We start from the raw sequence: 72,089 nt of genomic DNA on the forward strand, positions 1-72,089 counted from the left end.
TGGAGTCACTGTGGCAGGTGGCGTTTGTCTTGTCTTCCATAAACTGTTGTTCTCTTCAAGGATCATTGCTTGTCTAAGCCACGTATTAATTTCTTAATATTCTGGTGTGGTCTCCTTCTGATTATTACAGGCTCTCATGTAAGCAGACCACTCTGGGCCTGTTAAATACTGTATTTGCTTAACAGCCAAATAGTCACTGTGTAAACATGCTGTGAAAAGGGATATTTTCAATGAGTTGTATTAGAGGTCAGTGCATAGAGAGTCTCATTAGTTCATGAGAAGCCCATAACTCTCTTACTCCTGCTCCTTACATTTCAGGGAGGTTGGAGAAATGTCACAACAAATACCCTCCATGGAATTTTTTTTCTCAAACCATACAACCCTTAGATCTTCCAGAAACTAAGCTTTTGCCTTCATTATCTGCATAACTCAGGAATTAGCGTTCACAGAAGAAAACAACAACGATTTCCATTTTAGCTAGTAATGTAAAATATTCCATGAAACGAAGCAGCCCCATTTTTTTTATCTCAGTAGCAATCAGATGGCATGTAAGGAAAAGGAAGGGGTGAGAGGGGATTAATTTCAGTATCTCACAGCCACTTATATTGATTTTCCCCAAGTTTGTACAAAAGAAAAGATTTCCCAGCTGAGCTGAGATCAAAAGTGGCACATTTAGCAGCATCTTGAGCATCCAGAAGGCCATCTTGTTTAAATAGCTTTAAGAATCGACAGTATGATTCCTTAAACCTGTGTCTACAAGAGGGCCAAAAGGTTATTGAAGAAGGTGGCATGTAAGGGACGCTGTCTCCTAAAAGGCAAAACTAGTAAGCCCTGCAAAATCTTTCAGGGAATCAATGTATGATTGCTACAACTAACCAGTCATAACCTTCCTGTCTGTCTCCTCAATTCGCTATACGCTTTCCAAACCTCAAGAAGAAAGTGAGAGACTTGCATGATAGGCAGCAATGTGAACGTGGCATTATGGGAAAAACCCCGCGACCTAACTCTGTGGAAAACAGCTCCATTTTGAGAGTTTGGATTAACAATGAAGACAATTTGAGAATGCTGCCGAGATCACACCAAGAATAGTTGAAATTATTTTGGGTACTTTTTACATTTGTTTCTTAATTGACAGGTAACAATTATAAATATTTATGGAGTACAATGTGATGTTTTAATCTATGTATCTTTCTGCAATGGTAGAAAGATTAATCACCTCATCAACATCATTTTTTTATGGTAATAATGTTATACATCTATTATTTCAGCAATTTAAAAATATACACTATGTTATTATTAAATAGAGTCACCATGCCATGAGATATTTCATTTAACTGCTTCTAGAACATCAGAAAACCCTACGACCCCTTAATCAAGAAATCGCATAAATGTCAAAAGATCATGGGGGAATAGAGACTAGGATATGAGGGGTGTAAGTGGTTAAATTTCCTCAAACATTCTGTGAGTCTGAACCATATACAAGTATTTGGTATTTGGAGGCAGAAAAATATAAAGGTGAAGAAGGCATTAGTATTTGCCCCAAAAGACCTCAAGTGGAGGAAAGATAGTAATTAGGGAAGGAGAAATTAAGGCCTACAAGGCAGGTTTGTTAAAAAATTTGTTAACAGAGGTATAAAAATACCTTGGTATATTGTTCTTGGTAAAATGTCTTGAAAACTTTACAGTTGGGGTGAAATTGAAGTTGAGTTTGGAAAGAAGTATTAGAAAAAAACAAAAACGGCAGAGGTTAATCTACAGTTCCTATATTGGTCACTTTGCAGACCGTGATGCCATTGACTAGGTTGCAGCATTGTAAGTTCCAGTCCTAAGGGGGCTGCCATAACAAACACAATAAACTGGGTGGCTTACAAATGACACAAATTTATTTCTCACAATTCTGGAGGCTGCGAATACCAAGATCGAGATATTTGGTGAGGACCCACTTCCTCACAGCCACCTTCTCACTGTACCTCACATGTAGGAAGGGGTGAGAGAGTCTCTCTGGGACCTCTTTTACAAGGGCACTTATCCCATCCTAAAGGTTCCAGCCTTGTGACCTAATCGCCTCCCAAAAGCCCCACCTTCAAATACCCTCACAATGGTGATTAGATTTTAACATACGAACTTTGGCCACACAAACGTTCAGACCCTAACGACAGAGGAATGACTTTGGGAGAAAATAATTTCAATTTGAGATGAATATAAGATTCCTTCCTTCATCCGTATGACAGTATCAAAGGTACTTGAAAATTCAGGTCCAACCCTTAAGAAATCTGGTTTGCACTCTTTCTCGGGGGCTTTGTGCGTGTAAAGACCAGAACTATAGCATGCAGAACCCACATAATGCAGGTGACTTGGATACTTTGGCTTCTTGTATTCAAGCCTTATAGAACCACAGCTTTTAGTCACTATCCTCTGAAGTTACGATTTATGTTGAGGGGATTTCACAGAAAAGGCCACATCTCCCTTTTCAGAGTTGTGGCAGGAAAGACATGAGATCATTTTTATCTTGAAAAAAACTAAGAAAGTAACTCTTGCCCTTCTTCCCAAAAGGTTGACCTTTTCTGAGTCCGTATTCTAAGTCCTGAGAGGGCAGGGAGCTTTCACCATGGTTCTGTGGAAAGGGATAATGTAAGGGCTTCTTACCCTATCGTAACAAAGAGGAATACCAAGCAATGGGCAGAGGCTCAAGTTCTGCGGCAGCTTTGTGGAGTGAAAACAATGAAGATCCCTTCTAAGAACTGAGGACATTCCAGGAAACACAACTACTCCTGGAGTCCTTCTGTGACTCCAGAGAAAATAGAAGAGGCCTCTAGAAACATCCACTCTTAGCAGGTGAGCGTCAGTAAAAACTGTAAGCATTGTTGGTAAATTATAAAATTCTATTCACATGGCAGGCATCATTACTATTCAACTACCCAGTGCCATCTCCTCATTAGAAACTGCTCTCAGGGAAGCTTCCTATTTCACACATTCATATAAGATGGGCAGAAGCTAATGCATAGCTCCCTCAGGCTTTGTGTTTTATTAAAGGAATTTATGGCATGAATGAGCAGGTGGAAACAAGCATGGGTAAGCATACATGTGTGTGTGCACACATATGTGGGAATGTGTGAAGGATACGTGGTGACTCCACTTTGATTGAGAACATCATACAGCTACAGGTGAATCTAATCATGGTGGATCCCACAGGCAGAAAAATAGGACATGGTTGTGGTGAAGCCCAAGTCATTGTACAGTCACCATTTTTATTTCACAATGATGCAAAACATCTAAATAGACCCTAAGTCTGACAATAACAATGACTCTCTATATATACATGTATATATATACACACATGAATGTACAGCCACACAGACACACACACACACATCAAATTCATCAGCCAAGATGATCAGCCGAAAGCCACCTCTTAATGGCCAAAGACCGCTTTCTCAGCCTCCCTCAGAAAGCACGACTAACAAGAAAATAAGGACTTTGAAAATGGTAGTACCACGTGCAAAGCACACGGTATCCTAAAGGCAAAGTGAAAAGTGTGAAACAGAGCCATTAGGGAGTAAGAAGACAAATATGTTTCTCTCTTACAAGTGCGCGCGTGCGCGCGTGCGCGCACACAGTCATTCCCCACCCTCTCTCATTTACAATCAAATGGCAAGTAGATTTAGAACACAAACTTCAGGACCCTAATCAGAAGACCTCAAACACAAAGGAAAAAATAGGTCACCCCGCTGCTTCCAGTATTCCCCAAAGAACTCCAAACCTTCCAGCAGCAAGCCTGTCTGCTTCTATTTCTGACTGTTCCTTTAGGAGGCCCCTCAGGGCTCAGCTGCTTCCTTCCAAGAGTACACAACCCAGAACTCTCTGGCAACTTGCTCCACTTGCTATATTAGACTCAGCATTTGTGTATTGATATTCCTTCTCCCAATCCATTTTCCATCATTAAGAGGCCTGATGCTGGCAACCAGAAAAATCTGCCGCCCTGGTTCCCTCTTCCTGCCAAGGTCCATCCATTCAGTATTTCACTGAGAAAAAGTAATTGAAATGATTACAAAATCTACTGAGTAGATTATATTCATATAAGGAAAAAAGCTGTAACCTTTCCTTTCGCACTCAACTTGTCTTGAGTTTGAGAAAGACTCAGAGTCCAGTGTCTTACAATAAAGCCAAACAGTTATTGTTCCTGTCCACTGGAAGAAGGGTGACATTCCACTTTAAGAACAAAATAAGAGAGCCCCTTGACTAAGGAGGGAGCATTCACCTTCACACAAAAAGCACCCGATGTCATATATTAGTCTGTATTTAAGGCTTTGTTCACATCTAAATTGATATCAATCTCTCAGACCATCCATCAAGAAGAAGTTGTGGGAGAGGGAAGTGCTAAGCCTAGCTCAGGGCTGCTAGGCTGGACAGGCCCAGGAAAAGCACAACAGAAAAAATGCAGTGGCTGACTGGGTGGAAGAGCTGGCTGAAGGAGAGGGATTGGGCGGGATGAAGGTGCAAATCCTTTGGATGAGACCCCAAAGCCTCCCTTCCAACAAATTGTTCAGGAAAATAGCAGCTGATTTTAAATTTAAACATTCACTCAACAACTGTTGATAGAGAAAGGCTTCAGGACCACAGCGAGCCAAACAGAAAGAACCAACCTATCTACGTGGTTACCTTGTTTCCTTCCTCCTTTCTTCTTTCCTTCCTTCCTTCTCCCCTTCCTACTGTTTTCCTTTGTTCCTTTTTTTTTTAATATTTGCATATTCTTGGTCCCAGAAAGGTCTGCATTGGCTTCTAAGGAAAAAAACCCTCTTGGCTTATAATAGAACCATTAAAAGAAGGATAAAAAGAACAAGAGCTATGGAATGAAGAGAGTATGGGGAGAAGAGATCATTGCTGCAGAAAATCTAGGCTATTTACAGCAACTAATTTATAATTTAACTTTGAACTACTCTGCAGATATAATGATTTGCAGACAACACTCATTAACTAATGAAAATAAAGCATAACCTCTATCAAGGAAAACAAAATGTAATGCTGAGGAAAAGAGTGATACAGAGATTTGTTATATTCACATTGAAACTAACAGTTCTTGAACATAACAATAGGCCAGACAGCTCCTCACTTAATGCTCACAGTAAGCCTACCATAGGGTCATTATCACGCCCATTTTGCAGATGAAGAAACGGGCTCTGAGAGGGACAGTGACCTGGAAATTAAGCAACTTCATGAACCATTTATTCAATAACAACCTGATACATGCTACGAAATTGTTTTTCATTTGACCAAAGGCCTGAAAAAGCAAAGTCATCATTAGCAGCACATTCTTTAAGAGGCAGCTGGTATCATAAGTGAGCAGAACCTCTCCAGCCTGAGGAAGGAAGACAGTTTAGCTGGCATCAAGGGACTATATGAGCTCCACCCAGAGGCACAACATGTCACAGAACCCACTTTAGAACAGCACTTTACTATTAATATTTCTACTGTTGCTTAATCTTATATCCAGGAACAGAATCTATGAGGCTGCAGCAGGAAACAAAGTTCGTAAACTTGGATCTTGTCCTAAATTTTGTCTTTTGGAGAGGTGGTAGGGAGCTGTCAATTTTCAATCTCTTGGATTATGTGCCAGGCTCCCTGGGTCTTCCCAACAATAATGAAGCAAGAGCTCCTGGGCAGCCATTTTGCTGTCATATGTCTCTTTCATGTGAGACTTTATTTGATCCTCATGGCAATCCTGGGAGAGAGATAATACGATGGTGAAAACATTCCATCCTCCCCAAGGAAAATTCCCATCTTGTAGATCAGAAAACCAAAGCCATGAGAAATTAAGATTTTGTCCAGTAAGTGTCATGATGATGACAAAACCTGGATCTCCTGGTGCTGAAGCCTGGGCTTTTTGCCCTACATCCCATTCCACTCCCAGTAAGATGGTCTCTCGGGGGATAAAAGACAGCATCATATATTGTACAGAAAATCCAATTTGAATTGACTATGTGTCTGAAGAGCTGTATACCTGCCTGATAATAATTTGCCTTCTTCTCTTCCATAATCTCAGAGCAATAATTTATGGGCTTCACAAAGCCGATTTATACAACTAAGCAACGAAAAATTCTGCAATTAATTTTACATTTGTGCCATGCTTCCTGCATTTCCACTATTGTCTGGTTCTGATTTTCACATCCTGTTCCCATACTGGGACTCATTCAAAAACAGGCACCTTCTTTGTAGCTTACACCCAGCTCCCCGCTTGCAGCCACCTTCAGAGGCCTGGGAAATCATTGTGCCATTATTGCTGGGAAGTCCCAGGGAGGCAGGCACCGAGTCATAGATTGAAACTTGACAGCTGCCCCCCATCCCTGCACCCCTCTGAAAGGCAAAATTTAGGACAGGAGCTCAGAGAGTTTACAGGCTTTGCTTCCTGTTCTAGCCTCAGAGATTCTACTCCCGGATATAAGATTAAGCAACAGCAGAAATTCCAGAGTTCTGAAAATACACTGTCAGCTGAGATGACAGAAAACAGATGCTTGGATTCAGTTTCTTATGGTATCTGGTGAAGAGTTAAAGATTTTAACAAAGGATGGGAGTGAGAAAAGCCACAAACTAGCCCCCCTCGAAATCTTGGCTTGGAAGCAAGTTAGAGAATTGTGGTGATACCATATTGCTTTGTCCCTGTTAAAAAGAAGTAAAATTTTAAAGTTAAAGGAGTATGCAGAATATCATTTTTCTCTTTCTTATTTCCTTTTTAATGTTATTGACAATCAACAACTTATAATTGTATATATTTGTGGGGTACAAAGTGATGCTATGATTTATGATTACAATGTGGAATAATTAAACTAATTCACACATCCATCATCTCAAATACTTATAATTTTTCATAGTGAAAACATGTGAAATTGAGTCTCTTAGCAATTTTGAAATGTACAATATACTAATAACTATATTAACCACAATGTGAAATAGATCTCAAGAAAAGCAATTATTCCTTCAGCCTAACTGAGATTTATATCCTTTGACCACCATCTCTCCACTCCCCTCAACCCCCAGTCTCAGTAACCATCATGTTACCCTCTGCTCCTATGAGTGTGATTGTTTTAGATTCCACATATAACTGAGAATATGCAGCATTTCTCTTTCTGTGCCTGGCTTCTTTCACTTAGTATTACGTCTTCTAGGTTCATCCATGTTGTCACAAATGACAAAATTTCCTTCTTTTTTAAGACTGAAGGGTATTCCATTGTGTATACATATTATATCTTCTTTATCCATTCATCTGTTGATAAATACTTAATGTTGATTCCATAACTTGAATAGTGCTGTCATGAACATGGACATGCAGATATCACTTTGATATGCTGATTTAAAATGTTCTGGGTAAATACCCAGAAGTGAGATTGAAGAACCTGGAATATTAGTTTTCACTGGTACCAGGCGGACTGCTCTGTCTTGCTGATGTCTGGCTTGGAATTGAGGAAACCTGAATTTTTACCATGTTATTAATGCTCCTAACAGATATGAGGGAATCTGGGTTCAAGTACTAAAATTTTTTGTTTGATAATATAGAAGTACAATATTTACTTATTTTTTTTTTGAGACAGAGTCTCGCTTTGTCACCAGGCTGTAGCACAGTGGCATGACATCAATTTACAATAGCCTCCGCCTCCAGAGTTCAAGTGATTCTCGTACCTCAGCCTCCCAGTGTCTGGGACTACAAGCGCGCACCCCCATGCCTGGATAATTTTTGTATTTTTAGTAGAGACAATGTTTCATGATGTTAGCCAGGTTGGTCTCCAACTCCTGACTTCAGTGATCTATACACCTCAGCCTCCCAAAGTGCTGGGATTACAGGCGTGAGCCACCACACCCGGCCTAATATAAACTTTTAAAACATAAATTCACCTAGGCCTTATATACCTGAGAGTATCATAACAGTTATAGTGACACTGAAAACTGAAGTGGCATGGACTCCTGCTTTCACGTGCTAAGACACAGCCATAGTCCCTCATGAAATAACCCCTATTATCTCATCTATTTCCAGGAATCCCCAAGAAATCTTACATATGCTCACAAACCAGTCCATTCCTACCAGGCACCTCTATTTCTACTGAACCCAAACCCTCATGGTGCCAAACCTTGGTCGATGGTGATGGGGAAAAGATGATACTCAGCCCTCTGATGTGAGCTAGACCTTCTCAGAGGAGCTCGAAAGCAGTATCGCTTCTGCCCTTTGGCTTTCCACTGTTTCCAGTGGAATAGCTGTGTCATATTTTACCCACATCTCTTTATCTTCATAGAACTGGGAACAAATTCCTGAGATTGAATCAGAAAGAGATAGATGTTAGTGGCAGCCTTCACACGGTACCAGGATGGCCCTTCTCGCTGACTACCAAGACTTAGTTACAACAGAACCAAGCTCTTCATACCAGTGCCCCTTTCCTAAGAGGGTCGTCAGTACCTCATGAAAACAGACTTCTAAAAGCCTACTTCAAACTTACCAGTCACTCAACAGATGTTTACTGATTCCTGCTATGCACCGAAAATAACTGACCTCAACTTTCTAAGGCATTGGCTCTCTTTAGGCCCCAGACAAATCCTAGGTCATCTCTACTCCTGCCAAAGTGTAAGCACCGCCAACAGTCACTGATACCTGGATGGATTTCCAACTATATCACCCTCTGAATGCATATAATATTAATCATTCTTCACTCAAATACCTCTTTTCTAAAGAAGTACTCAGGCATAGCTATACTTAGAATGCTGCTACAAGCAGTTGGGGAAATGAAACAATCCTGCCAACAGAAGACTCCTTTACACCAACATAGAAGAGAGAATAGGCATTATTATTAAAGAATAGGCAGATCAGATTTGCACACATGTAAGATAGCACAGAAGTGACTACAAAGCCTGAATCAAATTTCACAAAAATTTAGGCAGTGGCATGAAAGAAGAAATAATGAAAAACTGTCTTATCTCCTTGAGAGATAAAATAGATGCACCTTATAATTGTCTCCTGTGTACCTTAGACTTAGAAGGTATGTATTTACAGCTCTCAGAATCAGAAAGCCCATGATCTTACACTATAAAATCAAAAGGTTGGGCTTCTTATCAAGCCTATTATGTCTTCAAGGAGACACCCTAAAAAAAGAAGAGAGTCGGCCGGGCGCAGTGGCTCATGCCTGTCATCCCAGCACTTTGGGAGGCTGAGACAGGCGGATCACCAGAGGTTGGGAGTTCAAGACCAGCCTGACCAACGTGGAGAAACCCTGTCACTACCAAAAATACAAAATTAGCCAGGCGTAGCGGCACATGTCTGTAATCCCAGCTACTCAGGAGGCTGAGGCAGGAAAATCACTGGAACCTGGGAGGCGGAGGTTGTGGTGAGCCTAGAGCCAAGATCACGCCATTACACTCCAGTCTGGGCAACAAAAGCAAAACCCTGTCTAAAAAAAAAAAAAAAGAAAGTCACCTCTTTCCTAAAGAAAATTTCATCATTTTATCCTTACATGGCTTGAAGGTCCAGATTGTAAAAATGACCCACACTGCCAAGTTGAAGATCCCTGAAATTCTTTTTTATCCCGAAGTTCTGTACAGGATATTTTACACAGGACATACAAAATTTTAAGCCTCCAAAGAAGGGCATTTTTGCAATAAAAATTTATTTAATCCAAAGATTACTTACTATCATCAAACAAAAATCAGGCCTAAATGGAAAATGATATCTGGAGAAGGAAAGAGGGCAGATGGGGGCTTACCAAGTCTGGAAAGAAAAGGAATGGCATAAAATTAAATGGTTTAGAAAAGTACCATATAAATGTTGCTGGTTTTATAAGTTTATCAAGAATCAACACTATTCAGAAGTGTGTGTGCATGCATGCACACACACATACCCATGTGCTCAGATACATGGCTCATGCATGTATCTCGTGCATATATCATTTATATTTATACTTTTTAAACTAACATTTTATGATAGCATAATTTATTGACCTGATAGTGTTCTGTTTTTTATTTTGATTTTTGTTATGCTAAGATGAGAAAGAATGAGAATGGAATATAAGAATGGAATTTGGTCTCAGCATTTTCCTCTGGTCGTCCTTTTTGTCATTTTAGTACATCTGCAGGGCTTACCACAAATTTGCTTAAAGACAAATTCTTTTTCAGGCTTTTGTATACCTGAGTGGACCTCTACCTCCAAAGCTGCTTGAGTCAGCCAGAAAGTTATCAGTGAAATCATGTTGTCGGGATAGCAACTTGTTAACGCCAAGCAACAACTCAGGTGCAGCTGTTTGAGAGAGGAGCTGAGCCCCTGCTAAAGCTAAATTTCCCACGATGCACCCTGAATTAGCATTGGTGCCAGAAGGCGAGGCCAAGTTCACAACGTCTGCAAAATGGCAACAGTGCAGGGTATTCAGTTTTGTTTTGATTTTGGGTTTTGGTTGTCACTGGATATAATACCTCAGTAGATTTTAACCCTCGGCTTGACTCCTCTGCTACAATTCAGCTTAAGAGAAAATCCACCCTGGTCTTCACAGGAGTGAATAGGCACCCCAGTCCAGACACCCCACAAATTAGCGGTACTGACATGTACTTTCTTTGCTATCAAATGGCAAGCCCTTCAGCTCCGGCTGCAAGGATTAGCAGCTAAAGACAAGCTGTGCTGGCTAATGAGTTTACTCTGTTGGGTCCCCTCGCACCCAGGTACTGCTGGCTGAGCTAAGAGGAGTTACCTGGGGACTTCCCATTCCCCCGCCAGTGTCGAAGGGGAAGCCAGAATGGGGGTATTCTGTAAGAAGAACATTTGTTGAAATCTCTTTTTTAAGAATAAAACTTTCAGGCATTGAAATCTTGTTGATAAACAAACTCTAATATCTAGCAAGGCGTTCCTTTCACATTCTGTTAGCACAGTTCTTTCATAGAAATCAGAGTAGATTTATTTGCAGCAAGCTAGCCATACCAGGGTCATTTCTAAACATTAACTTTTGCCTGAAGCATATTGTATTTGGGAGTCTGAAACAGGGGACAAATTCTCTACCTAGTGAAAATTATGCATACCCAAACTCATCTTCAAAACTCAAATCACTTTCTAAACAAATTATCTAAATTGGCAATGATTAACTTTTCTAACATTTCATATTCTGTCTAAAGAACACATGGTAATCTGTGATTATATCTGGGTACTGGAATTGTGAAAGACAATGTTTTCCTATTTTTCTATATTTTAGTCAAAACAATGCATGCATTTTTGTGGGAAGTGTTTTGTTTGGGATTTGGAGATGAATCTTTTTTATGTATTTTTCTTTTGAGTATGGCTAGCTTTCCCAAAGCTCACTGCCTTTTTGTGTCTTCCATTCTGAGAGGGTCTCGGGCATCACCTGAGCCAGCCAGATTTTCAACACAGCCAGTTGTAGCACATAGAACTAACTTTATTGCCTCGTCTGGCTGTAATTTAGGAGAGAGCTCAAATCTGTTGAATCAGATACCCAGGGGCAACTCCAAAAGGGAGGGGAACTCACCAGGTTTATTGCACTCGTTGGAAAAAGGCAAAATGACTGAGTGCAGCCAAGATACACCAAGGGTGACACTTTTATATAGGGATCAGCAATTTAATTTGTCTTTGCATTTTATGAATTGCAGGCAGAGATGTATTCGCAGAGAAATACACCAGCATTTTTTAAAGCGATTAATTAAGCATGCAATTTATATGAAAACAATTTACTGCAGGACATTATCAGGGCACCCAAAATGCTCATGCAATTTCCTTGCCTTCTAATTTGTAGACATAATTTATTTTGATTGTGCAATTAGGAAAGGAGACCTTTATTAATTTTGGTGCAAGTCTAAAGAACTAAGACCAATTTAGCAGCCTTAGTGTAAAAAAGGAAGGCGTGGCCTTGGGCTCTGGCATAGCGGATAAGCGTTCTGAATCCAAAGCCGTGGAATCACATGTATTTTTGTTCCTGACTTTCTTCAACAGGTCATTTAACCAGTCTGAGCTTCAGCTTTTTTTTTTTGTATACATATGAAATGGAGCTGGAAAGATCCCTCCTCCAGGATTGGCATTTTATGGCAGATTTGGAGGGTCTGTCCCTCCAGTTTGTCTTAGTCATGGCAGGCTGCCCCATAATTGGCCATACTGTGTGGCCTCGACCCTCCCGAGGCCTCGCCTTCAAGGTAAAGACAATTCCATTGCCTGCAGCAAATTCTCCATAGGGCCCTTGCCTGCGGACTCCCTGACCCCCATGCTCACAGGTGCCCAGAATGAAGGCAGACAAGAGCCTGCATTGGATTTTCATTTTATAAGAAGCAAATTTTCAGGATGGAAATGGAGCCCATGCCCCTATTTGCCTAGTCCTATAACAAACCAAAATATCAGTTCAAATCTTCAAAATTTTACTAGTTATTTTCAAATCATAAAGCCCCCAAACAGGTGAGTTTTTTTTAGGATTTGGGGAAAACTATCACATCCTAACAGAAAAATCTCCCAAGGCCCACCAGCAGTGAAAAGCAAATTCATGGCTTCTGGTCACTGCCCCTTTACCCCACACCATCAAATACAGAAACGGGGTATGTCCATTTTCACGCTGATGATCAAGACATAGCCAAGACTGGGAAGAAAATGGGGTTTAATGGACTTACAGTTCCACATGGCTGGGGAGGCCTCACTATCAAGGTGGAATGCAAGGAGGAACAAGTCACATCTTCCGTGGATGGCGGCAGGCAAAGTGAGCTTATGCACAGGAACTCCCCTTTTTAAAACCTTCAGATCTCCTGAGACTTATTCACTATTGCGAGAACAGCATAAGAAAGACCTTCCCCCATGATTCAGTTACCTCCCACTGGGTCCCTCCCGTGACACATGGGAATTGTTGTGGGAGTTACAATTCAAAATAAGATTTGGGTGGGAACACAGCCAAACCATATCAAAGGGAAAGGGGACCAAGGAAGTGGAAATGCACTAGGCCTCACCCTAGAGTGCCTCCCTAGGTTCTGTCACACCAGGGCCAGAACAGCCCCAGCAAAAGTTGGTATGTTTATTCCCATCTTGCAGATGAGCGGCCGGAGCTTAGAAAGGCTAGTTAGAAGCCAATTCCAATTAACTGCAGAGCCTAGGCTCTTTCCACTCCACCACTCAGGCTGTGGGCTCCCCTGGGAATACAAAGAGGCCACGTGGTCCTTTCCCACTTGCGAGCCTTCCTTTCGGGTGACGGCCTTAAAAAGACATTTTACCTATGTTCTGAATTCCAAGTGACACTTAGCCTGTGTTTGCTAAGCATTAGGAAACTTAGTGATAGGTCAGTCTTTGACCTTTCCTTGGTGATTGATAAACCACCATTTTTATAACATTATCAATGGCAGTTAATCGTTTCCATAGTACATACACAATAGTTATTTACATATGTAACCTAGACTTTACCAGTGTGGGCTCACCACGTAAGGTTACATTTTTCTTTCATACACAAATTACAATGCCACGAAATCCCCACTTATCCAGATTAGCAGAATATCTGAGCGTTCCCCCTTTCACATGAAACAGCTCCCTCCTTGGTATGATCGAAACTCCCAAGTGTGCTCACTCAGTCCTCAGATTCAGTCTGGGTTCTCTTGTTTTAAGGGTAAATGTGGATGGAGTGAGCAAGCCGAAGGAAGTGCCTCCTTCACGGCTGAGGTTGACACTATTACCAAATCAGGAAGGTGCCACTGGGAACTGGAACCGGCGCAGGAATAACCTGGGAATGAGAAATAATGCCCATTGGCTGCCACTGTTGCTGTTGCTTACAATGGAGTAGGCAAAACCCCACTCCATTCTAATGTCATTTTCAGCCCACTTTAATGCCTTTCCATGAGGGACACAATGTCACCACCCAAACCAAAGAGGCTCCCAAAGCTGACACCTCCAATGCCCTCTGCCTAACTCCTTGGACCCTACCCCAACAATAGAGGGCCCCACCAATCCCAACCTGAGGTTCCAATTGTTGTGTTCTTAGCTCTTTCAGCTCACCCATTGTTTTCCCCAAGGCAGACCACATCCTGGACCAGCGTTTCTAGTATCAGCCAGAAACTGTCCCCAGAAACAGTTCACTTAACCTGGTGTTGTGTTGGGGTCCCTCATTCACACTCCTTTCTCCCTTAGGGCAATTTCATCTCAGAGCTTCTGCTGACCTTCCCTGTTCTCTGACCTAGATTGGTATGTAGGTCAGGTAACTAGGTACCCCAGTTCATCAGAATTTCCAAAGGCTCCTGGGGCACCCTGTAAATTCATGGAATGACATTAAAGTGAAGTGGGGTTTTGCCAGATACATAAATACCTTAAAGGGGTCACTTGGTAGTCCTTCCCAGAACAAAGACAGACTGCCCAGGAGTGAATAAATGTTGCCCTCTAAAGAAAGAAAATTGCTTATAATTTTAAAATGACATTTGGCCAAGTTATCAAAAAGTCAATAAATAGAGTTAAAGTCCTGTCTGCCTGGGCACCCTATAGATAAACCTTCTTCTTTTTAGGGCTACATAGGGCACATATTCATCAGGATATGAAAGGTATGTGTCCCCAGTTCTCCTGAGTGTACTATAACAGAAATAAGAATTATCCCAATCACAGTAATGATATTACACATGATTCACTGGCTGCCTACAGTTACACTGTACTAGAAGCTATTATCTTAATCATCACAATAAACTTACAAGGCAGATATTACTATCATTTTCACATTACTGGTGAGAAAACTTCAGCTTACTGAGGTTAAGTGGCAAACTAATAAATGGCAGAGCTATACTCTGAACCCACAACTGTCAGACCTCAAAAGTCTGTTTTCTTGATAATTGGTTAGTTTTGAGTTAGAAACAACCAATTTGGATAAACACCTTTATAACATCCAAAGGCTGGATGACCTTTGGCAAAATACATTTTCTTTGATCATCTATGTCCTTTAAGTAAATAGAACTAATAATGACCACCTTCTAGGGTTTTGTTAGGGGGAAAAAAAGTGCAATAATGTGAAAAGAACTATGTAAATCATAAAACGCACAAAATATGACTGATATTTTATTTTGTCTCTTGGTAACCAGGGCAGCAACATGATGAAAATAGACCCTGGAAATCTTGATGACCATAGGCGTCACGTTGATGACAAAGGATGATTGCCTTCATGCCCTGACAACCTGGGGAGACAGGAGGAACATGCTAACACACCTAAGACATTGTAGTAGACACTTGTCACTTGCGGCTGCAGAGCTTTTGGTAATTCTCCTCATGGAGAATCCCACCTTCTCAACATAGACTCAAAAAACCAATAAAGCTATTTCCTAACCCTCTTTGCTCTTTAGAGAACAGACTTGTAATACAGATGCTATCACCCAGACCCACCCAAATAAGACTGATTCTGAAGCAATATGAGAGGGGTGAAAGAAAACATGTCTATTTTGCTGGTAATTTTGGCAAATTTCTGGAGGTATGGGTAGTGCTGACAGCAAGATTTGGGGGTAAAGGAATGACAAAAACACCCTGATGGCAGCAGATAAACCTGGCTCTGAGGTTGGTGGTGGCAGAGGCCCCCTGTCCAGGCCGGTTCTGCAGTGTGGTTCTGAAATGCAAACTCAGCCAGGATGCTGTGCAGCCTTCCAGTGATCCTCTGTGTTTTCTAATAATCTTGAATAAATTCATTTCTGCTCAAACCTGCTAAAGAGGATTTTGTGTCTGCAACTAAGAACTAAAGCAGCACTTAGAGCTTCTCGCCTATCAATTACACGAGGGAAGAGTAATTGTTTGGAGAAGACTGACATGTTTGTTTCATTTAGGATGACCCAGCTCAGCTGCTGCCAAAGGGAGTTCTCTGGCAGGTGATAAAGTGGCTGACAATGTGAGTGAAGACAACAGAAGCTACCTACTAAGTGCCAATCAGTGCACAGATCGGCAGCCTCGGCGGGTTGTTGGACACACGTTTTCTAATCTATATGGTCATCCTGAAAGGTAAGTAATATTACCACCACTCTACAGCGGAGAAATCTGAAGCTTAGGCAGGTTAAGTGAATTGTGGAGAGACATACAGCCAGTTAGTGCAGAAGCCAGTCTTCAAAGAAAGTCCCTCTGGCTGCAAAGACATAAGAATGATACAATGAACTTTGGGGACTCTGGAGAAAGGATGGGAGTGGAGTGAAGGATAAAAGTCTACAAACTGGCTACAGTGTATACTGCTCAGTTGATGGGTGTACCAGAACTTCAGAAATCACTACTAAAGAACCTATTCATGTAATCAAACACCACCTGTTCCCTAAAAACCCATGGAAATAAAAATAATAAGTCAATAAAAAGCCCCTCTGCTTCCAACACCTGCCATTTTCCCCCTATCACACTCTGCGATGGAGTGTGGACTTAGACCTAAGTATTTCCAGGTGCCTGAGGATCAGCTTCCCCCCAAAGAAACACAGAAATCACCTGCTTTTAAAGATTTATCTACTGTTGTCTAATGACTCTAAAAACAACTAGCTCTCAATATTTTGTTATCCATATAGGATATTTCTTGCAAGCAGGTTTATTTAATCTGAAAGAATAAAGATTGATTTTCCTATTACTCATTCTAGTGATTTTATGTATTTAAATTACAAACTTTTCGAAGAGGCTATTCTATATAATGAAAGGTAAGAGGCATCTATTTAAGGACCAAAGTATTCAACAGTTAGTGGAGGTGGTGTTTAAAAATATCGCTTTTTGAGGTTTTATTTTTTTCCAATTTTGAGGAAAGTGAGAGTGAAAAAGTCAGAAGTGTTTTTCTTTCACCATGAGCCAGACAGCAATGAAAACACAGGGACTCACTAAGCAGAAGAGCCAAAGAAGGTTCAGAAAGGAAGTCGTCTCTCCCCAGCCCCTCCCCCACACGCCGCTGCTTGGCAATGGCTCTGTGATGGGTGCAGCCCGCAAGCCGGGTGTCTCCACTTTTATTGCCTTCATTTTGTGAGAAGAAAATTATTTACTGTTTAATGACAAGAAAACATTGCCCAGGTCGAATAAGATATCTTGGGGAAATAAAACCAACCATTCCACAGTACAATCATTTTGACAGGAATCCTCAAAGTAGGTCAGTCATTTCTTACAGTTTAAGAATCTGGAAATCCAGGAGTATTTGTGTAAAAGGGAAGGTTATAAAGTATGTTACATCAATGGGATACATTTCCTTGATTCTGACATGTCACAGCTTTTCAAATGCTCCATTGTATTATCAACAGCTTCTTAGAGACAAAACAAAAAAGGAATTTTATTTAAAATGAACGTGTTGCTTTTAAGATGTACCCCAATTTCCTGAAAATAAAACTTATTTTTTACAAGAAGCCTATTTTAGATTCTAGGAAATACGATCACTATAACTACATTCATCCCTCAATTTGGGGATTTATTTCTTTGAAATTTTTATTGGAGATTTTAGCTTTTCTTGTGAGGTTTTATTAACATCATGAAGACTTGTAAGTTGAACAAAATACACATATATATATATATGTATTTATATTTGGAGATCCAGATAAATTACCTGGAAACATCCACCCACACTAAAATGATACTTACAGAGAAAGACTAAAACATTGATAGTCTCTCATTTTTTTCTTTCTTTCTATTAATTAAGACTCTTGGGTCACAAGTAACTAATTCAAGTATTAAACCAAAAGGAGCATTTTATTGTAAGGATATAGAGAGGTGCTTCATTAATCCCAAAGGCAAAAACAGTTCTTAATAAAGAGACAGAAGCCAGCAACTGGAAAATGGGAGAATCTTAAGAAATATCCTCTCTATTTTTCTTGCCTCTGCCCTTTTCTGCATAGCTTAATTCTTGTCTTTCCTTGAAGACAGTCTTCTTTCTTTCTCATCCCTAGGGTAGGGTTTGGCCAGCACTCTAGAGTTTACTTTTCTAGGTTCAAAATTTCCCATTACCAGAAAAGAGACTTAAATTGCCTAACCTGAGACAAATGTCCTTTATTCCTTGGAGGAGAAGTGAGTAGAGGAAGCTGGGCCATGTATTGGTGCCAGGGACCCACCTGTGTGAATGTCATGAGACAGGGGAATATAGTTCTCAAAAAAGGGAGAGCAGCTCACAAGCTGGGCATTCTGTCCCTCAAGCCCAGCTCCAGAACTCCTAAACCTTTAAGTTCAGAGCCACCTTCTTTGCCCAGCAGCTCACACATTCCAGACAAACAGCTTGGGATACCAGCAAATGACTGCATATTTAGGTGAGCTCCTGAAGAGGGATGGTGCTTGCAGTAGTGATAAGCCCCAGACATCCAACTTGGAAGACTTTACTATTCCTTTAAGCACATATCTTTTGAATGAATGGTAGCATTTGGCATTTGTAAGACCAACCTCCATGCATTTTTGCTATTTCAATTACTTGTAAATCAAGACACACAAGTTTTTGTTTTCTTACTAAAATTCCTGAGATTTTGCCAATAAAATGGGTGCCTGAATATAATGTGTATGTGAAATTACAGTCCCCAAAGCTGAGAGTCAGCAATTTGCCCCCGAATCAGCACCGCACCTGCACCTGAGATTCAACACCTGGGCATAATACATGTGCCATGTGATGCGGCACTCAGTTTGGGCTTTTCGCTTTTGTGATTTTACCTATTTAAAAAAAAACAACTATGACAGACACAGGGCCAAAATTAGCCATTTTGAATAGTCAAGGTGAAAATTACCTACTTTTAATGTATGGCATATTTTGACACATGATTTGTATTATTCCATTATTTGGAAAAGGTTGTGTTTTCTGATATGCTTTAATTATTTTTATCATCCTTGTAACTTTTTCTTTTTAATTGTCTGTTTTGTTTAGGATATTAAAATATCTGTAAAAACATCAATGATGTTAGAATTATGTTGGGAAGAAACCAGCAGATATTCATTGTCTAGAAAGAATTCTTCTCACTGATCTAGTTCAACATGAATGGTTTTCCCCAAAAGGAATGGCTAGAATGGAGCAGCTGTTGCCTTGGGCTGGCCAGAGGTTCTCACAGCCTCTCACCTTCCCCTTTGTACCAGGAAGTCTCTCAATTGAAGGACTTTGCCCTGTACTTGGACCTTCATGACCTGTCTTAGAAAAGAAATCAGGGACTTTCTTGAGTCACACAGAATCCTAAATCCTAGGACAAGGACACTGAAAATCCTTGATGCTGACATGTGTCCTTTGAGTAGGAATCCTTCTACAGAAATTGGTGGTTGCATTAACAACTGCTTGAGGGGAAGGAAAAAGAGGCAGGATCAAGACAGCCTGTAACATGGAAACTATAGCCAAAGTAATCAAACAGAGCAGGAAAAACAGAAGAAAAATGAACAGTGGTGTTCTGATCCTGTGCAGGGGGGAGATGAAGCTAAAGCTAGATTTGAATAATACCTTAAAGACAGTTTCTTTTGCTGTGGTTTCTTCCTTAAGGGTTGAAGTCTTGTAGTCAATAGGTACAATTGCTCAGCTACACCATGATATGAGGGAGATGGGAACAGTGGGCGGCATCGCCAGCTGACTACTTCAAAAGTAGCTTCACAGAGTGGGCTACTTTTATACTACTTTACTGAATTTTCTAGAATCCATTTTTCAGAGCTGGACTCATAATGACTGAACTCTAAGTCTAATATCTGAAACCGGAATACCTGTTTATTCACAGGGGACAAAATGTCAAAAGTCCCATACACTCAGACCACTGGTCTGGGTGTTCTCTTCCTGTAGGTATATTAACTACCCAGGGAACAAAGTTGTAATTGCAAAGTAACTTGGTGAACATAGGATCAAAATAAAGAGAATTAATGTTATGAAGTGGATGTTTAATAGCTTCAGGCTGAAATTACATAATGTATTCATCTCTATACCAGGATTATTAAACTTGTCCTCAGACAGGTGCATCCCCACACTTGTGTGTGCTCAACTGCTCTCCTTTTCCAGAATAGTCAACTTCACTCCTGTGCTCTCCCTATCCTAGGCTTTCTTTGCTGATCAACACTGCTTCTGACTGATATAGACTTTTTTTGACATGTTATCAGTTTCAGCAATTTTTCTGTCTGGCTTTATAAACATGGGAGATACTCTCTTTTGTATAGAAAAAAATTAATTGCATGTTTGTTTTGTTTGTTTATTTCAGAGACAGGGTCTTGCTCTGTCACCAAACCTGGAGCACAATGAAATGATCATGGCTCGCAGCAGCCTCAACCTCCCTGGCTCAAGCAATCCTTCCACGTCAGCCTCCCAAATAACTGGGATTACAGTATACATCACCATGCCTGGATAATTTTTTTTTTTTAGAGAGACAAGGTCCCACTATGTAGCCCAGTCTGGTCTCAAACTCCTGGGCTCAAGCGATCCTCCCACCTCAGCCTCCCAAAGTGCTGGGATTACAGGCATGAGCCACCACACTCAAGCTACATGCCTGTTTTAAATGTTTAACTCTCAGTCAGCAATATTGTTTATTTTACTTCCAGATTGTTGGAAAATCTCTTATGATGCCTATAGAAACTTGAAATGCTGTCCATTTGTGCTACTTTGGGCTTTCAGGACCCTTGGTATTTTATCTTTCAGGCTTTCTAAGCTTGACACTGTATAGCCGAGAGTCAAAGACAATGAGTATCACATCACCAGCCTGTCCTGAGCCTTTGGGACGCAGTATGCTCTGATGATCTCACCTGTTTATTTATGAATCCCATCAGTTTCTTCTGTAGTTTACAAGAGGTTGGTGGGATGACACACACAGGATAACTGAGTAAACTTCTACATAAACAGCATCTGCAATTGCAGATACAAGAATTAGTTCCATTATGGAAATATGATAAGTAGGAGTGCTGTACCAATAATTGGAAAGGTAAAGATTCAGGGCTTAAGAAAATCAAAAAGGAATAAAAGAATGAGATAGAAGTCCAGATGGCCTCAACATTAATACATTCAGTTTTCAAACAACTAACATACTCATATGTGTGTGTGTTTGTGTAATACTAATATATTTCCACACTTGGATGTTCATATCTCAGGTGCAAAATGACTGCTCAAACTCACCTCCCAGCCGATTGCTTCATTTCAGCAGCCTCACTATATTTGTGTGCACTGCACAATTTATGCAATTACTCATTTTTTATACTTTTACCCATTATTTTATAGATAAGAGTAAAAAGAAATATTAAATGTCTGACACTAGCAATAAAATGCATAGCTTTCACACGCAACCTAGTTGAGGAAAGAAGGAACTTATCAGCCATGCAAATAGTAGAAAATCATTAGTCTGAATTGAATTCCTGCTGAACATAAGCCAACTGAATGTGTGTTCAGTTGTAAAGAAAAATTTAAAAAAGAAAGAACATCTAAATCGTGCTAGAAATGTAACCTTGAACATTACATACTGAAGGCAAGATGTAATCAAGACATTGAAAATATTTTTTGCTCTTTGTGACTGAGATTCTCTTATAAAGTTTGTTTGCTGTTCAACTTTCATATATTTCTCTTTCTTGCATGTTTTCAAGTATATATTAAACTTGAAAGATATTTTTCAGCATTTGCTGAAAAACAAAAACAAATTAATGAAATACTCAGAGGCCTTGACACTACATTCTTTAGCAAGAGAAGGGCTGAAATATAGGTGAGCCATGTCAAAACTTTCTATTACATTGTGGTAGCAAAGCTTGGCCTAAGATGAGCAAAGTGGAGGGAATCACTACGAAGGAAGATATTTCCCCTTTAGCAATGGTGAGCTGATTGTGTTAGTCAAGGTTATACACAGCAGATTGTGCTGTCTCTCTGAAGATGTGATCACACCAGGAAGCATAAGTCAAACAGTGAGCTTCTTCTTAAAAGCTGGTCTCCTAGCCATGTTTCACTGATTAATGAGTACCTTGGCATCAGAATCTAAAAGTTGAGAGATCATGAAAGAGAGTAGAACTCCTAGAACCAGCATCACCATCTGTCTGAAGCCTACTTTTACACTTCCCCTACATTATGTATCAAAATCCCAAAATTATCATATCTCAAACTTTATTCATTTAAAGAAAAACACAGCATTATCATGAATAGCAGTAGTCACAATCAAAGAAATTAAGGAAATTAAGGAATTTAGGAAATTAGGAAATTAAGGTAAAGAGAGGTCAGATCTAATAGAATTTAGGTGTCCTCAGACTCAATATTACCTTTGGCTTTAGTTTGTGTGAATTTTGAAAAGACAGAATTCAAATGTTATATTTTGTGCCACTCAGTGCACAGGTAGTACAACCCATGTTGTTACCACCTAAGATCTGAAGAACATATTACAATACCAAGTAGAGTATTAGAAAAGACATGAAGAAATGGCAGCTTCCATACTTGGCTGGTGTGGGATGTAAATTAGTAGAAATACAGGAGAGCAGTTTAACCATATATCCAAGGGAATATCCTTAAGAAGTAAAAATAAATGAATTAGAGCTAAGTCTCTCACCATGCACAGATCTCAAACATTTAATGTTAGAGAAAGCTACATATAACATCACTTATCTAAAGTTTAAGACATGAGAACAACGATGAATTTTAACAGATAGATACGTGTAAACTAAAGGCAGACTACTATGGAAGGAAAGGATATGAATCGACTTCAAGGTAATGGTTATTCTGGTGGAGAAAGAAAGAGAAATGAGACTGAAAGGGGTTAAAAAAGAATTTAACCTGGTTTTGTAATGTTTTATTTATTAAGAAATAAAAATCCTAAGGAAATAAGAAAAATAAGATTTCTTTAAACTGGATAATGACAGATTGCAAACACACATTTATTTTCACTCCCTTCCAAATCCCAATAAAATGATAATAAATGTAATTTTAAGGCAGAAAATCTAAAAAGGGAAAGATAATGGGAAAAGAGACAACAGAAACAAATTTTAAAAGCTGGAAAGCAGATGGGCTTTTCTGACTTCGAAGAACTGAGAAATGAAAATCCTGTACTGACCATGGAGAAGCAGAAAAACAGCTTGATTTTCTCTGCAGGCCCCCTAAGAAAGTTTAGATGCTTTTCCATCTGTTTGTGTCCCCCCTTATTTCCTTGAGCAGTGGTTTGTAGTTCCCCTTGAAGAGGTCCTTCACATCCTTTGTTAGTTGTATCCCTAGGTATTTTATTCTCTTTGTAGCAATTGTGAATGGGAGTTCACTCTTGATTCAGCTCTCTGTCTGTTATTGGTGTATAGGAATACTTGTGATTTCTGCACATTGATTTTGTATCCTGAGACTTTGCAGAAGTAGCTTATCAGCTTAAGGAGATTTTGGGCTGAGACGATGGGGTCTTCTAAATATACAATCATGTCGTCTGCAAATAGAGACAGTTTGACTTCCCCCTTTCCTAATTGAATACCCTTTATTTCTTTTCCTTGCCTAATTGCTCTGGCTAGAACTTCCAATACTATATTGAATAGGAGTGGTGAGAGAGGGCATCCTTGTCTAGTGCCTGCTTTCAAAGGGAATGCTGCCAGTTTTTGCCACTTTAGTATGATATTGGCTGTGGGTTTGTCGTAAATAGCTTTTATTATTTTGAGATATGTTCCATCGATACCTAGTTTATTGAAAGGGCTGTTGAATTTTGCTGAAGGCCTTCTCTGCATCTATTGAAATAATCATGTAGTTTTTGTCTTTGGTTCTGTTTATGTGGTGGATTATGTTTATAGACTTGCATATGTTGAACCAGCCTTGCATCCCCAAGATTAAGCCTACTTGATCATGATGGATAAGCTTTTTGATGTGCTGTTGCATTCGGTTTTCTAGTGTTTTGATTTTTACATCTATGTTAATCATGGATATTGGCCTGAAGTTTTCTTTTTTAGTTGTGTTTCTGCCAGGTTTTGGTATCAAGATGATGTTGGTATCATAAAATGAGCAAGGGAGGATTCCCTCTTTTTGCATTGTTTGAAATCATTTCAGAAGGAATGGTACCAGCTCCTCTTTGTACATCTGGTAGAATTCAGGTGTAAACCCGTTTGGACCTGAACTTTTTTGGTTGGTAGGCTATTCATTGCTGCCTCAACTTCAGACCTTGTTATTGGTCTATTCAGGGATTCAACTTCTTCCTGGTTTAGTCTTGGGAGGGTGCAAGTGTCCAGGAATTTATCCATTTCTTCCAGGTTTACTGGTTTATGTGCATAGAGGTATTTGTAGTAATCTCTGATGGTAGTTTGTGTTTCTGTGGAATCGGTGGTGATATCCCCTTTATCATTTTTTATTGCATCTATTTGATTCTTCTCTCTTTTCTTTTTTATTAGTCTGGCTAGCAGTCTATCTATTTTGTTGATCTTTTCAAAAAAACAGCTCCTGGATTTATTGATTTTTCAAAAAACCAGCTCCTGGATTATTGATTTTTTGTGTATCTCTCTCCTTCAGTTCTGCTTTGATCTTAGTGATTTCTTGTCCTTTGCTAGCTTTTGAATTTTTTTAATCTTGCTCCTTTACCTCTTTCAATTTTGAAGATAGGGTGTCAATTTTAGATCTTTCTTTGCTTCTCATGTGGGCATTTACTGCTATAAATTTCCCTCTAGATACTGCCTTAAATGTGTCCCAAAGATTCTGGTACATTGTGCCTTTGTTCTTATTGGTTTCTAAGAACATCTTTATTTCTGCCTTCATTTCATTGTTTATCCAGTTATCATTCAGGAGAAGTTGTTCAGTTTCCATGTAGTCTGTGCAGTTTTGGGTGGCTTTCTTAATTCTGAGTTCTAATTTGATTACACTGTGGTCTGAGAGACTGTTTGTTATAATTTCCATTCTTCTGCATTTGCTGAGGAGTGATTTACTTCCAATTATGTGGTCAATTTTAGAGTAAGTGTGATGTGGTGCTGAGAATGTATATTCTGTGGATTTGGGGTGGAGAGTTCTGTAGATGTCTATTAGGTCCGCTTGGTCCAGATCTGCGTTCAAGTCCCGGATATCCTTGTTGATTTTCTGTCTTGTTGATCTGTCTAATATTGACAGTGGAGTGTTAAAGTCTCCCACTATTATTGTGTAGAAGTCTATGTCTCTTTGTAGGTTGTTAAGAACTTGCTTTATGTATCTGGATGCTCCTGTATTGGGTTCATATGTATTTAGGATAGTTTGCTCTTCTTGTTGCATTAATCCTTTTACCATTATGTAATGCTCTTCTTTGTCTTTTTTGATCTTTGTTGGTTTAAAGTCCTTTTTATCAGAGACTAGGATTACAACCCCTGCTTTTTTTTTTTTTTTTTTTTCTCTCCATTTGCTTGGTAAATCTTCTTCCATCCCTTTATTTTGAGTCTATGTGTGTCTTTGCATGTGAGATGGGTCTCCTGAATACAACATACCTACCCAGTTTGCCAGTCTGTTGAAAAAACATTCCAAGCTCCCAGTTAGGAAGAATCAATATTGGAAAAATGGCTATACTGCCCAAAGTAATTTATAGATTCAATGCTATCCCTATCAAACTGCCATTGACCTTCTTCACAGAACTGGAAAAAAAAACACTTTAAATTTCAGATGGAACCAAAAGAGAGCCCACATAGGCAAGACAATCCTAAGCAAAAAGAATAAAGCTGGAGGCATCATGATACCTGACTTCAAACTATACTATAAGGCTACAGTAATCAAAACAGTATGGTACTGGTACCAAAACAGAGATATAGACCAGTGGAACAGATCAGAGGCCTCAGAAGTAATGCCACACATCTACAACTATCTGATCTATGACAAACCTGACAAAAACAAGCAATGGAGAAAGGATTCCCTGTTTAATAAATGGTGTTGGAAAAACTGGTTAACCCTGTGCAGAAAGCTGAAACTGGACCCCTTCTTGACACCTTACATAAAATTAACTCCAGTTGGATTAAAGATTTAAACATAAGACCTAATACCATAAAAACCCTAGAAGAAAACCTAGGCCAAACCATTCAGGACATAGGCATAGGCAAGGACTTCATGACTAAAACACCAAAAGCAAAGGCAGCAAAAGCCAAAATAGACAAATGGAATCTAATTAAACTTAACAGTTTCTGCACAGCAAAAGAAACAATCATCAGAGTGAATCAGCAACCAACAGAATGGGAAAAAATTTTTGCAAACTACACATCTGATAAAGAGCTGATATCCAGAATCTACAAAGAACTAAAGCAGATTTACAAGAAAAAAAAACAAACAAACCCATTCAAAAGTGGACAAAGGACATGAACAGACACTTTTCAAAAGAAGACGTTTATAAGGCCAACAAACATAAGAAAAAGTGCTCATCATCACTGGTCATTAAAGAAATGCAAGTCAAAACCACATTGAGATACCATCTCATGCCAGTTAGAATGGCGATCAACAAAAAAATCTGGAGACAACAGATGCTGGAGAGGATGTGGAGAAATAAGAATACTTTCACACTGTTGGTGGGAGTGTAAATAGTTCAACCATTGTGGAAGACAGTGTGGAAATTCTTCAAGGATCTAGAAATAGAAATTCCATTTGACCCAGCAATCCCATTACTAGGTATATACCCAAAGGATTATAAATCATTCTATTATAAAGACACATGCACGCGTATGTTCATTGCAGCACTGTTTACAATAGCAAAGACCTGGAACCAACCCAAATGCCCATCAATGATAGACTGGACAAAGAAAATATGGCACATATACAACATGGAATACTATGCAGCCATAAAAAAGGATGAGTTCATGTCCTTTGTAGTGACATGGATGAATCTGGAAACCATCATTCTCAGCAAACTGACACTGGAACATAAAACCAAACCCCGCATGTTCTCACTCATAGGTGGGTTTTGAACAATGAGAACACATGGGCACAGGGAGGGGAACATCACACACTGGGGTCTGTTGGTGGGTGGGGGGCTAGGGGAGGGACAGTGGGGGCTTGGCTGGTTGGGGAGGGATAACATTGGGAGAAATGCCTGATATAGGTGACGGGGGGATGGAGACAGCAAACCACCATGGCATGTGTGTACCTATGCAACAATCCTGCAAGCTCTGCACATGTACCCCAGAACTTAAAGTACAATTTAAAAAAAAAAGAAAGTTTAGATGCTAGCAATACAAAGTACTAGAAGTATAGGTGACAGTCTGGCCAAAATAGAAGGATTGAAAACAGGAGGATGCTGTGGAAGAAGCAGATAAAAAGTAATAATTAAATTTTTTTTTTATTTAAACGCAGTTAAATCTCAGATTCATACCTCTCTCAGAGAAGCTTGGTGGCTGCCCTACACACTTTACTTGAGAATTTTGAGTTGATTCCCTGAAGAAAGTAAAGCGGGCCAGGCATGGTGGTTCATGCCTGTAATCCCAGCATTTGGGGAGGGTGAGGCAGGAAGCCTGCTTGACTCAGAAGGTCAAGGCTCAGTGAACTATGAATGCACCACTGCACTCCAGCCTGGATGATGGAATAAGATCCTGACTCAATAAAATAAAAAATAAAAAGAATGTAAAACAGAGTCTCTCGGCTAGGAAACCGAGCACAGCAGAGGAATCATATTAAAAACGGGACTAAAGGAGTTCAAGACCAGCCTGGGCAACATAGTGAGACTCTATCTCAAAAAAATTTTTAAATAAAAAAATTAGCTAGGTGTGATGGCATGTACCTGTAGTCCTAGATACTCAGGAGGCTGAGGTGGGAGGATTGCTTGAGCTCAGGAGTTTGAAGCTACAGTGAGCTATGACAGCACCACTGTACTCCAGACTGGGAAACAGTAAGATCCTGTCTCTAAAAAAATTTAATTATAAAAACAGGGCTAATAGAATTTTTATATGTTGCATTGCTAAATCCACAGTCCTCTTCCCTCACTTGTTTCCTAGAACAATGATAGTAGTTAAGTCTATTATCCTTCACACAAGACATTGAAAGCATTTTCTCTAGAGAATGTGACAATCCCACAAAAAAAACAAGATTATCACTTTGGGGGATTCCCCAGCAAAATAGCCTGGAGCTAGATACCCCTGCAGGGACTCTCAGACCTCCTAGACCCCACCTGGGTACTCAGAGGCTTCCTATTAGGCTGCAGTGTTACACTCTAAAACATGAACAGGCAACTCAAGGACATCAGACATCTGAGAAAAAGCCCTAAGCTGAAAGATAGGGATCAAAGCTAATAAGCAGAAAAAAGCAAATTGGAGGAACCAGGATGCATATAAGAAAAAGAAAACTTAAAAAATATATATGTATTATGCTCAGAGAGGTAAGAGATGATGCATTCATTTAAGAAAAGAGAACAAGATGCCATAAAGACATTTCAGAGAACAACCAAGATCATGAAGCAATTAAAAAGAAAAGTGAAAATTGAAAGAAAAGAGATAAGAAAATTAGGGTATCAAACCAGAAAGTCTGACATCCAAATAATAAGAAACCCAGAAAGAAGGAGAGAAAAAGAAGAGAGAAAGTTATCAAATAAATAGTTCAGGGAAATTGCCTGACACAGAAGGATCTGAGTTTCCAGGCTCGAAGAGCGCAGCAAGGGTTCAGGAAAATGGATGAAAACATGACCATATATAGACGCATTATTGAAAAATGTTAGAACATCAGGTTCAAAGAGAAGACCTTACAAGCTCCCAGAAAGGAATATAAAAAATCACTCAAAGATCAGAAATCAAAATACTGTCAGTCTATTCCAGGGGGACTACTCCAGCAACTTTCTCTGTGAAGGGGCCAATAGTAAGTAATATTTTTAGACTTTGCAGGCCACATACAATCTGTTGCATTTTCTGTTTTGTTTTGGAACTTTTTGGTTTTTTTGGTTGGTTTGTTGGTTGGTTTTTACCATCCTTATAAATGTAAAAACCATTTTCAGCTCACAGGCTATACAAAAATAGTTCACAGGTGAGGTAGCAGGTGAGACTCAACTCCAGAGGTGGCGCTCAGACACTGGATCAGATTCAAGACTAGCTAAAACAGAGCCAGGGCAGAAGCAGCTTTCAATCAGACACACCCACCAATGTGCTATGTCAATTTACCATTGCCATGGCAACATCTGAGAGTTACTGCCCTTTTCCATAGCCATGACCCAATGATCCAAAAATTACTACCTCTTTCCTAGAAATTTCTGAATAAACCACCCGTTAGTCTGCATGCAATTTAAAGTGAGTAGAAATATGACTGCAAAACTGTCCTGAGCTTCTACTCTCTGCCTACTGGTTAGGCCTGCTTTTCAGGAGCAGTCACAGAGCTGTAATACCACCAGAGCTGTAACACTGCCTGTTAAACAAAGCTGCTTGTCTTCTACCTCTGGCTTGACCTTGAATTCTTTTCTGAGCAAAGCCAAAATCCCTCAGAGGCTAAACTCCACTTTGGGGCTCACCTGCCCTGTATCACAGGGATGTAGCTTGCTGACTTCAGTCTACTCAACAGTAACACTGGAAGCCAGATGACAGTGAAGCAATGCATTCAGTAGCCTGAGGGAAAATTATTTCCAACCTCTGGCTCTATACCCAGCCAAACTATCCATTAATCTCACAATGAAAAGACAAAGTTAGTCATAGAAGGTCTCCAAAAATGTTTCATCTAAGCACCATCTTTCAGAACACTACTGAGGCATGTGTGCCATCAAAAGGAGAACATAAGTTAGAAAAGAGAAAGAAAATGCCATTACAAAATCTGGGCCCAAATAAGAGAAAGATCAAGGAAATCCAGTGTGGATTAATGAAGACAGGTCTCAGATAAGAATCCATGCCAGGTTAGAGCAGGTTTGAGACTTCAGAAGAAATTTCTTCCAAAAGACAGAATTGATAGAATGCCTAACACAACTAAATAAATTGAGAGGAGATTTAGACAAATGGCTAAGAATTTGGGAGGAATTGAAGATAAATGTAACAAACACTTAGAAAATTAAAGATAATTATTAACCTCAGAGGAAAGAAAAGCTGTGCAACAAAGTTTAAAAAATCACAGAATACCAAATAGTTCAGCTGTGGACAGCATTTACATGGTTATAATAAAAGCAATGGCTACCTGATCTCAAAAATTACAATGTATCAGGATGACAGAGGAATGTGACAGAAAAGGAAAGTAAAAGGAAGGCACATCATTATCTTATTTAGTGGGAATTCCATGTGTATGCCTCAAAAAATTAAAATAGACATATTTTATATATTTCATATAATGATATAAAATACTAAATTAGTCAGCAAAAGGCATTGAAATGGTTGCCTCTGAATTTAGGGAAATGAAAGCAGTTATTTAAACATTTAAAACTAAATGATAAATAGTATTCCCTACCCTGATTTGTCTATATTTAAATACTTTCTATTTTAAAATTTTTATTTTTAAGGAGCATTCTTTATATATCAATACAAAGAGTTGTCAAACACAGTTTGCCTACATCTTCAAAGTTTTATCTTAAAGAATAAAAAAAATATTCTGAGGTTTCTTTAGCAGAAATATTTAAAGAGATACTGTTGATCAAGTTCTTATAGAATCAGAAGTCCCAGAATCTTGCTTCACTGATTTCACCCTCCTATTTTCCTCTAATATGCTTTACTCGTCTGTAAAATCCAGCTAGGCTGGTTTCTTGGGGTCACAAGGGAAAGACACACACAGATTCTTCACTACAGGAAGTTGTTGCAAGAATAAACAGGAACATAAGGAAGAAGAGGAAAGTGCCTCATCAGCACGATCACCCTGTGTATTGGATATTTGTCATATTTTGGCCACCAAGCATCTGAAACACATTCTATATTGGGAAAACTTTTCCTTTTATGGAGAGTCGATAGACCACAAAAGCTGCCTCCACTGTAGCCTGAAAATACCACATACAGTTGACCCTCAGACAACATAGGGTTTAGGGGTACTGACTACCCTACACAGAGTCAAAAATCCACATATAACTTGACTCCCCCAAAATAGCTTCCTGTTAACCAGAAGACTTACCAGTAATATAAACAGTCTATTAATATTTTATGGTATGTGTAATATGTATATATATATAGAGAAAGAGAGAGAGAGAATATTTTATGGTATGTGTAATATATAGAGAGAGGAAGAGAGAAAGAGTATTCTTACAATAAAGTAAGCTAGAGAAAAGAAAGTATTATTAAGAAAACCATAAGAAAGAGAAAATGTATTTACTGTTAATTAGGTGGAAGTGGATCATCATAAAAGTCTTCATCCTCATCATCTTCACATTGAGATGGCTAAGGAAGACGAGGAGGAGAGGTTGGTCTTGCTGTCTCGGGGTGGCAGAGGCTGAAGAAAACCCACGTATAAGTGGACCCGTGGAGTTCAAATTCACGTTCAAAACATGTCGTTCAAGGGTCAACTGTACTCACTTTCCCAGACTCCCTTGTGCAGCTCTCTAATCCTCGAAACAATTGTTTGAGCTGCCCAATTCCTCTTGAATGCAATGCTTTTCTGTGTAAATAAGCCAGAATTGATTTTAACACTTCTACTTCAAACCCCTAGCTATTCATTTCTGGAACTTGGAAGTTAACATCAGTCTGCTCTTAAATGTAGAATCAGCTGACTAAAGGATGGAGGATGGAGGAGGGAGGAGAAAGATGGAGGGATCTGAGGACCCCTGCCTTTCCAGAGGGTTCGTTTAAAACCCTTGTCACATAGATGCAAAATATGTGGCTAGATGTTTGCCTGGTATGCCTTGGGACTTATAAAATGTAGTCACCAAAACTAAGGTATTTTTTTAAAATGGGAAATTTTCAGGTCTTGGCATGTTTTGGCAATTTCTTGCAGCTTTCAGTGAGGTACTATAAGAAAGAGATAAGTTTAACATCAGTGTAAAAGAGTAAAGAACATACAGCTTTGCTATTAAAAGCACTTTCAGTTACCCAAAAGTCCAATAATTTTGAGCCTTTCAAATTTCAAGAAACCAAATTCTCTACCCCAAGCCAATGGTAGCCTAGCATAGACATTGAGACTAAACCTTAGAAAAAGTAAAGATCACAGTTATAGGGAAGCCTGATGGCTCAGGTGTCACCTCATTAAACACAGTACTTTCTCTGTAAAAAAAAATATAGCCAGGGGGCAAAGGTATGAACTGAGCTAGTGCTTCTTCATCTAAGGCCATTGCTTTGAATTGCATCAGGGTGGAGCCCATTAAGTTGAGAATCACAAAAGTGAGCAGATCAGAGGTCTGTAGAGCTCAAGGCATCACAGACAGTTAAAAAGGGATCTGAATCATATTTACTTTATGTTTGATCCTCTCTTCCCCCAAAGTCTTGTCTTTTTTCTCCATGTATTGGCTTTATTTTTTCTCACTACAAAAGGATCTCCTCCACACACTTTTTCAATTAATATTCAAAAAACTATGAAGGCTATGATTGGCCCAGGTTGGGCCACACCCAGTGCTCACACTTAAACTGATTAATTTTAGCCAGATGTCCTGGAAACTGCAATTGGTCCAATCTGTGGCTGCGACGGGGGCAGGCTGGAAGAGGCCATTACTGGAAAGGAGGATGGTGAAAGCAAGATCATATGGTCTCACTTATGAAAACAACCCTATGAGGTATGTATCACTTTTTCTTGGTAACTTACACTGTTATATCTGTGTTGTAAAGAACACTACACTCACAAAAGTCAAACTCCTCATGAATGTAGACTTACTAAGATGAAGAGCCAGGATTCAGACCCAAATCTATCTAATATCACAGCTCACGTTCTTAAAATTCTTCTTTACAGTGCATCCTAGCGTTGTGTTATTGTTGCAGATCATGTTTCAAAAATAAATTTCAATAAGTGATGATGGAGGTCTACTCTCACTAATGATGAGATTTTTGCAATTCTCCTGGGCTTTTTCTCCTGTTATAATATGCAATGGAGAAGGAAACATCGAATTAAACTGAATCTATAAGAAACAATGAGAGGAGAGAAAAGAGACAGGTAAGAAAATATTTTATTGGAGGAGGCTGTGCCGTCCATGGCAAGGATGAAAGCAGCCCTGCTAAAAAATAAAGATAAAATAATTTTTGAAGAAGAAAATACTTTATTGAAGAAAAAGAGCCTTATAAACTTTTATAAAATAATGACATTTCAAATTACAGTAACGTTTATTGAGCACTTACGTGCCCAGCCTTGTTCTAAGTATTTTACGTGTATCATCTCATTTATGCCTTACAGCTTATTAAAATAAATAATTTAACATCTCAGAGAACTTTATAAAAAATGTCTAATTCTGATCTCCTTCCACCCTCTAATAATACAATTTTTATATTCCTTGTTTTTTCTCCATTGGCCATATTGTACTTTTCCCATGCAGCATTAACAGCAGCAGTCAATGATTAGCTCAGGCAATTGTGATGCCTGCTGCTGCCAGATCGCTCCTTCACTGACTTGTGGTGAACACTTGGTTCTCTATCACATCACTGAGCCCTCATCCCTCCCTTTCTCTCTCCACCTTTCCCCTTGGCTTCCCAGGATCTCAACACAATTCTATGATCAACCATTTCTCTTTCAAAATCACCATCCTCTTTAAGTACTCCCCTTCTTCCTCCACTCCTCCCTGGCTGCACCCCTGCCCTCCCTGAAGGCGGGCTGACCTCTCTCACACAACTCTCTGCTTCAAACTGGAAGAGTTGTCTCATCTGTCCTTGAATTTCTTCTATTCCGTTGTCTTCATCTTTGTCTTTTTTTGGTTTGTTTGTCTCCTGTTTTGTGTCCTCTAGGTATTTCTGCTATTTTACTCAAAGCCTCTGAGTCTACCCCTCACCTCAAAAGCTTTCTTTGAATTCTTTTATAAAATGTCCCATCATGTGGATAGCTGAGAACAGAATCAGGGCTCCTCCTTCAGCCTCTGTAATGTCTCAGTTTTCATTTATTCCTTTTCAAACAAGAAATTGTTTATATTTATGGATTTCTGCCAGATCTCCCAACTTCTGAGAAACTAATTTTAGTAATTAGAGAGTACCATTGCAAAAGATGCAATATTTCACTTTCCATTGCACCACTCCTCTTCTTTCTAAAAGGTAAATTTTCTTCATTCTAATTTTTATAATTCTGACCCAGATTGTTAATGTACATTTTTTAAAGAAAGTTATTTTATACACTCTCATATGTTTACGAAATGTTTAAATACACAAGCAACTGTCTGGTATTATCTTTCATGAACTACAGTGGAAAATCCCTTTGTAATGTCACCTTTTTTTGGCTACTTTTGTTTTCACATTTATTCTGTGGAACTACAAACTCCCAAATCAATATTTTCTCCTCCATAATTGACATCATGATCATATACCTTCCAACTCAGCCAATTATAACCTATGAATTACCCCATACAAAAGTTTCAACCCTAATTATTTGCAAGAAGTAAATTTTCTTTGTCAATATTTAGCTTTAATTCTTTTTTTAGGGAATATAGATAATTTTTATTTTATTATTTTTCCTTCTTGGTCCTATTTTTCTTGCACCCAATTCCTCCAATGATAACATCAAAATTAACGCAATTATAGCACAATATCCAAGGCAAAAATTAGCATTGGTACAAACCACAGATCTTATTCAGATTCCTCCCATTTCACATACACACAGTGTGTATGCGTGCATGTGCACATAGTTCTATGCAATTTTATCACGCGTTGACTTGTGTGTGTGTGTGTGTCTGCGTGCATGTGCACATAGCTCTATGCAATTTTATCATGTGTTGATCTGTGCAACCACAGATCCATCACCGCAATTCCATCACCACAAAGATCCCCTACATTGGTATCTTTATGAATTGCTCCTTTTTATTGCTAGTGGGGTGTTCATGGTGGGGCCTTGGCACAGTTTGTTTGGCCATTTACTCAATGTAGGACATTGGGATTATTTCCAAATTTTGACTATTACAAATAAATTAGCTTTAATTCTTGTATGAAAATTGAAAATTGAATCTAGCAAGAATTGCTGCATTTTCTCTTTGATGGATTTTGATGTCAACTGATTTCTCTTATTATGATGAGTTTTGCCCAGATGTGTGAGGAAGGGCAGAGTCCTTCAAGCCACTCTCACGTGCTCCTCTTCCTTCTCCCTTTCGATGTGCAAAAGAAGAATTTAGAACTGGGGACAAGAGCTGAGGCAGTATTGGTTGGCTCTTATGTGAGATTCTGTTTTAAATACTACCTCATTTCCCTCATCTCACACTCATTCTGGAATTTGAAGTCCATATGTAATAGCCCGGGGTTTTTATTCTCTTTAGTACCATCCTTCGTTAATTTGGCCAAGAGTCATGAGTGCAGTTAGCCACGGCCCCATGCCCATACATCTGTCTGCATCTGAAGTTCATACAGGACACAAAGAGAGGAAGCAGAAACCAGAACCCCTTCATTTTAAGGTTCAAATTATTAGAAAATGACTGATGGCCTAAGGTGACCCAGACCAAAGCCATCTCTCAAGAGAGGTCAACAGAGGGCCTTAGAGAAGAAATTACTCATGATAGGGGAAGGAGAAGCCTCGGTTCCTGCTGCTTGCCTGTGTGGAAAGCCGGTTGTCATGGGTGTTCAAGTTTTCATAGCGCTTCTTTCAGTAGAGGGCCCTGACTGTAACTGCCAGAAATTCAGGGGCTTGGGCAAAGATCAAAATAAAAAGATAAAATGGGGACTCTGGGTAATCTGCTCAGATTTTCTAGTTTTATGTTCCTGCTGGGCTAAAGAAATACCTAAAAGTTCTTGTAATTAATAAGAGAAGAATGGGCTTTTCACAAACCAGTGGATGAGATTCAGTGATTTTCTACTTTTTGTTTTAAAGAGACTTTCTTTTGTACTCTATGCACTCTGTGACTGAGGCAGGAGCCTATGTACATACAGCAGTTGAGCATCTTGCAATCCCACTTTAGTTCATTCACGGTGATAACCAGAGTCCTTTATCCCTCAGTGGCCCTAAGCAGCCATTCGCTTTCACTTTACAGAAGAGTTGCCTCCAGCTATATCATGTACAGAAAATCACATAATCCATGCAGGTAAAGTGTTTCTGGTTGTCCCCTGCACTGGTTAAAACCTTGTGCTATGCATAAACAAAAGGTACTTGGCAGATGATTAACCTCATCTGTTCACTCCCAGAGTCCTCTTTTACACTTCTTGGAAAGAATGCTAAATTTAATCTCTCCATTCATAGAACAGTAATCAAGTCACATCTTCTTCTTCTGCCCCCTATTCTTAAACAGAATGAAAAGGTTATTTAGGTCATTAGCCCAAGTAACATTTTCACAGTGTTCCCTCAGTGGTTAATCATTCTTGTGAGAGATTCTAAAAATAAACTGCTTCTCTGCTAAATTAAAGCTCACCCCAAATTCCTTAATTCATCAATATTGACTCATGCATTTCTATTTCATGGGTTCAGCACAGCCTCTTCCTGAAAAACTATAAAACAACTTTTCCATTTCAACAAATATCTCACTTTCTGCCTCCAGCTCCCTCTTCTGGACCCAAAGAGCCACAGATAATTTCTTAGCTCCTCTTTACTCTCTGTGCATCTGTTTTCATTGTTCTTTCCCTCTTCCTCCTCTTTTTGACCTCCCTTTGCTCCATTTTGATCCAGTCTTTCAGCTTGGCTCTCCCTTTTCCCTATTTCAAAGTTCCCTTCCAAGAACTGGCCCAGGTCTCAGAGTGTAAAACCACCATAATCTGTCCTTCCTGGGCTGTCTTCAGTGTCTTTCCATCATGGCTATATTCTGTAAGGCTGAAGTTTCTTTACTGCCTTCTTCTGTTCCTCATTTTTCCACTCCTTTCCTTTCTTTTGTCCTTGTTCACTATATACTTATTCAGGTCTAATTGATCCTATGGCAACTAGTTCTCCTTCTCCACGAATTAGGTTAGTAGCGATGACTCATGGGCAAAGTTTCTTAGCCATCACATCGGATCAATGAGATTGTTATTATTATTATCACCCAATTTTAGAGATAAGGACGTTAAAGCACAAAGAGGCTAAATATAACTTTTCCAGGCTAACAAAGTTAGTAAGTTGCAGAGCCAAGATTCACATCTATCTGCCTGACTCCAAAACCCGTGATTTTTCTACCGCACCATGCTGCCTTTGCATGCAAGTGTGCCGTGCCCTCCTGTGGTTAGCACTGTCCCTTATTATTAAGCTTCATGAGAATCTTGGTTTAAGATACATTTAAATTAAAAAGCACCTATAGTGCCCCAGAACAAGGAAAACAGTTAAAAAATAAAGATAAACATACAGAGGCTTTATGTGAATGTGAATTTTATGGCAAACAATTTTTAAGTTAAGAAAATTAAAAATAATAATAATATTAAAAATACAGAAGTTTTTTGGAGGCTATGAAGCATAAACATGTATTGGGGGGATATCATGGTGTATTCCTATGGGTAAATGACATAGTTATAACTACACATACATCCCCCCCAAAAAACTAGACTGTCACCTGTTGCCCTTCTCATGCCCATACAGAAATCTGTTAAAATTCCTGTGAATTACCTTAGGGGAGCAAACCAATGTTGGTATTAAGAAAAGGACATTTTTTTGTCTTTTCTTAAATAAAAAGGGATTCAATTCAGAAATCGAGAATTTCTCACTGACGAAGAAAGCTTGGGAGCACTTATCTAGTAAGGGCAAAGGAAAGAGTAAATGTAAGAATAGAAACAGCAACATAGGGAGGCACAGACGAAGGATCATGAAGAACGTCGACATGGCAGCAGGTGCGGAGCGGGAATGCAACACACAGCACAGGGACAGAATGAGGAGGTGCAGGAGGAAGAGCACAGCACCCGGCCACACACACAGGCACTCGAGGACCTGGAGGCAGCCAAGCAGACCTGCAGAGGGAGGCCAAGAATCCATGAAGGTGGTAAAATACTCAGTTGCCCAATAAGTGACCATTTTACCCAGGATTCAAGGGGAATCCCAAGAGAAATCATTGAGAGTCTCCAGCTTTCAAACAACTCTCTATGAAAAGCTGTAATAAAATCACAGAATTTTAAATCAAAAAAAGGAACTTAGAGGTTATCTCATTCAACTCTCTAATTTTATCATACTACATATGCTATGTTGTAAAGAATGCTGGATTTGGTATCAGATGATCTAGACAAAAGATAAATGTTAAATAATGTAATGAACAGTGAATCACTATACAAAACTCTTTTCATCAGCATTGTCATCTTGTATGATCTTCATATCCGACCACGGAGTAGACAGCGCAAATGGCGTCCCAGTTTTACCAATGACAGATTTAAAGATTTAGTCAATTGTATTTACCAGCAAGTGATAGAGAAATCAGACTGTGAAACTGACTTACTTCTAGTTGTAATATATTTTACTATGTTTTCTTTGGAGATTAATGTATGAGTACAATGCAGGGTTTGGTGAGAATAGAAGTGAAACTTGAAAAGATTTCAGCTAAAAGAGAAAACAAGACCAGTATCATCTTTAAAGGGGACTCAAATAGAATAATCAGATACTATCTTTAAGTTGGTATGCCTAATTTTAAAAAGATTAAACTACTTTCCTGGAAAATTTCTTTCTCCTGAGAAGCTTCTTTCCCTCAAACTGCTTTTTATTTATTTATTGCCTGAAGAGTTTAAATAAAGATGATAAATTGCATGATCAATAGAAACAACAAAGTTGCTTTGCTTAGAGCTGATAACAGAGTATATAGATTTTCCATGAATAACTGAAAAGGCCCGACAAAGAGGTTTAAACTCTCCTGTCTCCACCCCTCTCCTCTCCATTTTTCATAGAGCCAATTCCTAAGTCTCCCTACAGAAAGAAATCAAATGCAACCAAGTCAACCACTCCCACATCCAGGAGGGTTGATTTATTGCCTGCAGAGAGCCACAGCCAGCCACGTGGCAGTAAGTACTCAGAAGTAGCTCACGGCTGCATGAACTAACTCACAGGGCTAGGAGAGGAAACCTGGCAGTTACTCTTTAGGCAAGGCCCAAGAAATAAACATGGATGGCCCGGCAATTTTTTGGCTGCCCAATGCACTAACTCTAGCACCCTCAAGCCTGCCATTCTTCAATGGGTATCTGCAACGGGCTCTCTCTAAGATGAACATTGATGTAGTTTAGGGATACCTCTCACACTTTCACTCTAACAACAATGACCCTAGGGAAGCTTTTCTATACACATGGCTCAATTCCCCAGGATCCCAGCAGAAAATGTTTATGAAAACTTAAGGCTACTGTAGCTCAGTGTCTGGTTCGGGTTGCCAAAATTTGGTCATTTTCATGCCCACAGCCTAGGCTGTGACGGCTTCTTCTCCCCATCACTCTCTCTCATTCTCCCCAGCAGTAGCTGAAAAAGCAATGAGCTAGAAGGTGGAAGACTGAACCCAAGCCCGCTCGTCCAAGGGCTGGAGGCCAAGGGGCAAGCCGTCTCTACTGTCCCAGTACCCAGCACAGACTATGGCACATAGTAAGTGCTTAAAAAGTCTTCATTAAATGAATCGATAAATGAATTTAATATCAAGGGGTCTCCACTTCGTCATGAGTAAATAGGAAAGTTACACTAGGTCCCTTCAAAAATCTCCAGCTCTGAGACTTTAAAATATCAGTAGCATCACACTTTTAGACTAGCTTTCAGGATAGTATAATTATATTGATTAAGATAAAGCAGTGTTCCCCTTCTGACACGATGGAGTAAACCGATAGATCAACTCTCACACAGATAATGACTACTTAGAGTCTAAGCAGAGTGAACAAAGCAAATGGCTGTGTGTTTGGGTCCAAAATGGTACAATCACTTCGGAAAACAGTTTGGCACCTACTTACGAATGCAAACATACGTTTACCATAACATGCATTAAATCCACTCTTAGGTATTTACCCAAGAGAAATGAAAACATACGCTCACCTCAAAACTTACCCTGCATGTTTCTTATGGCTTTACCCTTAATCATTTAGAACTGAAAACAAACCATATGTCTTTCAACTAGTGAATAGATAAGCAAATCATGGTACCGTCATGCAGTGAAATAACACACAACAATAAAAGGGAAGAAACGACTAATACATGTAACAAGGTCGATGAATCTCAAATGCATTATGGTAAGTGAAATCACCCAGACTCAAAAGGCCAGAGGCTGTGTGATTCCATTTATATGATATTCTGCAAAAGGCAAAACTATAGGAACAGAAAATTGATTGATGGTTATCAGGGACTGAGTTTAGAGGAGGGGTTGACAGCAGGAAGACATGAGGACTTTATAAAGGTAATGAAACTGTTCTACATCTAGGCTTCTAACCTGCTGTGGTACTAACACAATTGTATGGGTTTGTCAAAACTCACAGAATTGTACATTAAGAGTAAGCTTTTAAATATTTTTTAATTATGTATATTATACCTTAATAAATGTGACCTTAACATAAGGCAAAACAAAGGAAAGAAATGGGTCTCTTCTCAATCAGGGAAGACTAAGAAGACATAACTGCCAAATGCTATGCATGAGCCTTGATTAATTTCTGGATTGGGAGGTGCGAAAAACCCCAGCCACTTAGGAACAATAGCGGAAATATGAGTTTCAACTCTGTTAATATTGCAATCGAGATAGTAATTTTTTTCTCAGGTGCAGTCATGAACTGTAGTTTCATAATCTGTCCCTGTTCTTGACATGTGTGCACGGTTGTACTTAGGAGTAACTTGTGATGTCTGCGAACTTATTTTGGCAAAAGAGAAGTGAATATGTATATTCAGAAGGAAAGATGAAATAGGAATCTCTTCTGAAATTTCTAAAGAGATTTGAAAGGGTATGAAACATTTCAAAATAAAAGTGAATGTTTTTTGTTAAAGCCCCGTCGTGTGCACCTGCAACCCCCATCTCCTGACCTTTTGCTGGACCTCTGTGCTTTCTGGCCCATCTCCATTTTCCTCCAGTTCTCTTCTTAGGAGTTTCTACCCTTTGCAGTTCTCTGCTTCATTTCTTATTCTCTGATCATGCCTTTCGGCTGCCTGGAAAGCATTTGTTTCCAAGGCTGTTGATCTCTGGCATTGCCCTTCTCTTTCCTCTCCCCTGAGCCAAAGCCTGACCTGTACAGCTTTGCTATTTTTAAGCATAATCTATACTCTCCAAGTATCTTTAACAGAGTCAAGTGGTATTTAGGCCTCTCCAAGACCATCTACCTTCTCTTTTAAAAGCTCCCCATTCGGCTTTCTGCCCTCCCTGTTGAACTGGAAGAACATGACCATCTTTTCCTCCATTAAGCTCACAGCCTCTGCTACCCAGCCAGCTGGATCAGGGAGGGTTTTGCTTCTAGCATCTCATACACTTCCCATCCTTGTATTACCTTCCTCCACTGCTCTGTCTCACCTAAAATTTAGCTTTGAATTCCCCACGTTTCCTTTTGCCTTTTCTCACTCTCAGGATCACAGACATACCTTTTTCATCAGGGCATCACTGTAGGTGTGGTCTAGGTGAATAGGAGACTCCAGTGGGGAGATCTGAGAGAGCTATAGGAATAACACGCAGCCTGATGCAGGTACAGATATCGGGATGGCATAACACAGGCATAGGCAAGCCTTTTCTGTAAAAGACCAGAGAATAGATACTCTAGGCTTTGCAGCCAAAAGGCAAAATGCAGCAGCTGTTCTTATCAAAAGGCTAACAGTCCTTTACATTTTACACTTAAAATGTAAGAAAGGAAAAAGAAAAAAATCTTTGCTCTTAGGACACATTTGGTAGTTTGTCAACCCCTGGGAAAATACACTGGGTGAACTCTCGGTTTAACTTTAGAAGAGTTAGAAATTGCTTTATTCACCTTCTTTGTTTCACTGACATAAGGGCAGTATCAATACAAAGAGCTTGGGCTCCGAAGTTATTATACCTCATAGCCCCAGCTGCTCTACTGTAGTCCTCAGAAAACATCACGACGTCAACCAATACCCAATCCCTAAAGAGACCTGTGACTTCCTCAGGATGCTGAAGATAAACAAGTTGCCTAATGTCTGTTCTCTTCCTTGATAACTTGTGGCAACTGTCAAGAGTGACACTTGCCTTTCAAAGCCCTCAGAAAAACATCGTCTTGCTTCCTTTAGAGAATGAAAGCGAGGAGCACCATCTCTTCAATATACTCCTCCAGCTGAAAAATTAATTATAAATGTTCTGTCAGTTTTGTGAATGAAATGGTCTGCTGACAAGCGGCGTTTAGGAGCATGCATGACCCATGGACAGACTGCCTGCTAGGTTTGCTATCCAGCATCTCCTGTGCCTTTCTCATCACTATTGTGAAGCTGATGATGCCCAGTTATTCTAAATCACACCCTAATAAGATCCTGAGATAAACTTCCTAAGCATCTGGCAGCTTCTGCCTTTTGTCTCATAAGTATTCCTCTGCCTTATTCATCTGGATATCTTTAGATGGGTTTGAACCCACTTGGGAAGTAAATTTGGAATATTTGCTCTCAAAGAAGTAGGTATGTAATTTATTTGATTATGCAAATGAAATGTCACTTCCTTGAGGCAGATCTGCTTCCTCTACCATGATTGATAACCTTCTTTTTTCAGCAGAGCCACATGGATACATATCCCTTCAAATAAATTAACATTTCAATCCTGGAAAGCTGATTTCAGAAGAATGAATTAGTAAAATGCTAATAGCAGGTAAAGTGGAGTTCAAACTCACTAACCAAAGAGACATAAATTTAAAACAATTTAGAGCAATTTTTTAGCCATTGAGACTGCAAATCCTTTTGTGAAGGATAATGTTGTGTCAGCTTCACGGCAGTGATGTGGGAATGCCTGCCTAAGCAACACAGCTGGGGCAGTGAAGGCAGAGTGTCTGACTTCAGATTCTGAATACTTACAGTATCCTACTGTGTCTCATAAGATAATGTTTACATAGATCATAGTATGATTATAAGATAGACTATTAAAATTCATGCTCTGTATTAGTCCATTTTCATGCTGCTGATAAAGACATGTCCAAGACTAGGTAATTTATAAAGAAAAAGAGGTTTAATGAACTCACAGTTCCACGTGGCTGGGAAGGCCTCACAATCATGGTGGAAAACAAAAGTCAAGTCTCACATGGCAGGGGTAAGAGAGAGAACTGAGGATCAAGCAAAAGGGGGAAACCCCTCAAAAAGCCATCAGATCTCATGAGACTTATTCGCTACAATGAGAACAGTATGGGGGAAACTGCCCCCGTGATTCAATTATTTCCCACCAGGTCCCTCCCACAACATGTGGGAATTATGGGAGCTACAATTCAAGATGATATTTGGGTGGGGACACAGCAAAACCGTATCCATTTCTAAGAATAATTAATGATATAGGGAAATATTTGTGGCTTTATACTAAGTGAAAGAATTAGCATACAAAACCGGATACACAGTATGATCCCAATTTATTTTAAAATATGAATACAAAAATATAGGAGTATGTTTTTGTGTGTTGAATGGCATGGCAAGTGAAGATTCCCTGGATTTACATGTTAAAGGAAATTAGTAGCTTAAGCTACTAATTCCATGCCTTACGAGAAAGCGAACCTCTTGCTTAGATTTCCTAAGGGATGATATATTCACGGCCACCTCAGCTCCACAATCCTCTTTTTGGTCCTGCCTCAATCCAGATTTTAGAGTGTTAGCTCAGCTCCTTCCTTAATTTCTTTAGGTTTTTATTTTTTGGCCCAAACCTCAATATTCAGTTTCTACCAAGAAAATAATTTCATAAAGCATTCAAGAGCATAATAGAATCAAGCATTTGGAAGAAAGATGCAGGAAAAGTTCATATAACAATGTGCAAATCATTACAAATTGAACATTATCATTTTCAAAAATTACGTTGGCTACCTCACCACAGGAAAACTTGCAATGGCCCATTTGCACATTAGGTCACTCGGTTTCATATTTCATGAGCACATCTTTCCTCACCCTCTCTTTCTTCTCTACCCCTCCTCTTTTAGAGCAATAAAATAAATTATCTCATTTTCCTGTGCAAAGCCTCTGGACACTCTCTTCTGTCACTGAGATTCCTGGACAACAGTTCTCTCTAAATCCTGCCTTCTATCCTAGGCTGCTGATCTAGGTATTTCCCAAAGTCAATTCCCACTGTAAGAGTAATCTAGTCTACCAATTATTAAAATGGTTGTCCTCAAGTCAGCCTGCTCATTGGAATTTGAGATTTTTTGGTCTCATTTTTTATATAAATATTAGTTCCGAGGCCCCTCTAGAAGGTCTGAGGGTGTGGCTTTGTTATAGATTTATCTTTAATATCCATGAAACTCTAGTGTGCAGCAGAGTTGAAAAACATATGCCAAAATAAAAAGGCATTCACATTGTTATACATACACCATATATCTTTGATTCTATGATGCATTATTTTACCTCTTGATATTTTTTTAAATTAGGATGCATTTAATAATTTATATCAAAAAGAACTTGCAAGCTGCCAAATAGATTAAGTTGTGACATACTTGTCGTTTCTTGCAGTGCATATGGGAACGGTGCCCAGTCTCTCCAAATATATCATGAAATCTTAAAAGCTTGGAGAGTTTGGTTTGACTGATTCATGCACTATGAAGGACTATTATTTGGGCACTGAAAATCCATGAGTAAAAGCTTCTGGCTAAATTTCAAGAGAGGTTTGTGATGTGTAATTCAATCGAAGAAAAAATTGTAAGTTTAACCAAATAGGGAATGTGGATAAAATCCCATTACAGCTCACCCTTGAAAATGTGGGGGTTACTGTCTCAGGGGTGGCAGAGGTAGAAGAGGTAAAAGAAATGGAAGGAGAGGAAGGAGAGACAGGCACTCTTGGTGTAATTTTAATGAAAAAAAAAATCCACATATAGTAAGTTGACCCATGCAGTTCAAACTCGTGTTGTTCAAGGGTCAACTGCATTGTTTACTATACTTTGACGTTAGGCTATAGATACAAATGTTACAGGGATCAAGATTTGAAGCACATATTACAGGAGCAGCACAAAACAGAGATGATATGCAGAATTAGGACCAGCCAAGAGTGATTTAGTGTAAACTTTAAACTCATAATGAGAAGGAAACTAATTCTCAAATTTTGTACACAGAAAATGGTATGCAATTACCATTTTTTTAGGAAAACAAATACCTTTAACTTTATTTGTTTTTCTTGAAATGTAATAAATAGGCCAAGCATAGAGGTTCATGCATGTAATCCCAGCACTTTGGGAGACTGAAGCAGATAGCTTGAGTCCAGGAGTTCGAGACCAGCCTGGGCAATTTAGCAAAACCTTGTTAGCCAGGCATGGTGGTGTGTGCCTGTAGTTCCAGCTACCTGGAGAGCCAAGGTAGGAGGATTAGCTGAGCCTGGGAAGTACAGCTGGCAGTGAGCCAAGATTGCACCACTGTACTCCAGACTGGGTTAAAATGATGAAAGAAGGAAGGAAGGAAATGTAATAAACCAATATCCCATTTTAGAACAGATAGTATCTTAGAATTGAAGAACTATATGACATAGATATCCATAACTGTAGAAAAACAACTGAAATGAAACATAAAAATATGAGCAGTTGTTAAGAAACAGACTTATGGATAATTTCTTTATCTTCTTTACTTTGTTTTACTTTCCAAATGTTCTAAGGAATAGAAGTAACTTTTGTAATCTGGAAAATGAGGGAATGTTATTAAAACAAATATGGGAGCACAGCCATGTCCTACCTCCCACTCCCCCTAAAAAAAAAAATCGCTGGGCAAAAATACAAATATCAAAATAAAAGAGATTTTAAAAAACGAGATTTCAGAGGACTTAAGCTGTAAGCCTTTTAACAATGACATGTTTGTTTTCTGAGTAAAGTCCAAAATGTAAATGATTGTTAAGACTTTCCCAGTACTGTTTCTCCATACCCCAAACAAATCTTTAATCAAACCCAGAGCCCAGTTTACTGGAATGTCATTAAATATGCCAGAAAAAAAAAGAGCTAAGAAGCTGTCCACCTTCTGCCTTTGCAGCATCTCTCATCCAAATGGCAGGCTGTGAAACACACACTTAATTTGATTGGTATTAATGCATGCACATAGGTTCCAAACGTCAGCAAGATGCATTTGCTTTCAAGTTATATTAATTCTGCTGATTACAAAGAATTGGGTAAATAAATCTTAGTTATACATCAAATATGTTTTAAGGTCCTATCAGATACATGCCTACAATTTTTCTTCTCTACTGCCTCACTTCCATGTATGCAGGTATAGATTTGACAAAAACTATGCACCAGGCACTATTCTAGGCCCTGGGAAAACAGTAATGAACAAAACAAGCAAGGTCCCTGCCTTCGATCAGCTTACATGAGGCTGGGGTGAGAGAACGAACCAGAAACAAATAAGCGCATTGAATATAATAAAAAAAAGAACGCCTGGATGGGAAATGCCTGGGGCCAGGCAGGGATCGAGGAGCAAGGACCCGCACTTTAGTTAAAATGGTCAGGGACTTCCTCCGAGGAAATCACATTTGCACTGAGACTGGAATGATGGAATGATGACAAGGAGATAGCCTGCAAAGGAGCTGAAGAAGAGCATTCCAGGCAGGGAAACAGCAAGGACAAACACTGACCGTGAAGTGGGATGAGTGTGGTGTATGCACAGAACAGAGTGAGAGAGCAGGCAAGGGCTAGAAGGTGAGATCAAAGATTTCAGCAGGAGACAGATCATGTAGGACAGCGCAGGCCGTAGGATAGAGCTGGAATTTTATTCCACTTGTTATACGAAACCTTTGGAGTAACATGATGTGATTTAAGTGCCTCTTAAAAATTTATAACACAATAAGGAGATAAACTTTATTCTTCCTCTGGTCTGTTCACACCTTTAGAAATAAACTGGATGAGAATATTTTAGAACAGAGTCAGAAAACCTGGGATCAAGACCTGTCTCTTTCATCTACACACTGCATTACTGCAATCAAGATATTTAGTCCTCTGGACTCAGTTTTCTCATTTGTAAAATGGAAATACTACATCATAGTATTGAAATGAGCGGAAGGATTTAAAATCACCCATATAGTGTTGGCCAGAATGTCAAGTCCCTTTCGTTCCCTCCTTCCTATGAAGAACAGGAGACAGGTACATGGAGAAGGGAATCTGAGGAACCTGCAGAGCTGACGGAAGGAGGGAGGCAATGTGAGCATATCCTTTATTGTAGATTGGCTTCCTCCAAAGCAGACTCTGAGACAAGGATATGAGTTGGAGTGGTTTGTTTGGGAGATATCCTAAGGAGCATCTTTAAGGAAGTAGAGAACTAAGAGAGGAAAGGGAAAGAAGCCAGTCAAGAGAATATTATGAAGCATGGTACCACTATGGGCTAATGGGGGCCCAATCACATGGGGGAACACAGGCAGGCAGTGTACAACACACCTTGGAATTTATCCACCCAAAGAGCAAGGGGGCTTTGTGTTTACCCATCAAGACCCTCAGTCCCAAGGGCTGTACTTCCCCTTATTTCCAACCTGCCCTGCACTTGGGCTGAGAGATCTTCCACAGCCAGAGAAAACCCTAAGCAAAGAGTCACAGGTCGTTGCAGAGAGAAGCTATAGGATAGGCAGGCACAGGAATGGTGGGTGCCCAGGAGACGTGGCTGGGCTCTGGTAGCACCTGCCATACCTTCAGTCCCTTCTCAAGCTCACTGTGAGGCCCCTTAGACAGGAAAGACCTTTTTATTGTCTGTATTTCAAGGCCATTTTCTCCAGTCTGCGACAACCCCTGGGAATGCCACACGTGATAATGCCTGCTGACTACGCCACCAGGGGCCCCATAAAAAGATCCTTCCAGAAGGGCAAAAAGTGTGGGCACAACACCTCTAAGTCACACCAGCAGGCAACCCATAGTCCTGGCCTCCTCTTAGACCAGGTTTGTGGTTTTCAAACACAAAATAGTTTGAACCCGTTAGAAATTTAACCTCTAGGGAAATTTTCCATAAACAGCCTTTCTGCTTAAGAAAAAGTTGAAATCAATATGCTTTGAAAATAACCAGGTTTTGCTCAGTTTGGTCATTGGGTGGTATTTATTATTTTGCTATATCAAATGACAAGACCAAGAGCCAGCATTTATTGAGAGACTTTTCCACACATCAGGGAAGAGGCACATAGCTAATATTGTATAAATAATTACAAATTGACCTGTAATACAATCAAATAGAAGATGGTAGAGCCAGATGTCATCTAATGGAACTCTACTGCATTTGAAATGACATAATGTATCCCAAGGAAGAGCATGCCTAGTATCTTTGAGGATTAACAATACAAGCCTTTTGCAGTGATCTATGGTTGTGCCACTGCACTGCAGCCTGGGTGACAGAACAAGACCCTGTCTCAAAATAATAAAAATAATAATAATAAAAGCTTTAATTTAGTGAGCATTTATTATAACCTAAGCACAGTGCTACACTCTTTATCTACTTTAGCACATTTAAACCTCACAATAGCATTGAGATATGTATTCCCATTTAAGAAATGAAGAAACTAGGAGAGAAATTAAAGAGCCAACATTTAACCTGCTTTTAAATTCCCCAAGCTATAATCAAGGCTATAACTTGCCCTGGGTGCCATTATTGAGAGATGCTCCTGCAAATGTCAGTAACCAGCTATGGTATTACATATTGGAAAACTAATAAAGTATCCCTGAGCCCTGTCCTATCAACAGATGGCAGGTGAGTGAAGCCTGAAGTCATGTCATCTATCGATTATATTAGGTCCTCTTTTTCTTATGGGCTAATGGAAGCTCATTCACACCTTTGGTTTTATTTTTTAACGGTCAATTATACTTGTTCTGGGTGTCTAAAAATGAGTTCATGAAGCCTGTTTGAATATTTCTAAAATCAAATGAAACATAAGACCAAGTATCATTTCAAATTAAAATCATTCTTAATTCTTTACTCCCTCAATTGATTTCACGAGGAGAATAGAAGATATTTGCCTGATAGAAGAAAACAAAAGATGTCTTTGATTCCTCATTTTCGCAGAATAAAGCAAATAAACAAAAATCATCTTTTAAGTACTTTCTTTCATGTGCCTTTCAAATAGAATCCTTGAAGTTGGGTTCTCTATGGATTGGCTCAAAATTAACTGTACCTCATTTTCCTTCACTAGTGACCAAAAAAGTGTGAAAAATATCCAGTAGCAACACCCCCACACTGTCAAAAGATGACTTGCTAGTGAAAATGAGAAGAGGTGTTTACTAAGTAGTGAATTCCTTCGTTTTACAAATCGATTCTCAAGGTACAAATCTTTACTACAAGAGAAAGCTACACTTGTCAATTCTAGTAAATTCCACTTTTGGTCCCTTCTGTCTGTTGCTTTTTCCCTTTCTCCCTCTTCATCGCCCTCTAAAACCAGAGGACCTACTCGTCCCTTCACTTACTCCTCACGTTTAAAACCCTTGCACTCATGCTCTGTCAATAGATACAACTCTACTGCACACGCTCTCAGTACAGTGACTTTGACAGGTGAAGCCTAGACACAGGCATCCCACTGGATTACTTATCTCTTGCTGCACAGAAAACTATTCCAAAACTTGGTGGCTGCCGGCAGACAAGTTTCATTGGGCACTTTGCGTGTGTTGTGAGCAGAGACTGAGAGTTTTTGGTCCAGACTCTTTTCCAGAGTATTTACACAGCAAACAATGTTGGAAGATACAGATAGTGTATCCTTTTGGGACAGAGGCCAGATTGGTTTGCCATCCAGTATAATAAAGTTAATGTCTCCTGCCGGGACAGTGTTTGAGCAGAATTTCTTGTAGTACTTTTATAAAAGATTGGGATTTCCTAAGATGAAGATCTTCAGTTGTGAGGCAAACCCACTGAGTGTGTAGCATCCACCTGTGCCCACCCCCACATCACCCTTTTAGGGTTTAGGGGGCAAGAGAAACCAATGCAAACATGAGCGCATGCTGACTGCTGTGCTGTAAATAATACAAGTCTTTTTTCTCTAACTCAAGAGTCATACTTCTACTGATACTCATAAAACTGTTTTGAATAGAAAACAAAAATTTGTTAGCTTTCGAGGAGGGTAAATCTCAGATCCTTCTCAGTTTTTGACAGGATTTCAAACAATAAACATTTATTTTCTCACTGTTTCTGAGAGTTGGGAATCTGTAATTGACTTACACAGGTGGTTCTGGCTCAGGATCTCTCATTAGTTTGCTGTGAAACTGTCAGCTAGACCAGCCTGCCCAACGTGGTGAAATCCCATCTCTAATAAAAATGCAAAACGATTAGTCGGTAGTGGCGTACGCCTGTAATCCCAGCTACTTGAAAGCTGAGGCAGGAGAACTGCTTGAACCGGGAGGTGGAGGTTATAGTGATCCGAGATCGCGCCACTGCACTCCAGCCTGGACGACACAGCAAGACTCGGTCTCAAAAAAAAGAAAGAAAGAGAGAAACTGTCAGCTGGGGCTGCAGTCATCTGAAGACCTGATTGGGCTGGAAGACCCACTTCCATGAAGGCACATTCACATGGCTGTTGCCTGAAAGCCTCAGTTTCTCACCGCGTGGGCTTCTCCACAGAGCTGTTGGAATGTCCTCAAGACATGGCAGCAGGCTTCCCTTAGAGCAACTGATCCAAGAGAGATGTGGTCAAAATAGAAGCTGCAGCCTCTTTTTATAATCTTAAAAATGACATACCATCGCCTCTCCCATATTCTGTTGGTTACACAAACCACAGCACCTTGTGGAAGAGAACTACTCAAGTATGTGCATGTCATGAGGCAGGGGTCTTTGGGGCCATCCTGCAGGCTACCACACCCACATTGTTGGGTAAGCACCACACTAACCCACCAGAAATCTGGCTGGCTTTACCAGACACTTTACAGCTACGAGAGGGTAGAAGTAATGTTGAAATGGCTAGTAAAAAAGAGTAAACAGGTCATAAAATTTAGAAATGACTCCTGAAGAGATTATTTCAGCAAGGATATAAACCTTTGGAAGGCACTTTGCATAGAGAGGACCAATTAAGCACATTTTCCCTATGAAGGGCAGTGGAACAGAGGGATTTGCTTTGATTTTCTTTCTGAGACAATTGACGTATTCAACTCAGTCTCAAGGAAAATAGTTTCCCTTCTTTCTTCCTGAGGAAAGCGGCTCCTTCCCCAACAGCTCTCACACTTTCTCATTTGACCTGCCCCTACAGGTGGGAGCATTTTTTTTATTTTTCGTAAGGGTTTGACAATGTCACCTAACATGCACATTACTGTGCTGTATCCAAGTGGACACTTTTGCTATTTCCAATTCCAGAAGAAGCATGTCTAACAATGAAGAACATGTACAATGAGACATCTGAAAAGGAAGATGTGGAATAACAAAATGGAAAGGGTGTGTGTCTGTGTGTCAGCATGCAAAAGGAGGTTCTACTAGGAGTCAGGGAAGAAATAGCAATATACAATGCAATTCTAATTCATATTTCTCTTGCTCTATACTATGGAGGAGGACAGGGAAAGAGAAGAAATGTGAGGAAAATTTAACTTAATGTTGATTGCAACTTGCCAGCACTAACAAATATGGAAATGTTTGTCCCGAAAAAAAAACCACAGAAATATTATATGTGTACGTGCAGCATGTTGTGTGTGATAAGGGAGGGCTCTGAGGACTTTCAAAAGTAAAAAGCAATGGCCTTCATATGAGCAAAAGAAATCAAATGTTTTTGAGCATCTTCCATAAGCCAGACTCTGTGCTAATTTCATTCACATTGAATTTTCATTCAGAACAGCCTTGTGAGGCAGGCATGATCATCCCATTTGACAGGTGAGAAAGAAAAATGTGGTTTGGAGAGAATGAGACTTGCCCTACGTGACAGTTAGTGACAGACACAAGATTCAGAAGTACATGCTCTTGTACGTCTCACTACCTCTTTGACAAAATAGGGATGTCTGTTGCTTGAAACGGTGAAGGAGAGACACCCAAGTCTGAAATCTTTATTGAGACCACAAGTATTTCTACAACTTAGAGAGAATGAAATAAACAAAATAAGTAAAGGTGGACATAATTAGACATCTTCCTAAAAGAACTGAATGCCCATCAGTTTCCATAATCTTTGTCTTCAGCAAAGTGTTCCATAGGGCTTCCTCCTCTAACAGTTCTAGTGCCTTTGAGTCCTTGAAAGAGGGCTGGTAACTAGCCAAACAATGCATGAAGAAAAGGAAGGTCCAAAACCCTGTAAAAAGACCCAAGACACCTTGGCCAGAATCCTGCTTCCTGGGTTCTTCCCTGGAGTGTGACCAGCTATGGATATTGGCCAAGCACATTCATCCTGGACTGGGCTTGCTGTCAGGAGATACATTAGAGGACTCCACTCTGACATCTAAACAGTCCTGTGGAGCATTTGCCAGCATTCTTACCTCTCCAGGAATGCCAAGTCATTGCCAAGAAAAATGCTAGTAATGGCAGTGAACATCCCACAAATAAGCCTTCAATTTAATTTTTACAGTCGCAGTGATAAAGAAGAGACTATAGAACATGGATCTAGATGGGGATATAAGATGCCCGGCTCTATCCTTTGCAAACCATCTGTGGTTAATCGGAGTCTACTACTTTTTATCAGTCTCTCCAGAGTCCTGCTTGGACGTTCAGAGACTATTTGTTTTCAGAGGCATATTAAACATGGCTCACATGGAAGATCCATAACCATGAGTGGAAAGGCATCTCTCATCTGAGCAATAATATTTTAATTGTTACCAAAGAGAAATGACCTGGCTCAAAAATAGCAAAGTACACATGCAGTCGAGGACAAGAATGGGGTAGTATTGTGCATGACACTGCTCTGGTGAAAATCATTAGAAGACTCTACAATCTTTTTCTTTGAGACTTTTCTCCAATGGAGGAAATTAAATAAGAAATCCTAATTTTTAAAATACAGTGCAAAGCCTACAATACATGGTACTTTGGTGTCTAGCTGGTGAGATTTCACACACACACTAGATTGTCTCCTTGAGAGAAGCATGGTAAACATTTGCCTGTTTGGGAGGAGCATGGTAAACATTGCCTGTTTCCAGGAAAACATTTCCATATTACGTGGAAAGAGCATGAACTGTGGAGTTGGACAGACCTGGATGTGCATCTTAGCTCCACACTAATAAACTATGTGGCCTGGGAAATGTATGTGAAATCTCTGAGACTGTTTCTTTCTTAAGACAACTAGAATGATAACTCCTACTTCCTATAGGCTTTGGTAATACCTACCCATGAGATAGCATGGATAATCTAATACAGAATCTTGTATATGCTGGGTCCTTTATAAATCATAGCAATGAATTCCCGCCATTCATTTTCCAAGTCCCCATGTGCAAAACTTTGGGGTACACATTCAAGAAAGAGCCTTTAAGATTTTGAAACCACAGGAAAACTAAGTTTCCAAAGAATCACATCTTTCAAATTGAATTAGAGAAGTCATAGGGTATTTAACAAGGTGCTGGTCTTGAAGAGAATAGAAGATTTAATTTGGTTTAGTTCCTTTGGCATTTGCAGGTGAAAACCACCACAAATTAATTAGCGTGTCTTCATTTGCTTGAGGATGATTAATAATACTCAGGGAAACAGGTTTTACATAATTTATCAGTCTGACACAGCCCAACACCTCCAAAGTTCCAAGAACTTCCGATTCCAGCTGGTCTGTGCCACTTTAAAACTAGCTGCAAAATGGCAGTTTTCTTGTAGACAGTACGTTTGCTGTTGTTCTGAAGTAGGGAAGGGAAATACAGTTACAAACTTCCAAGCTACTTTCTTTCTAGTTTGAGAAAACGGTACAAACAAACCCTTTCTACATAAAAGAGCTATGACTTGATCACAAGTAATTCACTCAGTTCACCAAACACGTTGATCACCTGTTAGGTACTGTTACCATCATAGGGGCTACTTTTTCTCCTCTCCACCAAAAATCTGTGTGGGCTCCCAACAGCAGGGCTGACTCTTTTGACTCAAGTCATGCCTGTGTGAAGTGAGTCTTTCTGTATCCTCGAAAATATCCTTGCCCCAAACACTCAGTGGTCTAAAGTGAGGCAGTTTGTAAGCATGACTCATCAACAGACAACCAGGAAAGCAAAAGCAAATTTGATGAGTATTTCTGAATCCAAATTGGAATGCTGCTGGCAAAAATCTCCTCATTATCTATGGTGGCCCCAGAATTATATGAGAAGGAGGAATCCCAAGAGTGTACTAAGAGCAACAACTGTCTTGAAATATTTAGAAAAAGATTTGTGGGGAGAAATGTGAAATTTAAAACATAAAATAATATTTATCTTCTTAGGCCTGTGTAGAGCCTGAATTAAACCAACCGACATAATCAGAAGCCAGATGGGTCAACTCTCTGAATTCAAGAGAGTGGCCTTCCACCCTGTGTGAAAAGTTGAACAAAATGAAAAAATAACCTCTAAGATTCATTTACAATCTAAGACTCTAGAAATCTGACTAGAGCTCAAAACAAAAAAGTAATTCCATTTCTTGATTGAAACTTCCCTTCAGATTGGCTGTCTCCACTCTCAATTCCAGTTATCCACCGGGTATTATAAAGCTCAATTTTTATAACAATTGCCACTTGGAATTCTTTCAGGCTACCAACTCAGATGGGTTTCCTAACCAAGATCATCCAATGCTATCTCAGTTGACACTTTCTCTCTCTCTGTCTCTCTCTCTCTCTCTTTTAGACAGGGTCTCGCTCTGTCACTTGGGCTGGAGTGCAGTGGTGCAATCATGACTCACTACAGCCTCCAACTCCTGAGCTCCAGCAATCCTCCCACCTCAGCCTCCTGAGTAGTTGAGACTACAGGCGTGTGCCACCATACCTAGCTAACTGTTTAATCTTTTGTAGAGACAGGGTCCCACTATGTTAGCCAGGCTGATCTTGAACTCCTGGGCTTAAATGATCCTCCTGTCTTAGCCTCATTACAGGCATGAGCCACCATACCCAGCCTCAGACTCTCTTGATTATAATATTATAACTGACTTAATCTACCTTTAATCTAAGGGGGAATTAAATGGAAACACATTGAAGTTCTCATGGTTTTCAAGCGTAGAAAAGTCTAGTAAAAGGGCAGAAACTGAGGCCTCAGCCATCTAGGAAAGTGAGTTTAAATAGGCAGTGCCTCTTCTGTGTCTGTCATTTTGATCTTTCCAAAAATCAGCCGATTTTTATTTACTTATTTATTTATTCTTTCTGTAGACTCAGTTTCTCTAATTTCATGTCTATGCTGCAAGAAATATCATGACTCCCAAATTTGTATCATTTTAGATTCAGCATCAATCGAGGAGATCTCATTGACCCAGAATGAATCAGGTGCCTACCTCTGATCACATCGGCTCTGGCCAAGGGGTAGGATAAGGTACTACAAACATGGCTGCTGAGGGCCCATCCCAGTGGAAGATGCAAAATGACTTGGAGAAGAAAGGTGGTCCTCAAGAAAGGAAACACTGGGAGCCGCAAAAAAAATTCCCAGCAGAAGTTCACTACAAGTATACTCCACTAAAATAACAACATATTTCAAGGTCTTATTTATTTTTTTCTTCAATCTGGTATATAGTGAAGGTTGCTGTGGCTTCTATTTGTATCATATCTAAAGTAACTATGTCAATTTTACAGGTACATCGATTTCTTATATTTTAAAATGACATCTGAAGTGTGATTTAAAACTTCGAGTTACAAATAATCAATACTTGCTCTGAGGAAATCCTCAGGCTGTTTTAAAAACCAGAATCTTATAATCCTCTGGTGTCTTATAGCTCTAGGAAAAACAAGTTACCTTCTTAAAGAATCGCCTATGGTTATTTCTTCTCCTATAAAGAAGAACTTGGCTTAATGACCTCATTTTACTGGATGGGGTAGGCTCCTCCAGAGGGACTGGAAGTAGTTATTTTTTATTTCCAAAGACATCCAGAAAAATCCTCCATATATAGTTTTCTGCTGTCTGACTTAGAGAAAATTTTAACACTAAATGTTGATCTTAATGTCTTTCAGGTGGCTAAAGGCTTTGTCGGGTAGAGGAGAGTGTAGATAACAGTTGAAAACACCAACCGGCCGGGCTCAGTGACTCACGCCTGTAATCCCAGCACTTTGGGAGGCCAAGGCAGGTGGATCACGAGGTCAAGAGATCGAGACCATCCTGGTCAACATGGTGAAACCCCGTCTCTACTAAAAATACAAAAAATTAGCTGGGCATGGTGGCACGTGCCTGTAATCCCAGCTACTCAGGAGGCTGAGGCAGGAGAATTGCCTGAACCCAGGAGGCGGAGGTTGCGGTGAGCCGAGATCGCGCCATTGCACTCCAGCCTGGGTAACAAGAGCGAAACTCCGTCAAAGTGGAGCACTGAAAATCTCATCCATTTTTGGTGAAAATTTTAAAATGTACACTTACTTTGGAAAACAGTGCAGCGGTTTCTTAGAAGGTGAAGCATGCACTTACCACACAGCTTGGCCTTTTACTTGGTATTGACCCAAGTGAAATGAAAACTATGGTCACTTAAAAACCTTTACAGAGGTGACTCCATATATAACCGCCAAAAACTGGAAACAATCCAAACATTCCCTACTAAAAAATGAATAAACAAACTTTAGTGCATCTACAGAATACTTAGCAATAAAAAAGAAACAAAATGACTGATACATACAACAACATAGTTGAATGTCAAACGCAATATGTTAAGTGAAAGAAGCCAGACTAAAAAGGCTACATATGATTCCATTTATAGGACATTCTGGAAAAGGCAAAGCCACAGACACAGAAAACAGATCAGTGGTTTTCAGGGACTAAGAAATTGAATATAAAGGGACATACACATTTGGAGGGTGGGGATGGGACTATTGTATATTTTGGTTGGGTGTTGGTTATATGACTGTATACATTTGTCAAAACTCACAGAACCATACACTAGGGTAGGTTTAACAGTATTAAATTACACCTTAACAAAAGGTAAAAAAGAAAATAAGATTTTTGCTATGAAACTTTAAACTATTTTTAAAGGAGAATCTCCAATGTGAACAAGGGGGAGTTAAACAGGAATTAATATTTAATACAATTTATATGTTGATAAGCATGTAAATTGTGGCCCTTTGGACTGTTTTAAACTCAAAAGTCCAAGGCACCAACATAAGTGCCACTTCCATGCATTTATGAATTCATAAATGAAAGCCCTTCCTTTGGCTGGACTGTGTTCACCTCTACGGCCTTCTTTTTGAGACAAGCGCTCTTTTGTCTTGGATTTACCACTGAAATGGAGACAGGCCAGGCATTTCTCATTGGCAATGCCGAAGCTGAAGGCTCTCTTCTCAATGTTAAACTCCTCACTTAACAAGAGGGAAAACTTGCCTCTTAGTTTCTCTGCCAGGTAACTATTCCCTAACCTGCACTTGAATTCAAGTGTCTGAAGTCCAAACAACAGAAGATGATGCAGGGCCGTCCCAATCCACATTGTTCTGTACCATCTCCAGAAGGAATCATTCCCCAGCTACTGTATAGGCAGAAGGCCAGCCCATCAGCCATCTTCTGGATGACATATATGTGCTCTATTAATATTACAAGATGCTTCCCCTCAGCATTCACCTCTTAAGAGTGCATGTTAATCCCAATAAATATTCACAACTGACACCTTCCATATGCCACCTAGGCTAAAATGGAACTAACAAGTACTTCAGAAATGATGTTTTAAAATGATGTACTGCGTAGGAGCGCCTACAAATCTCTGCTTTATTGCAGGAACCAGAGGTTAGCATTAAGAAGACTGCCATTTCCTTCTCCCATTTGTAATGCTATTAATTACTCTTGCTTTTTAATCGGCTCTACACTTAGTAGCATCGCAAAGCTATAATACAGGGATTTGGTAAATGAAGACTTCAGATAAACCCTAGAAGTACTGGTTTTAATTCCATCAGAGAAAGCGGAGCTCAGAAACTAGACTCTGCACCTCTCGGGGGTACTTGTTTAAATCGGTATGGAGTGGGGATGGGGTAAGAATTTGGGATGAGGGAAACAAAGACCAAATTTCATGATGTAAAGGTCACTGAAAAAAAAAAAGTAACTGTGAATGTCCTGCAAGTTTGGCAATACTTTCCATCTGGGTCCGTCTGGCTGTGCTAAACTAACCACAACCCTAATCAAATGTAAGTGCCAGCCTCCGCCAGCCACAGCATGTCAGATCTGACATCAGAATCCTTCTGTCCTCTGGCCTACAGGGATGCTGTGAGCAGTAATTAACGTCCATTAAGTGGCGAGTCATCCTTACTCAGCTGCCTTCTGTCAAGTCCTAAGCAGACAGCTGCATAACCCATGACTCAGAGCATCTCATCAAACCATATCTGCTCTGAGGGAAAAAAGTGACCTCAGTTCCAGTAGTCCACGGTGCAAAGGCCACAACACTGAAGGGCCTCTTGCCACCATAAATGGTGTCTCCAAGATGGATGTGAGCCCGGTTAGAGGTGCCAGGACTGGGCAGGCTGGGTGGAAATGGTCATTGCTTGGTAGAAGGCTTCAGAGTTCAAAACAGTTAAATCAATTCAGACAGGTCTGAAGGATAGAAATGTTGCCAGAACATTCTTAATGCAAGCCAGAGAGTGAATGACGATCTACAATGACTTTCTCCTGCTTTCCAAAGAGCCAGCCCTATTGCCCTATTCTGAGGCTCTGAATTCATGCAGCCTTGACTAGGACTACTGAATAATAAAAGAGCTAAAATATTCTGAGAGGAGAAACTACCATTTGTTAACTTCTGTGTAGTGCCAAGTTCTTTAATTACATCCATAGCATAGCACCTGACACATGATAGGTGCCAAAAAATCCAAAGCTTAAATAACCCTTGTCGAATAAATGGGGTGAATGAATTCCCATTTAATCGTTGCAACAATTCCAAGTAACAATTGACACGTGGGGAAACTAAGTCCCATAGACATGACAGAGCTCCTTGTAGCCACAAAGTTATTAAGGCTGGAAGAGCTTAAATTAAAATGGATTTTTCTGACTAAAATTCACACTAATTCCTACCTCTGGTAGTTGATCCTGTTAATGATGATGTTACCCTGAATAATGTCACCTGCTGTTAAGAGACCAGGGGTTGGCCTCCTCACTGAGATTGTTTGGGTCAAAATGTCCACAGAGACCTCCTCCCAGGTCTCTTCCACCAATGATTGGCCATAAAATTTCCTTCACATGTAATTATATGTTGATGAGAGAGGAATTATACCCCACAGTTCTGGTCTGGGGGTACTTATTCCACCCTCTCTGGATCTCTATAGATTCCGTTTTTATGCCCCTGTCTGTGGAAGGTAGCAAGAGCCAAACAAACTTTATGGTTTCTTTCCCCTCCTTTCATTCACGCCTCCGCTCAGAACAGCTGCCTGTGACTGCAGAGCCCAATCCATCCAGCCACACGCTGGTGTGAGTAGGAAACAAAAGTGAGATATCCTCTCCATTTCCTCTGTCTACACCGCCTCCTGCATGCTGCAGTAAGGATTTCCAGGGTTCCTTCTTGGTTTTCCAGAAGTGGCAAGCTCACTATCTGGTGCATGAAAGTCCTCCACGGCCCTTCTACCTTCCCTGAAGCTCTTGACACTGCCCACACCAGACACTAGGAGGAGAGCAGTGGTTCTCCCCGCAGCAACTGTGGTGGCAGATCAGTCTGCGCAGCAGAGCCAGCTCACCCACAGGTGGAAGCATTTGTCCAGACTCCACGTTGGCAGTAGGTCCCCACTGCAGTCTCTGACCTGGCTTTACCCTGGCCTTTGGCAACTAAGGGGCCCCCATTAATAAAGCTAATATTTTTATCTGGCTCTCTAGAACATACCTAAGCTTGAGGGCCAAAGGTTAGGGTTAGAAGCAGGTGCTAATCTATCACTACTCTTCCTTCCAAGATTCCAATCAGTGGACATTGCACATGAGTCCCTTGATATCAGCTTTAAAGGCTGAGAACCAGACTGCAATATTTTCCTCAACTCTCTTAAAATATAATCATGCAAATTTTAGATTTTTTTCTGTCTGCATTGTCTCTTTTTCTTTGAGGGTGGATAGATCCTATGTTTTTGTTTTGTTTTGTTTTGTTTCTTTATTATAATTGGAAAAGTTCTTCAAATATCTTGTGTTTCTTGCTTGGTCATTTAGATTTAGGAATGATTTATTAAAAATTTATTGGATATGCTGTGTATGCATATGAGACTTGTTGACTTGTGATTCTCAACACAGGGTGTTAACATCTTATAAACTAGCTCTTTTATTTGGTGTGAACCCAAATTTCTAGAGAAGAATTATCCTAGCCACTTCTCGAGAAGAATTATCTTCTACAGAAGAATTATCCAATCCACTGCTATACCTACGCCTATACATAAAAGAGATATCTGCAAGCTCTGTAAGAAAGGGCAGGCTGTGGTGAGCGGGTGGTGGTGTGCTATTCAGTGTGCATATTTTTATTAAATCTTTCCCATTTTCAGCTTTGTGTTTTCTCACTAACACCCTGCCTCTGTGTACCTCATGGCCAGTGTAGTGACGGCCTGGCTGGGTGAGGAGAGAAGAGTGCTGGGAACTCTGCACGCCACTCTGCACTCAGACTTTGAACCAGGCCCCTGGTTTCAGCTTTGCACTTCACCCCTCCCTCCAGGTTCTGGAACGTTCTGCAGTTCTGCAGCACTCATTGAAACTTCCCCCATCTGAGGACACTCAGGTTGTTACTGTCTCTCCTTTGTTCAGTCAGCCACCGGTCCTCTTTCCGCATTCTATCTTCCTAATATACAGAGAAAGTTTTCATTAGCAGTTGTCTCCTTTGCTCTTCTCTCTATGCTTACGGGCTTAAATATATTTTATTCCTCTATAATTGTTTTCATGGGGTTTAGGAAGGAAGAGAAAATTAGTCACATGCAGTCAGTCTTCAGGAGCTTTTTCACAGTTACTACTTCTAGCGTTGAGAGAATAATAGACTAAGGATTGAAAGCAACAAGGGAGTTCCCAGATGTGGCCCTGTGTATATTACAAACAATTGCCTCCACAGTTCTCAGTAGAGCAGAGCCGGAGAGCAGTGACTGCCCTTGATTGCATGGTAAGAACCTCCACCTTTCCTGTTGAGGTGGAGGCATGGCCACCCACACCTCTTTGGTACATGCCTGCCCGACATGGCAGACCCAACCTTGGACCCTCTCAAGTCATCACCACAGCTCTGCCGCAGGGATTGGGACTCCTCATGCTAAGGGAACCTAACAATCCAGAATTACTGGGGTTGGTATTCACATCGAACTAACTGTGACCTCACTTTCCTTTGTAGATTCTGGCCCATGCCTCAACCTTAGTTCTGTACCCACTCAGTAGCCTCCAAGAAGAGAATCAAAGATCCTTCTAGGGAACCAACAACATTGGCCTAACATTTAAAAGAAGCCAGAGACTGGACTGGCATAGTCTTTGATGGAAAAGGAGCTGAGTAAACACATTGGCAGTCATGAAGGAGGGCAGGCAGCTGGGAGTGTGTCAGCCTGTGGGAGGAGGGACCTCGCCCTAGGAACAGACGGACAGCAGGAAGCTCTGTGGCAGAGCTCTTTCTAGTTAATTATAACAGCAGAGGGCCTGGGCAAGGAGAACGGCCTGAGATAGAGGAGCCATTTTCAGGTAAGTTTCTACGATGCCCTAAAAATACTTCTTTTTTCTTTTTCTTCTTTTCCTTTAATCTTTCCACCTCTCTGCCCCCTTTCTTTCTCTTTCCCCTGTCTTCCTTTTTCATTTTCTTTCCAACATGTTTTTCTTTCTCTCTGTGTTCCTCTTTTAAAACTTGACAGGATTATTTGGTGCCTGATAAAGATCTTCCACACCAACTTCAAGTCCCCAGAGAATATTTTCAACACAGCCATTTCTAGGCCCTGGAAATTAGAATCTGCAAAGAAAGTGCTGACAAAAGCCTTAAGTAGGGCAGCCCTGTTCAGCCTCAACCTCATTTAATCAGCTTTCCTAGAGCTGGGCCCAGAAAACAGGATAAACTTCATCATAAAGCTTTTCCCTCATCTTTTACCCACCTACTTCTCATCAACCTTTTCATAACGAGCAATAAATGAATCCTGGCCACAAAGCCCCAGACCTGGGCTTAGCATTTTCTTCACAAAAGACAGAGCTTTCCACCTTAATGCCTTTTGCTTTCTGTCACGGACTTCTTGGAAAAGACATTCTTCTCTCTTTTGGAAGAAAAATAAGCCAAAAGGCTTGAGACAGTGAAGACTTAGTGAGTCCTTACTATGTGCAGGCCTCAGCGTTTTACATGCATTATCTCATTTAGTTCTCATGGTGACTCTAGGGGCAAGATCCTACTGTTATTCCCTTTTACATGGAAGGAAGCAGAGACAGAGCTATTCACCAAGCTTGAGCAAGAGCACACAGTGAGTGCCTGGAAGAGTCAGGATTTGCATCCAAGCATGCTGATTCCCAGGCTCATGTGAATCACTGCACGAACTGATTTTTTCCTACCCTCTATTCCAATTCTTTAATACCCCAAACTTATTTGTTTAGACCAAATCAAGTATATTTAGGGCATAGAGAGCATTAGAACATAGAAAAAGCTCAGGCCTGTTCCTTCAGCAACCTGCCGCCAACAAACCCAGGTAAGCAATTGCAAGAATTACCTACACTTTGCCTCCACTCCCTTTATCTCACTGAGGGCCGAAATGCAGCAACTAATCCTGCTTGAGTAAGAGCAGAGCTTGATACATAAATTTGGAAGTCATTAACAGATGACATTTGAAACCAAGTGAATAGAGACAGTTGCCCAAATGTAGAGGCAAGTAGGGCAAGGCAAAGCCTTGAGGAGATAATTTAGGAAGAAAAAGTAAAATTGGGATGATGTAAAGATTAGGGAGCAGTAGCAGAAAAGGGAAGATTTTGTTAAACTGTAGATTAGCTTCAAGATGGCTGACTAGAGACACTGAACACTCACCTTCTCCAGAGAGAACCAAAATTGTGAATAGATAATCACACCTCAAATAGAACACCTAGCAGTGAACACTGGAGTTCAACAGAGAAGTCACAGGAAACAGCTGAGGCACAGAAGGAGAAACAGGTGAGCAGCTAGCTTGGCCGAGATTGGTGGAGACACAGAGGAACTCCTATTGTGGGAAAAGGGTAGGTGAGAGATGTTCAGCAGTCCCATTCCCACTACAATCTGCTGCAATCCTGACCGAGAGAGAGCTCCTCTATCCACACAAACCCTGAGACTAGCATGGACAGGTAGTTTCGAGGCCCGAGGGCTCTGTAGCAGACAGATGACCTGTGCTGGCTGGATCCCTCACAACCCCAAGACCCAAGCAGATACAGCACGGCATCATTGGGAGAGCATAGCTATCACAAGATACCATCCTTCCCTGGGAACCACAGTCCCTGTATCTCCACATTTCTAGAGCCCTGATTGACATCTTCCAGTGTCCTCTTGGAAGGCTACAATAGCACAGTGCTGGCTGGACCCAAAGGTTCTGCAGGGTCCCCAGTACTTTATCCACAAGGAGTACTACTCCCTGGGGAAAGGACAGTGCAGCGCAGCAAAGAGGCAGCCCCTGGGGCAAGGGAAACCACAGTGTGTGCTTTCCAGATCCCAGGAGCTCCCTGTCAGCCTGTGGAAAGCAATCTTTTCCCCAGCAGCAGCACAGACTCTGTGCTCAGGCTCATAATTGGAGAGTAGACTCCATTGCCCTCCTCCACACCCTAGTGCACTCTGTGCTTAGACTTGTACATAGAGATTGGGAGCCCTTCCCCCGTGCTACACACTGCTGCAGCTGCAGCTGCTATTGCTGCCATTTGTGATGGGGTAGGCAAGCTAGAGGGCTGCCTATATAAGTGGTGGTGGTAGGACCTCTGTGCTCAGCATTGTGTGCAGAGGGCAGAATCCCTTCTCCTCTGTGCAGCAGACACCCCTGCAGACCACCAGGGACCTGAGGTCAAACCTTCCCAGCCTGGCACCCCCATCCCAGAGCCCAAGCATACTGCCTGAGGACCTGAACACTCCACACAAGCCACCACCTCCAGCATCTGTGCACTCCCTCCAGGAACCTGAATATGGACCCACCCAATCTGCTGCCAATGATACTGACAATACTCACATGCACCACCCAGGATCTGGGGACCATCCTGCCCAGCCCACTGAAGCCACTACCAACACCAGCATGCACCTCTTGGAACCCAGAGGATCATCCTGCCACTGTTAGTGACATCACCCACACCACACCAGTTACTCAGGGGCCCAAGAACGCACCCACATGACCAGCCTACCACCACCACTACTGGCACCTGAGCAAGCCACCTGGATGCCTAAGATTGGCACACCTGAACCCAGTAACACCATTGCCAACATACACCACCCTGGGCCCCAAGAACTGGCATGCTCAATCTTCTGCTGCCACCACTGAAGCCTAAGGACTGGCCCACATGTCATCCCAGTCCCCAGCAAAACTTCATCACAACCTCCACTAATAACCACACGCTAAGCCACTAAGGAAATCACAGATACCACCAATATTGTTTGTAATCAAAGAAATCATACAGAGACTACACTAGTGCATGCACCCAACCAACATCATTGATACATCTTCAGGAAAAATCATCCCCTATACAAGCAAATTCCAAAAAATAGAAGAAGTGACTAATACACCAGATACAAAGATAGCAATGTAAAGACACAAGAATCATGAAAAAGCAAGGAAATATGACACCTCCAAAGGAACATAATAACTCTCCAGCAATAGATCCCAATCAAAAAGAAATTTATGATGTCCCAGAAAAGAATTCAAAATGTAGATACCAAAGCAGCTCAGTGAGATACAAGAGAATTCTGAAAAATGACACAAAGAAATCACAAAAATAATTCAGGATATGAATAAGAAATGTACTAAAGAAATACCATCAAAGAGAATCAAACAGAAATATTGGAGCTGAAGAATTCATTTAATGAAATACAAAACAGATTTGAAAGCTTCAACAATTGACTAAATCAAGCTGAAGAATCTTAGAACTTGAAGACAGGTGTTTTTTTTGCTTTTTGTTTTTTGTTTTTAAGGCTATAGTAATAACATTTAATGTTTACTGAGATCAAACTTTGCAACAGGCACAATACTAGGCACTGATGACACAAAAATAAGGAAAACAAATTTTTGCCTCCAAAGAGCTTACAAATTCTTGTCTGAGTTGATCTTATTTTTCTTCTCTTTAGGTGATTCTAAACATTGCTGCCAGGATGATATTTCTTTTTTTGTTTTTTTTAATTTTACTTTAGGTGCATACTATATCTGGCATTTCTCCCCATGTTATCCCCCCCAGCCTCCCCTCCCTCCCCTCCCTCCCCACCCCCCACTGTCTCTCCCCTACCCCCTCAACTGCCCCCAGTGTGTGATGTTCCTCTCCCTGACTGGAGTTTTTTAAATAACTCATTCAGACAAAAATAAAGAAGAGGGGGTCGGGCGCAGTGGCTCACACCTGTAATCTCAGCACTTTGGGAGGCCAGTGCAGATGGATCACCTGAAGTCAGGAGTTTGAGATCAGCCTGACCAACATGGAGAAACCTCATCTCAACTAACATTACAAAATAAGCTGGGTGTGGTGGCTCATGCCTGTAATCCCAGCTATTCAAGAGGCTGAGGCAGAAGAATTACTTGAACAAACCCAGGAGGCAGAAGTTACAGTGAGCCGAGATCACACCACTGCACTCAAGCCTGGGCAATAAGAGCAAAACTTCATTTTAAATAAATAAGTGGCAATTTAAAAAAATGAATAAATCCTTTGTGATACAAACAGCAAAAAGAAAAGCACCATAAAGTAACCAAATAAATAAGTAATCAGTTCTCTGGACGGCAAAGAGAACAAACAAGAGTTCAATCGGCTATTTAATAAAATAATAGACGAAAACTTTCCAAGTTTATCAAGAGACTTAAACATCAAGATACAAAAGGCCCAGTGATTCCCAAACAGACAAAATGTAAAAAGGTCTTCTCTGTGGCACATTATAGTCAAACTGTCTAAAATCAAAGAAAAAGAATTCTAACAAGAGCAAGATCCTCTAGTGGGACAATAGGGAAATGAAAAAAGAGAGAGAGAAAAAAAAAACTGCAAGTGAAAAGCATCTAGTCATCTATAAAGAAACTCCCATCAGACTAACAGCAGACTTATCAGCAGAAACTATACAAGCCAGGAGATAATAGAATTATATATTCAAAGTACTGAAAAAAAAAAACTGCCACCCAAGGATACTATAACCAGCAAAATTATCTTTCATAAATAAAGAAGAAATAAAGTATTTTCCAACAAACAAATGTTGAGAGAATTGATTAGCACCAGACCAGGCAAGAAATGCTCAAGAGAGTACTGAACCTGACAGAGAAAGGACAAGAATTACCATCATGCAAACACATTAAAGTCTAAAACTCACTGGTAAAGCAAAAACACAAACGATACAGAGAAAAGATCCAAATGGTACTACTATAGAAAACCACCAACCCAAAAAGGCAAAAAGTAAAAGAAAATGAAAGGAATGAAGGATACACAGAACAACCAGAAACTGATTAACAATATGACAGGAGCAAAACCTCACATATGAATAATAACTTTGAATGTAAATGAATTAAATTCTCCACTTAGAAGATATAGACTAGCTGAAGTAATTTTAAAACAAAATATGACCCTACTATAGGCTACCTATAGAAAGACAATTTACCTGTAAAGACCATATAGACTAAAAGTAAAAGAATGGAAAAAGATATTCCATGCAAATGGAAACCAAAAATGAGCAGAATTAGCTTTACTTATATCAGACAAAACAAATTTTGAATCAAAAACAATTGAAAAAAGACAAAGAAAGTTATAATGATAAAGGAATCATTTCAGCAAGAGGATAAGAGGCTATAATAATTCTTCTTCTTTTTTATTTTCAAGACCAGGAGTTCAAAAAAGTAACAGGCTGGAGTGTAGTGGGCAATCTCAGCTCACTGCAACCTCCATCTCCTGGATTCAAGTGATTCTCATGCCTTGGTCTCCCAAGTAGCTGGGACTACAAGTGTGTACCACAATGCCCAGCTAATTTTTTTTTTTTTAGGAGATATGAGGTTTTGCCATGTTGGCTAGGCTGGTTTGAACTCCTGGTCTCAAGTGATCTGCCTGCCTCAGCCTCCCAAAGTGCTGGATTACAGGAGTGAGTCACCGTGCCCAGTCATAACAGTTCTAAATATATATGCATCTAACACCAGAGCACCCAGATTGATAAAGCAAATATTAACTAGGTCTAAAGAGAGAGACAGACTCCAATGCAATAATATTTGGGGACTTCAACACCCCACTCCCAGCATTAGAGAGATAATCTAGACAGAAAATCAACAAAGAAACATGGGATTTAAATTGGACCTTACACCAAATGGACCTAATAGACATTTATAGAACATTTTATCCAACATTGGCAAAATACACATTTTTCTCATCAGTACATGAAGCATTTTCCAAACTAGACAATATGTTAGGCCACAAAGCAATTCTCAACAAATTTTTTTAAATCAAAGTTATATCGAGTGTCTTCTGGACCACAATAAAATAAAACTAGAAATCAAAACTAAGAGGAACATTGGAAACTACACAAATACATACAATTTGATAAACATGCTTCTGAAGAACCAATGGGAATGAAGAAATTAAATGTCTGGAAACAAATGAAAATGGAACTACAACATATCAAAACCTGTGAGATACAGCAAAAGTAGTGATAATGGGGCAGTTTATAGAAATAAATGCCTACATCAAAAAAAGAGAAAGATTTCAAATAAACAATCTAATAATGTACCTTGAGAAACTAGAAAAACAAGAAAAAAACAAATGCAAAATCAGCAGAAGAAATAATAAAGATCAGACCAGAACTAAATGAAATAGAGACTAAGAAAAATATAAAGGATCAATGAAATAAAAAGTTGATTCTTCAAAAAGATAAGCAAAATTAATAAACCTCTAGCTAGACTAAAAAAAAAAAAGAAGACCCAAAAAACATAATCAGAAATGAAAAAGGAAACCTTACAACTGATACCAGAAATACAAAGGATCATCAGAGACTCTTACGAACAACTATATGCTAACAAACTGGAAAACCTAGAGGAAATTGATAAATTCCTACACAAATACAACCTACCAAGATTCAATGAGAAAGAAACCAAAAACCTGAATAGACTAAAAACAAGCAGCAAGATTGAATCAGTAACAAAATATCTCCCAACAAAGAAAAGCCCAGGACTAGATGGATTCACTGCTGAATTCAGCCAAATGTATAAAGGATAACTGATATAGTTTGGCTGTGTCCCTGGACTCAAATCTCATCTTGAATTGTAGTTCCCATAATCCCCATGTATCATGAAAGGAACCAGGTGGAGATAATCGAATCATGGAGGCAGTTTCCCCCATCCTGTTCTCACAATAGCAAGTTAGTTCTCACAAGATCTGATGGTTTTATAAGGGGCTTCCCCCTTTGCTGGGCACACATTCTTCTACTTCCTGCTACCATGTGAAGAAGGACGTGTTTGCTTCCCCTGCCACCATGATTGCAAGTTTCCTGAGGCCTCCCTAGTCATGCAGAACTGTAAGCCAATTAAACCTTTTTCCTTTATAAATTACCCAGGCTTGGTTATATCTTTGTTAGCAGTGTGAGAATTGACTAATACAATAACTAATACCAATCCTCCTCAAAACTATTCCAAAAAGTTGAAAAGAACAGAATTCCCCCAACTCATTCTATGAGACCAATGTCACCCTGATACCAAAACCAGAGAAGGACACAATAAAAAAATAAAACTACAGGCCAATATCCCTTATGAATATAGATGCAAAAAATTTTCAACAAAATACTAGCAAACTGAATCCAACAGCGTCCCAAAAAGATAATACACCATGATCAAGTAGAATTTGTAGCAGTATTCAAGCATCATTCAAGATACATACATCAATAAACAAGATATACCACATCAATATAATGAAAGGCAAAACCCAAAAATTTAACACCCTTCATGATAAAAATACACAACAAATGAGGCATAGAAGAAACATATCTCAAAATAATAACGGTCACATATGACAAAACCACAGCTAATATACTGAATGGGGAAAAGTTGAAAGCCTTTTCTCCAAGAACTAGAACAGGATAAGGATGCCCATTTTTACCACTTCTATTCAACACAGTACTAGAAGTCCTTGCCAGAGCAATCAGGCAAGAGAAATAAATGCAAGGCATCCAAACTGGAAAAGAGAAAGTCAAATTGTCCCTCTTTGCAAACAACATGTTTTTATATTCAGAAATATAAGACTCCATCAAAAAAACTCTTAAAATTAATAAATGAATTCAGCAAACTTTCAGGATACAAAATCAACCTACAAAAATCAGTAGCATTTCTGTACACCAATATTGAAACAGTAAAAAGGAAATCAAGAAGGTAATCATTTTTTGCCACTATTGCTACAAGAAAATGAACTAAAATACCTAGGAATAAATGTAACCAAGCAGATGAAGAGTTCTGTAAGGAAAATGACAAAACACCCATGAAAGAAATTGAAGAAGACAGAAACAAATGGAAAGACATCTCATGGTCATGAATCAGAAGAATTAATATCATAAAAATAACTATACTGCCCAAAGCAGTCTAGAGATTCAATGCAATTCCTATTAAAATACCATCATTTTTCACAGGAATAGAAAAAAAATCCTAAAATTTATATGGCACCAAAAAAGAGCCAGAACAGCCAGAACAATCCTGAGCCAAAAAGGAAAAGAGAGCCTGCAATCGCAGCTACTCAGGATACTGAGTCAGGTGGATTGTTTGAGCCCTGGAGGCAGAGGTCGCGGTGAGCCATGATCACACCACTGCACTCCAATGCAGCCTGGATGACAGAGCAAAACCTTGTCTCCAATAAAAGAAAACAGAAATGAGAAGAAAAGAAAGGAGAAAAAAGGAAAAGAGAGGAAAGGAGAAGAGAGGGGAGGGGAGGAAAGGAGGGGGAAGGGGAAGGAAGGCGAAGGGGGAGTGGGGAGGGGATGGGAGTCGAGTCACCACACTACCTGACTTCAAAACATATTACAAGGCTACAGTAACCAAAGCAACATGGTTGTTGGTATAAAAATCAACACATAGACCAATGGAACAGAATAGAGAATCCAAAAATAAATCCACGTATTTACAGCCAACTGATCTTCAACAGTGCTGCCAATAGCATACACTGAGGAAAAGATAGCATCTTCAATATGCTGGAAAAACTGGATATGCAGAAGAACGAAACCGGATCCCTATCTTCACTATATACAAAAGTCAACTCAAGATGGATTAAAGACTTACACATAAAACCCAAAACTATAAAACTACTAGAAGAAAACACAGGAAAACCTCTTCAGTAAATGGTCTAGGCAAAGATTTTATGGCCATGACCTCAAATATATAGATGACAAAAACAAAAATGACAAATAGGACTACATTAAACTGAAAAGTTTCAGCACAGAAAAAAAAAAATTCAACAAGCTCTTGAAAGGAAGAAAATATTTGCAAACTTTTCATATAACAGGAGACTAATATCCAGAATATAAAAGGAACTCAAACAACTCAACAGTAAAAAATAATAATAACCCCCTTAAAAATGAGCAAAGGACCTAAATAGGCCTTTCCCAAAATAATACATACAAATGACCAACAGTTACATGGAAAAGTGCTCAACATCACTAATTATCAGGAAAATGCAAATCATATTATGATATGATATAACATATTATATATGATGCGATATAGATAATTAGAATGGCTACTATTAAAAAGAAAAAATACAGCAGATGCTGATGAGGATGCAGAGAAAAGGGAACTCTTACAAAGTGTTGGTGGGAATGTAAATTAACAGAACCACTATGCAAAACAATACTGAGATTTCTCAGTAGTGAACAATCTCACTTCCAAAAATTTATCAGTACATCAAAGGGTTTCCTTACACCCATGTTTATTGCAGTACTATTCACAATAGCAAAGATATCAATTCAACCTAAATGTTCACCAAAAGACAAATAGATAAAGAAAATTTGTTACATAGACACAATGGAATACTATTCAGCCATAAAAATAGAGTCCTGTCATCTGCAGCAACATGGATGGAACTGGAAATTATTGTGTGAAGTGAAATAAGCCAGGCACAGAAAGACAAGTACTGTATTTTCTTACTCATATATGGGAGCTAAAAAATTTGATCTCATGGACATAGAGAATAGAATGATAGATACCAGAGACTGTGAAGGATGAGTGTATGGGAGGGGGATGAAAAGAAGTTGGCTAATGGGTACCAACATACAGCAATATGGAAGAAAAAAGTTCTAATGTTTGACAGCAGACTAGTGTGACTATACTTAGCAAGAAAATTTTGTATACTATAAAGTAACTAGAAGAGAGGACTTGATGCCAACACCTATAAATAATAAGTATTTAAAGTGATGGATACCCCAAATATTCTGAATTGATCATTACATATTTTGTGCAAGTAAAAAGTACTCACATGGGTCGGGCATGGTGGCTCACGCCTTTAATCCCAGCACTTTGAGAGGCCAAGGCAGGCAGATCACCTGAGGTCAGGACTTCAAGACAATTAGCCAGGTATGATGGCAGGTGCCTGTAATCCCAGCTACTGGGGAGGCTGAGAAGGGAGAATCACTTGAACCCGGGAAACAGAGGTTGCAGTGAGCCAAGATCACACCATTGCACTCCAGCCTGGGCAACAGAGCAAGAGTCCATTTCAAAAAAAAAAAAAAAAAAGAACTTTCAATGGAATGATGGACAGAAGTTATGATTGTTAAGAGTGAAGAGAAAGCAAAAACAGAAAAATGAGGTGGCAAAGGCAAAGATCGAAGTTTTTATTAAAAGAATGGAAAACAGATCAGACTATTGGAGGATTGAAGGGAAAATGATATTTGCTCTCATTTATTGAGTTCCTACAATATGTAAGAATGGATGAAGAGATGAGTGAATAGGAAGATGATAAGCCAGAGCTAGAATCCTCGGGAAGAATGTTCTTAGCTTGCGGGATAGTTGGTGATTTAAGCAGGGCAGGGAAACCAGTCACTATGAAGGGCAAGTGTGGCATCAGAGGGAAAGGGGGATGTGGAATGTCTAAGGTAGTCTGAAGTTCTAGAAGCTGTAGGATAATGCATTGAAAATAGCCACGAGCTCCCCTACTTAGTCCCAAGACATAGGGTAGATGGGAGAAAGAGAAGCTTGCATTTAAGTGAGTTTCAAAGCATGTGATATGTGCAGTGGAGAAAATGGTTTTAGCTTAAGTGAAAAGATAGAGGGTGTTTAAGAAGAAAAGGAAAAGATACAGGTATTTGTTGACAAGGAAAGGAAGGGAGTTTAAA

Source organism: Aotus nancymaae, unplaced genomic scaffold (genome assembly GCF_030222135.1).
Source record: "Aotus nancymaae isolate 86718 unplaced genomic scaffold, 86718_ANA_hifiasm-v0.15.2.pri h1tg000003l, whole genome shotgun sequence".
In the NCBI taxonomy this organism is placed as follows: domain Eukaryota; kingdom Metazoa; phylum Chordata; class Mammalia; order Primates; family Aotidae; genus Aotus; species Aotus nancymaae.